Source organism: Cinclus cinclus, chromosome 21 (genome assembly GCF_963662255.1).
Source record: "Cinclus cinclus chromosome 21, bCinCin1.1, whole genome shotgun sequence".
Classification (NCBI taxonomy): Eukaryota; Metazoa; Chordata; class Aves; order Passeriformes; family Cinclidae; genus Cinclus; species Cinclus cinclus.
The window spans coordinates 3138804-3210892 of record NC_085066.1 but is presented as its reverse complement, the minus strand read 5'-3'; the positions used below and the strand labels follow the sequence as shown (position 1 = coordinate 3210892).

Below are 72089 nucleotides of genomic sequence, written 5' to 3'. Positions count from 1 at the left end.
TGTCCCGTATGTCAAAAAGCATTGCTGCAAATAAGCTGCTTTCTTTTCAAAATCAAAAAGCAACATATTTTTCTTTTAAATTATCTACCTGAATTTTCCAATACAACAGCCCCATCACAGAATTCTGTGATTTCATTTTGCTAAGTACATTAAGGCTAATTTGCAGTTTAACAGTGAAAAAACTTCCTGACATTTTTTTTTGGTGTCTTTACTGATGATGATAAATAAATACCCAATACTTTAAAAATCCATAAATTTATTACACATACTGAAAAGCAGCTTTCCACAAAGCTATTAGAAAAAAAACTTCACTTCATCAAATTGACCTTTGCTAGAAAATGAGCAGTTCATAGCCTTACAACACCCATTAATAATAGGGTGTTGACAAATAAAACAAGCTGGTAAATATGAATCTTGTTCATAACAAGATTGCACAAGAAAATATACTGTAATGACCCTGTCTGAACATCCTGTAATACCCATTGTTCCTCTCTATTACTGTCATTCAGCAATTTTTTTTTTTTTTTTTTAATAGCGGATGCGTGGCAGCAGAGGAATCAACGCAACGTGGGACTGCAAGTGCACAAATCCTGCCCCATCCTGGAGGTGAGGAGACAGCCCTGGCACTCCTGGGCTGCTCACTGGGTGTGGGGATCTGCACAGCAGCCCCACTTGAAGATTCTTTTATTTTCCCTTTGCTGCAACCAGAAACGAGGAGCTGAAGTCTGCACGTGTTGAAAATCTGGCAATAAACCTGAAGCTTCATGAATGCCACACACTCCTGGCTAGCAAGCAGCAGTGCTCACTGCATTCCCTTTCCTCCCAAGCCAATTTCAAACTCCTTTTGCAGTGTGATTAATTAGCAGTCGGTTGTCACACGACCCCTACAAAGCCTGAGGGATAAGGGCTTTTATTGCAATGCAGAGTTGGGCTGATTTCTGATAAATGTGAGTCTCTATCTGGATGTTCTGCAGAACTTGAATGAGACAAATAAATATATTCAGAGAGCAGAATCCTTTTACCTGTAAAGGGCAAACTGCAGGAGTAACAGGAATGAGTAATGGAAAAATCATAGGCTTAAATTCGGAGGGATTGTAGAGTCTTTTAGTGAATGCATGGTAGAAGAAATAGGAGCTATCCTTCTGTTCCACAGATGAAAAGGAAAGGTGGTAATAAAGATCTTCCATGGCTGACAACTGGGTATTTCACCTGCTCTCTGTATGAGGAAAGATGGGCTAACTTAGCACTGCCACCTTAACCAGACCATGGACTGAAACCCAGCTATCTAACAGGTTTTGCTACCTAATAAAGATACTGAATAGACAACCAACTTCATAACCATATTGTGAATTCGTGTCACAGACATAACTGTAAGTAGTGGTTTCTCACCAGTTAAAGGAAACTTTCTGTTTATTGAAGTCTGACTGAGCACAGGACACCTGACTGAGCTTTGTCTCTGCAATAAGAGTCATGCTAAAGGCAACATCATTCCATTTACTGATTTATTCAGTTCACTTTACTAAGGGAACAACATTTTAAGGTTCAGACTTTTCTTTTCCCTTTGTGCATCTATTTTTCCTTCCATCATTTTTCTTCTTTGCTACCAGGCTTCATTGTTTTATTGTCAATTAGTACTGAAGGAAGGAGGAGCTGGACAATGTCCTGCTTAAAATCTGTAAATACTTAAAAATATAAAAGCTCAGGATTCTGTGAAACATAAGGGATAAAGAAACTGTAAAAATAAAACAAAACACACCTCTGGCTTAACAATCTCTGCATTCCTGTATGGTATAACACTATTTTTGAACACTTTGCTTTGGCACACATGCCTTCATTCCCTGAGGAAGCTGAGTTATCACCAATAACTCTGCCATGCCAGTCTGTCTTCATTGGACAACATAAATTTCCACAGGAACTTCTCTTCCCTTGCCTATGCTGACTTAGAAAGGCTATTGGTCCCTAAAATCTGCTTTGAACCAGGGCTCTTTTGGTGCTGCCACACTGCAGCTGTACCCCGCCATGCTCTGCTGCCCCAGTGCCCCCACAAAGACAGCACAAATATTTTGCCAGCCTTCCAACAAACCCTGTTTTACTGCCATGTCCTTCACTGGTCTGTAATGTGACTCTAGGAAAAGCTTAGCATGTCAGCAGGCTATTTTATCCCTGCAGCCCTAAATAAAAAGTGTCCAGTTAAACTACTTTGTCTGAATTCTTCTTCCAGATTGCACGCACAATTTTCAGAAGAGGGATCTTATCTAGAGGAAGAGCTCTACTTGTGCAAGCTCTTCTGAAATAACTGAGGGAGAAAAAGGAAAGGAAAACCAGCAGCTATCCCAGTGGACCATGCTGAAAGGTTGAAAGCATCTGAGTGATTTTCCTAGGTACCCACAAAACGCTGACACAGCACATCCAGCTGGCTTGGGGGAACAAAAGGCTCTTACAGGGTCGTGCTGTGACTTCCATAATTAATCCAATAAAGACACTTTAAAGAGTTGAAGATGGACCAAGATCACCTCCTTTAGTCAGAAATTAAAAATTTCCAGAATGAGAAACTAAAAACAATTTCAAATTAATACGACTGTACTCCAGACAGAATTGTTTGAGCTTCCAATTATAACTGTTACTCCTGTTTTAGAAAAAACCCACACCACGATAGAAAATAGATGTGAAACAAAAATCTGTTTTCATTGGTGTGTAATCTGTGGCAATGTTAATTGCACTTAGGACATCATACACAGAAAATTATATCTGATATAATCTTTCACACCTCCCCTAGGGAAAAATGATGGAGGGTAGGATTGCCCGGTTCTGTAGGACAAGAGGACTGCAATAGCAGAGTTTAACTTGATGGGAATTCTTGCTCTTATTTGCATATTGGTTTCTAAAGTACTTCCTTTCTAGGACCATAATTTCCCTGCTTGTTTTCAGCAGAAAGGCTTTCATTTACTGATTCACATACACAATTAACAGATTAGAAATATTTTTTTTTTAAATCCCTCTTTACCCACTCCTTCTAAAACTGGAGAGAAAGAAAAAACAACCAACAAAAACCCCAAAACACAGGAAAAAAAAACAAACCCTCCCCCACAAGCCCCACACTATGCTGGCACGAACATAACCACAAGAAAAACTCTGAACTGAGTTGCAGACTAAGTGCCTCCTTAGCATGTGCTTTTTTCCCCAGCTGCTGCCTGCCACACACAAACCCAGCGCAGCCCTGGTGGCCTTCCACGCATTTTAATGCAATAAACAACACATGGAATAAAGAATGAAGAATGCGCAGTGGTAGCAGAGAGCACTCGAGTAGCATGCAGGAAAGAGCCTTTATTTGGCTTTGCTGAACTTGTTGAAGCTAACTTTTCCCCCAGCACACGCTGAATCAAAGCTGAAGAGGTTCCCTTCCCTTTGGTCCTCACGCTCTGCAAGGAAGATGGCTCTGAAGTTCAACACGGTCATTTATGGAAAGGGCTCCCACCCCCAGCTTCCCCTTCCAAGAAACTGGACGTGTGAAGACAGACATTTCTTTGAGAGGAAGGATAAGGCAGAGGTTAATTTCATCTGCATGAGCCGGTATAGGATAAGCTTTTTGGAAATATTGTCAAGCCACATTCTTAATGCCTGGCAAAGTGACTCACTCAGAGTCATCACAGGAAAGGAAGCTGAATAGAATCAAAAACGGAACAGGATGGGGGCTTAAACAGGAGAAAGAAGTGAGAGAAAGGAAACTGGATTGTTTAAAGTAGGCTGAGGTTACAAGTTCTAGAATGAGATTATTTTTTAAATAAACATATGAAATATCTATCTGTAAATGCAGATACACATATATACAAATACATGAATGCATGCATGCATTTATCAAAAAAAAGCTTCTTTCCATTTAAAGAGAGACCTGCATTTGTGGATTGCCTTCCAAAGCTGCCTGCTGAGGTATTTGTTTCTGTTGGAGGTGGCATTTACATGGTCTGGGAAATAAAAAACAATCCCCTCTAGAAACCCACAAGTTTTTAACAATCAAGTTCCTATTCCACACAATATGAAACTCTCAGAGTATGGAGCTCCACACTCACGTAAAAATCCACCACAGTACAACATTAGTACATCATTCCCTAATGAAACACTAAGCAATAAACTCGACACCTTTTTTTTCCCCCATACCAAAAAAATTAATCATTGACTTTTACTTGAAAGTCCGTGACACACAACAAAGTTTCTCTTCTCCAAACTTTTTTACTGTGAAAGTTTGGATGATTAGCCACCTCACATATCAATTCCAGACAAATCAAACAAACAGCACGCAGACTGTCTCAATATATAAGTCACCTGCAGAAGCACCTCCTTGACTTCATCACAACTGAAAACACTCTACATGTGCAAGAGAACGTCCACCAACAAAAAGAACAATTTTGGTACCCAAAGAAGATGATAAAACTTTTTTTTAATATCATCAAGGCAATATTGAACTGAATCACAGTTCTTTAAGTTTCAGTCGTGTCACTGGTGAGTACAAGTTCTGACTGTAAGTTCCACACCAATGACTCTCAAGGGAACACACAGAAAGACAAATACACCCATTAAATCATATGACTGAAAAAATAACAAATTTCAGACTTAAGGAGGCATGCCTGGTCAAAAAAGGATCCTGGAAAAATATATTATAATAAATACTTCTAAATTCTCCTTAAAAAGCTTCTGTTTGTGTAATATTTCTTATTTAATCCCCAGAGTGACACCTGCTGGATTTCACTAACTGAAACTAAGAGGCAGATATTGCCATTATATAGAATATTTCAGGATAATAATTTTAAAAGTGTGCCATTTTAGTAATAAAAGGCTGCAGAGCACAATACTTGCCCTCCATTTATGCTACTAAATGAACACATAGATGCAACCACAAGAGAAGGAAGTAGAATGTCTAAGGGTCTTACTCATTTCTGAAAAGTAAATTTTTATGTGTCTATCTAAGAAGGATTATAGGGAACCACATCTGCTGACAAATTGTCTTAATTTCTGAAAATATTAACAGGGGAAATAATACTTTAAAATTAGTTTGGGTATAGCAAAAATGTTCTCAGTGCATCCTTTGATTGACTTTAATGAAACTCTAAAACTCTACCAGAATTGTCAGTATTGGGATAACATAAAATTTATGAAAATTAATTGGCTAGATTTTACCACTGTAATGGGGAAGGAAAAAAGTAAGGAGAAAATCTAAATGGCAATTCAAAGATGATGCTTTATGCCCATACAAACATTCAAGGTTGTGCAGTGTTCAAGCTGAGAATATCAAAGAATAGGTGGAAAATATGATGCAGTTTTTAGGAACATAGGATATTCAGCCCAAACACAGCTGATGGCAAACAACAGTGTATGAGGTAGGTGTAGGTGCTTTGAACATAGTAATCAAAAGAAAAAAATGACATATTTCTTTGTCTGGCTCTTTGTTCATGGTATTACATGGGAAGTCAGACTGGTATGGGCTTCATTAAACAAAATCATCTCTAATTTTGGGGGGATATTTTTTCAAATGTAGCCTGCATGATGCAGATGTAAATCCAGAAATACAACATTGTTTTATTTTCTAAAATCTAATCAGAATGGTCAGCTACAACTTAAAAATGGCCAAAACTGCCACAAAAAGCTTGAGTGCCACCTGGAATATACTAAAAGGTAACAAGCTCAGACACACATGCAAATTTACCACAAGAGTCTGATTTCTTTCCTTGAAGGGAGATAATGGCTTCTCTCATGGAAAGCTTTTTTTTTTTTTTTTTTTTTGGTGCATTACAACGAGTTAAATGCATTTCAAATGCATGTTTCCAAAGAAAATCAACTCAAAATAAATCACTTTTGGACAGCATATGCTGCAGAAATGATTGAAAGTGTTTGCACAGAGCTAGGGCAGAAAAAGGATGACTTTGCTGGGAAAATGTAAACAGTATAAACAAACTTGGGAGACTGAAGCATGAGAGACAACTGTTAAAACAAAACTTTGAAAATGTGAAAGTTTAGCCTTTCAGTTCTGACCAGATTCTAAAATAGAACAAAAAGTGCTGCTCAACAGAAATGGTCTAATGGAATCCAGTTTCATAAGGACTTCTACTGTACCACACTAGCTGTGGAATTCTGTGGAATTAAGGTAACAGGTAAGAAATAAGCTATTTTCTGCTGCTCTTTGTGCAAGTTTTTTACACTGAAAACATCAAAACTGCCAACGTGACTACAAAAAGTAAAACTCATGGGTTGTGTCCACATACAGAAATCTTTCTCTGTTTTGTTTCAAACAACAGAAAGATGCAGCATGAAGATATATTAAAGTCAGAATATTAGCACATGTGATTCCCAGTTTTGCAAACAAAGGATAAGGTCCAGGGTTTATTTACTCTGAAAGTTTCTTTATAAATCTACATTCTCTCTTTAGTTGCTACATTGGCAACGATGGAAGTCAGCATGAAATGGACCTGCATATGTTGTATGTAGAAATAATATACAAAATATGTTATTATATGCCTAATACACATAAACACATATAAAAACACACTTATTTTACTGCCTAAAAGTTATTTGTTGGCCAACTCACATCTGTTTCGATAGCAGCAGTATTCATTCATTCCTCAACACAGCAGTACCAAGGATATAGTCAATTCCAGAAGTTCTGACAATTTTCTACACCAAACACTTAAAACACTTCCCAGGGATAGAGCAGTTCTACGAGCAAGTAGGGACTGTTTTCAATAAGTGCAAAGCTTGGCTAAGGACACTGCTGCACGTGAAACTCAGTGACAGAGCCACCCAGGGCACCGAGGTAAGGCAAATGCTGTGTGTGTGCCACAGGGGTGGCAGCTGGGCAGAAGCACTGAAGGGATTTTGGTACCAGGTCAAGAACATGGTGAACACATTGGCAACTGACGGGGACAATTTCTTAAGGAGAAATCCTGCTTTGTTTTCCTAACTGTAGACTTGGACTTCTGACTGGAGAAATTGCCCCAGTGGCTTTAAGAGATAGCTTATGTTCAACATTTACTATAGCAGGGACTAGATACACCTCTTTCCACTATCACTGTAGACGTGCTATTATTAAAAACGTATCAATAGTGATAGGTTCTTTCAAATGACCCAGTCTGAATTGCATGACTGCATGGACTTCTGTGGGTCCAGTCCGACCCAACTCCTGCACAAGCCAGGAATGCTACTGGAGGAAGATGATTCCCTCAAATGTACAGAATATAGCAGCTAGTTAGGAATTTCTACGGGAGTCAAAGGAAATCTGTTAGACCCCTCAGTTTTGTTCTTAATCGTATCCTGGCCTAAAATCTGAGCTGCAATACCCACACAGCCCATGGGACAATCCTGCATTCCCAGAGCAAGTCCCCTTTACTGACCCAGGTAAGGCATGGGTCACCCCGTGAGACACACACTGTATTTTTCAACTGCAGTGCTCAAAAATTACAGAAATTACAAAAAAAACCCAGCTGCCAACAGACAGCAGAATGTAAGTGCCTGGATGGATGATCTACATCTAATTTCTTCAACAGAAAAATACCCACATTTAGGAATGCCCTGCCTTTGACAGCCGGTGGAAAAATTCCCACTGGCTCTCCATGGGCCAGGGTTTCAACAGTTGTGTTGTATCAAGAAAAGCCTATTCAAAGGGACAAGTACTGCATCTCTTAATGCAAAGAAAGACTCCAACTGATCAGAAATTCATGATGCAGTAACATTTGAAGTCGAAAGGACACATAAAATGTGATTCTTGAACCCGCAACGCATCTTAGACATCCAGAAACTTAGTTCTCTCCAGTAAAAAATGCAGTCACGCTGTTCTATAGCAGTGCCCTGCCTGTCTTTGCTTAACCTGCAAATAACACAGATTCTGACATCCAGCCTGCAAACACCCACATGTCTGGCACATCCTCTGTGGGCAGACGCACTTCTACCTACACCAGTTGCTCGTGAAGAACAAAAAACAAGAATCTACATCATTTAGCTGATACACTTCTGAAGACAGTTGCTCCCAGTGCACTGATCATTAAAACAACATAAGCTACCTTTTATGCAAAGTGCCACCTCCATGGACTTAATGTCACCAAGTGCCTTTTGTGCAGAAGATTTCCAAAGCTGGATAAAGACTTTGGGATTGCTCCTATATGCAGTGAAATAGATGAGAGTTTAAGCAAACTAGAGAAGAAAATACTGCGCAAATACAGACAGTTAATTAAGAATTTCAGACAGTACCACAGCATATGTACTGTCAAAGAAAACACACCTGTTTTAGATGTGGTCTTACACTGATCTAGATCTAGAGTGTCTCCTTCCAGTGCACCAAGAGGACCTCAGATTCAGAGCACATCCTGAGCAGGTGTCAGCTATTAGACACATAATTAGTGCGAGGGAATGACAATATCCCCAGCAGGCACAGTGAGACGGGGAAAACTGCACTGGAGCAATTGCAAGAGCAGCAAAGTCCATCCCCAAGGTGCCTGGCACAAGTTTAGGAAGGCAAAGAGGAAAAAAAAAAAAAACTCTGCTATTTTTATAATTATTTCATTCTCTTCCCTTACAAACTGCGTGGATAACTAAAAGATTCACTGTAGATCAAATCCAAGTGTGATTTATAGCCTAACAAGATTTATTTTCCTGGTTCTATGGCTCCATTGCTTACACACACGAGCAGAATAGAATTACCAACCTCAGCGCTGCAACCGCATTTGTAAAACCCCAGAGTATCACATCTGGTTTGGAAAGCTTAAGGAGCGGCAAGACTTTTAACAGCCCATCAGCTGGTCCTTGAAGGCACGGAATCACACACTCGCCACCGTTCAGTAGTTTCTCCAGGAAAGGAAAAGCGGGCAATTAGCTGTCAATAAATCAGCTCGGTGTTTGCGGTTAAAAACCTCAGACAGTAACATGCCGGCACAAGGACAGGCTTCAAACCAACCCAACTTCTCCTCAAGCAAACAGAAAGCCCAAACAAAACAGTAGCTTTACCTTTTAAGTTGTTTAATTACAACACAAAACCTAATTATGAAACAACTCAAGTACGACCTCTTTCTGGTACAGCAAGTTCAGAGAAATACTCAGTAAGCAAACCTACACCACTTTATCCCCCAACCAGCCTCTGCTGAAAGAGCTGCAGTTGCACTGAGTAAGTCTTGAGGACCCTTTTCAATGAGATGAGCCTCTAATTCTCTCCAGATGCAAAGACAGAAATCTGGTTAGTTAATATTGGAGGTTTCAGGCAGAATCCTTAGAGCGACGATTCGGGCACTTTATCTCCTTTCCCATCCGTTTATCCCAGCAAGCACAGACGTTAACAACAGCGGTTATAAAACCACTCTCTCGCCAGAAGCAAACGCAGGTTCTCCTCGCAGCCGGTGTGGGCGCAGAGCCCGCATCCCACGGCGCGGTCGCTGCGGAGCGCCCGGACCGCGCAGCGCGGCTGCCGGGGCAGAACAACGAACCCGCCCGAGCCGCACTCACCCCGCCGAGCGCCTTCAGAGCGCCGTCGGATGAAGCCGCGGGGAGCCGTCTCGCCGTCCCTCCGCGGAGCCCCGGCCGTGTTAACCCCCGAGGCTGGCGGCTCTCCCGGCGGAGCAGCGCTGCTGCGGGAGCGCCGGGAGCGCGTCCGAAGGCAGCGCGGAGCGGCGGCGGCGGCAGCAGCGAAACATCAGAGCTTCCTGTTACATCAGCCGGCCCCGCCCGTTGAGTTACCGTGCTGAGGCGGGCGGCACGGCCCGGGGCAGCGGGGCTGCCGTGGCTGCCCGAGGGGTTCGGCCCCGGCCGGAGCTCTGGAGCCGCTCCGCTCCGCTGGAGAGCACGGGACCTGTCCTTTCCACTGAGATTCGTCCTCCTTCTCCTCCTCCGCCCAGACCCGTAGGAAAGAGATGAGCTCCGTTCGATTCGGAGACAAAACGCGAGGGCCGCGTTCCTCCGCAGCGTGACCGACCTGACCCACCTGTGCCAGGGGCTGCGGGACATCTCATGCCTTGAGGGCTGAAAAGCTCTACGCAGAAATAAATACCTTTATTGCTCAGGTGTAAGGCAGCTGCAAAGCTCAGATTCAGATTTTCAATCACAGTGCCACTTTGCTTTGTACCCAAGAAAAAAAAAATTGTATTTAAAGAAACAAGTGTCAAGGGTAGGGAGAAAAAACCCCAAAAGACAACCAAACCGACCAACAAGAACATTATTATTGCTGAACACTGGTGATTTGAAAGCACAAGTATTAATGGTTTGAAAACTGCCACGACACAGGACAAAACAAAATTATTAGAAGTCTTTCTACTTGCTTCAAAGAACATTGTACCAGAAACGAAATATGTTTCTTTGAAATCATTTGTCACTTGTTTTTATACAATCAATTCCCTGTACTGTGGACAGAATCTGTGCCCTTTAAATCAATAACCAATTCCTGTATGCACACGAGAACACTATGCTGGGCAAATGGGGAGTTGATGGAGCAACAAACTCAAATTATATGAACACCTGTAACACCAGTACTCCTTAGGGAACAGCATAAGGACCTCCTGAAAGTCGCACTGTCATAAGGATCAATCAAAATTATACCACCGAATTTTCTCATAAAGCAACATAAAATATAAATATTCTGCTTGTTTCTTGCTACCTGGTACTTATCCGCTTATTATTATTATTATTAATAATATTTTACCAGCAGAATCATTTGTGGAACACACTGGATGAAGGAATTCATCTGGGCATTGAAATAATTTTCCTCACGAAGGAAAACAGTGAAAACCACAAAGCTAAGGGGGGAAACCCCCATAAAACAAACAAAAAACTTCAAACAAAACGCAGCCCCAATCCAGGATTAGGAAAAAACGGAAGATGGAAAAGAGGTCCAGGAATACTTTAAATCCAAATGGCTCCTAAACAATACAATTTATGAAATCCCACTCCAGGGTTACCAAAAAAGCAGGCTTGGATACTCGTTTGGCACATGTGAGAGTTGGTGCTTCTAGGATCTCACATCAACAGGAGAATGTTTGAGTTTTATATTCAGTGAAGCACTTAGGACTGGCAATCTAAACCTCTAGGCAATGTAAACAGATATAAACTGGGGATTAGCTCTGATTCTGAACAGTGATGGAAATTAACTTCTCTAAAATAAATGGTTTCACCTCCGGTACAGGAATTTCACAAATACAGCGAGCCTGGTAGCATTGCTTCAGACCAATTAGGTCCAGGTTGTAGATTGCAACAAGGGTACATTACACACTGTAATTCAGAGAATAATCCATGTATTCCAGCCAGGACAGGCATCTGAAGTAGCGGGAGACATGTATTACACAGGCCATGTTTAATTTGGCTCGTCAAAGTCAGTGGAGTTTTGAGGGGGCTTTTTCTGTTGTATGTTTTTTTTTGTTGTTTGGGTTTTTTTTGTTTTTTTTTTTTTTTTTTCCATTTGGTCGGTTGCTCTGGGGTGCTTTGGGGGTTTAGTTTTTTTTTTTTTTGTTTGTTTGTTTGTTTTTTTTTTTAACCGCTGCCCTACAGAGCGCCGAGCACCCTCCGCTGGTGCAGCTCGCACGTGTGAGAGCGGTGATCCCCCGGCACCGCGGCATCTCCCCGCTCCACGGCTGCGAGGAGCGCACAGCACGCCCCTACGGGCTGCCCTGGTGGCCGACAGCGAAGGAAGCGGCGGTTCAAGGGCACCTGAAAGTGCGAATCTACCTGCAGTGGGACCGAAGAAGGCTTAAAAGCGAGAAAAGAGTAAATCCAGAGGATTCGCTCTTCTCCAGCGCGGCCGTCCCGCCCGCAGCTCGCCGCGCCGCCGGCGCCCTCTCGCGGCCGCCCGGGGAATAAACGCAGGCTCGGAAGCCGCGCCCGAGGCTTTACCCCCTTAATTAATTCGGGAATTAATTACCCCGTGTGAACACACCCCCCCTAAAACACACGCGTACAGCTCTGCTTTACCTGAACCTCGCTCTTTCTTTGGAAAAGAAACAGGTTAGGAAACGTAAAACTTTGGTCCCCTTCACTAAGTTTGAGAAGGTAGAAGCTGGAAAGATTAAGACTTGCTCAAAATGTAAATTAAAAGGTGTCAGTTTTGAGAGAGTAAATGGATTGGAGGTGCAGGGAGAAATAGTGGGTCAAGTGAACTGGAAATAAAACTGAAGCAGGGAGTAGAAAATAAAAAGGAGGTCACACCAGTAAAAAACGTAAAGAGAAAAAGAATTAACAAAAGGACGCTATTTCTCAAAGACATTTTGTTCCATCATTTTTGTGGATTAAGGGCACGTAAGTTACTGCAGGTCAGAAGATATATGGAAACTCATCAAACCTCTGTAAAAACCTCCAGCTTGTTGTCTGTTATCATACAGCATGGGAGAAATGTCACAGCATTCTGCATTTGCCCTCCAAAGCAACCTGCACAAATTCTGGCATGAAAGGACTGGATGAATGGACTGTGCTCGAGTGGAACTGTACACTCACTGTAGCACCTCAGCACAGCTTCATGTTCTGACTGCTTCACCATTCTGTGCCTGATCTGTATCTTCTCCTGTGTTGTGCCTCAGTTATTCCCCTGCTACGTCCATCCTTTAGCTGCCTTTGGGAAATGCGTAGATATTTTTTCTTATTCTTGGATGTGATTTTTCTGCAGCTCTGGGAGGTACGGGAGCAAAAAGAAGTGAATGAAGCAGAGGGGCACTACTTATCTCCTCATTCTGGTATTTAGAATGCATAATTTTTTAAATTTTCAGTAAAGCTTAGCCATGAGTCTAGATTGGCAACAAGGATAAAAGTCAATGATCCCCATACATACACTTTTATACCTTCCAAAAAACTTGCTACACTTCTTCACACCTTTACAGCTTTTACACTCCCTTTATGGGTTTTGGTGGGTTAATTCTGATTTCATATTCCTTTGACAGTACTCTAATTATATGCACTTCAGTGGAGTTAAGTCTAGGCCTGCATAACCTAAAATAAATCTGATTAAAGCATATCCACTGCCTATTTCATTTTTATAGCAATACACCTATCTTTTAATTGATGATTGAAACAATCATGCTTGACTAGCGATTATTCTTTCACTAAGTGTTACGCTTTCTTCAGTACAAAAGTAGAATTCAAAAAGAATAATGGGGTAAGAAATTAAATTTGAATCTTCTCTGCATTTTAACCATTCACTCACATTGTGTGTTGTCCTGCTGCAGCTCTGACAATTACATACAACCAAACTGCAATTGAAAAGCCTTTAGCGAAGTAAAAGGTAATGTTTATTAACATAATTGAGGAATACATAATAAAAATATATGCAGCTTAGTAATATATAATCAAAATAATCAGTACAGTAAAGCTATTTTAATGGTGTACACTGAAGGTTTTCTTTCACGGGTGAAGAGTAGTTTACTTCACATTTCCATAGAAATCAAAATTGCATTCTTTCAGGGATGATTTCCATGCCCAGAGCCTTTACTGGCTGTTTCTTTCTTTTTTTCTTGATTTTTATTAACCTTCTTTCATCTTTTTTCTTATTGAATCCTAAAGGTAAAATTAACAAAGTAATATTAGAAGACATTCAAAATAAGTGACAAAGCTTGTTTCAAAAATCTTAATAAAAAAGAAAATAAAAAAAAAATTCTCTTACCTAAAGTCTTCATATACCTGACCATGCCAAGTGGTCTTATTGCTGTCCTTTTACACTGCACCTCTTGTCCCTCCTTCTCTCTCTAGCTCTGTATCTCTCCTGATTTCCATTCTCACTTTTCTGAGACTTTCAACTATTATATTTGCTCAGGCCAATCCTTACTACCAAAAGTAGCAAGAGAATGTTTGGACCAGCACAATATTTACCTCTTAACGATAGCCGGGGGCAGTATCGCTTCCCATACCTTTCTTGCAGATCCTCAAACACGACTTTCTGGAGATGAAATTATTCTCATTCCCACCACAACCGCTGTAGCTAAATGGGTGACACCTTCCAGTCGAGTAGTTGTAGAAAAATCTCAACTCTTTGGCTCTGCAAAGCCCTCTGTCCATAGGGGTCATGCACAAAGAAGGGACACGAGGAGGTGGTTCTGGAAAAAGTGGTTCAAGAAAAACAAGGTGAGACAACGCTGCAGTGTTTATGTCAATGTTATTTGAATTTTTTTGCCAACAAATTTAATTCTGCTCTCCTGAAAATCCAAGATACTTGACATAAGCATCTTTTTTATGATTACAAAAAAAATATACCACAGTAAAATGTCAATGTGCCTTTGGATTGCCAGCGAAAGCTTACCTGAAAGCTGTACCTTTATGTGTGTTGTTAGTGATCAAATTGCCATTTCTGCCACAGGAGAGAGCACACAAATTCATTTGGAGGAGTTTCAAGTGAAGCATTTGTAGAAAGTGAGGTGAAATCAATTAAACGTGAACAGATTTAAAAATATGGTAAATATTTCTAATACTTAATGGAGCGAATCAGCGCCAGACATTCTGAAATCAAGGAGAAGGTAAAAGTACCCAGCACTTCCAATGTAAGACTCAACAGCTCAGTGCTGAGTTTAGTGAATGACTACAGAAAAATCCACCTAAGTAACGGGGTCTGTCAGCAACCACTGAGCAGTTATAGAACAACAGCTTGTAACTTGCAGAATAAAAAAGGTACTGAATGTGAAGAACAAGTGCACGAATTATTGGAGCTGCTGGTGTGTTTTATTCGTGCTGCTGGCAGGATTTTACCATTTCCAAGGAGAGGCTGGTGGTGTGCTCCATCAGGGTGGCTGCAAGTGAGAACTGAAACACTGGAGGATGAACCCCAGGTAGCCAAAGGACCTGGGCACCGGAACAAGGTCAAGAAGCAAATCCATGCCAGAATTCCCAAACCTGGAAGAATTCCATCATCTATCACACCTCAGAGTGACTAATATACAAAATGGGAGCTGATAAAGTTGCTGCGCAGGCTGCAAGAAACTGAATGGGAGCCATTGTATCATCACTTATGTGGGACCCAAAAAAGTACCATTTTTCCTCAGAACTGAGGTAGCTGGGTGCACAAATACAATAAATACAATAAATGAATGCATAAATGCAAACATGAAGCCAGTCTGATGGAACTCTTGCAGATGCAAAGCTACACAGAAGGAGTTCAGTGGAAAAACAAAATAAAGATTTGAGGAAACCACTTGCGTTACAGCAAAGCTGAAGACATCCTGTGTTTGCAAAAGTAGGAAGCAGATGAGTTGCTGAAAGCAAGCAGTTAGACATTAACCTGGGAAGTTCAGGAGGCTGACAAAATATCCAAAAAATATGTGCTTCATCTTAGGTGTCTTACACATGGTACAGCTGCTTAAAAAATGGTCCATCTGAAATGTCTAAGAGCTAAACTGGTTTGGTGAAAAGGTATGAAAAATTGCTAGGAAAGAAATGGAATGGTTGTGATAGCAACATCATAGTATTAAAAAAAAAAAGTTCCTGAAATTCAAAAACTGAGTTATGAGTTGCTGTTCTGAGATAGACTAAGTTAGTTTCAAGTTATAAAATGAGAAACTCTTAACTTCTTTTCATAATTGTGGCATTACTGCAATAATGGGTCCAGAGTAGAAGTCCACAATGTCATAAAATCTGTATTGAACCTACTGTTTCTTTATAATGAAGATGGTAGTTAAATTAACTGAGGCAATATTTTTGGTGCTGCTCTGAGAACTCTTGAGCCTGGAAATAATTTAATCTCTCTCTAGCTGGAGAGGATGTTAGCTTTCAAAGGATATGTTCAGCACAGCTTACCTATTTTAACCTGCTGATTTCTGAAGCTACAAAGAAGAGACCAGAATGGCTTGCCAATGAGGAAAACACAGCTTTGTTAATGATATCAGAGAATTCAAATATGCGTGTTGTAGTGTAAATTACTTATCAGTGAGCCCTCATGAAGGAGTTCTCACAACTGCAAGATTTAGGGGAACCATGGAGCCAGCAATGGGATAAACAAGGACTGTGTATGCACAGTGCACCAGGGAGAGAGCCAGCTGCTATTCAGAATCCCTCTTGCATTCTCCCCCAAAATTATGCTATTCCTTGTCTATACCATTGTTAGATAAATGTCCCAAATACCAAACACTGTTCCTTGCTTCTTTTCAGAATATCTGCATGTTCTTCACTCACAGAAGCAGCCAGCCCATGAAGAAAACCTCTTAATTTTGCCACCTAGAGCCATTTCCCCCCAACAAACTGTATTTTAAAATAAAGACTAAATAACTTATCATAATTTCCTCTCTGCTGAAGATCATACAAATTAAAAATATATTTGAATGTACTGATCACTAAAAGACTTGACTTCAGGTAAGCACAGAACATTCCCTTGTCATGCCCAGGGTGTCTATTGGCAGGACAATCTGAAAGCCTGTGAGGCAGTGTGTAAAAAATGTCACTAGAACATTACAGCAGGTGACTTGTCTCTGTTCAGCTCCAGTTCCTAGAGCTGGATGTGATGGAACAGAAAATTGAGCTAATATGCCTATTCTTTGGGATTTTCTCTCCTAAGTGTTTCCATCTTACAACCCCATTTTTTTTCTGAAAGTTGTTGAAAAGTTTTCTCTCTTGCTTTTTCTATGAAGAAAAAAAGAAATAAAAGAAGCAAAATTCCGCAGAACTACATAAAAACAAAAAATAAAAAGTACACATTGTATGGTTTAAGATTCAATTCCTAAAAAACCACAGCCTTTTCTTGAATCCCATCCCCCTGAGGTATAAACAGGTGACACAATCATGACTTCAGAATCTGTGAAAAATGCACATCCAGATAGAGACTCACATTTATCAGAAATCAGCCCAACTCTGCATTGCAATAAAAGCCCTTATCCCTCAGGCTTTGTAGGGGTCGTGTGACAACCGACTGCTAATTAATCACACTGCAAAAGGAGTTTGAAATTGGCTTGGGAGGAAAGGGAATGCAGTGAGCACTGCTGCTTGCTAGCCAGGAGTGTGTGGCATTCATGAAGCTTCAGGTTTATTGCCAGATTTTCAACACGTGCAGACTTCAGCTCCTCGTTTCTGGTTGCAGCAAAGGGAAAATAAAAGAATCTTCAAGTGACCAGGCTATTACAAAAATAACAATTCATCCGTGCTTGAAAGTACTCCACAGGTATAAATTGGTGCAGACCCATTAAAGCAAATAGAACTTTGCCAATTTATATCAGCAAAAGATGACCATGACTGTGTATTAACAGCAACTGCATCCTAGTGCTATTCCAAATTCGCTGAGCTGAAAATTGACTTTTGATCCTGCCTCCCACTTAAATCTCACAAATCAAATGTAGGTACAGCGCTCGCAGTTTTCCACCATAGATCACATAAAATTAAAGCTTTGGTTCTTAGCCTCACTGTTCCCTAGTTTCCACAAAATAGAAGTTATTATAGATGTTTCAATAGAGTGAGGCCTGAACAATCTTCAATCTCTGCAGAAAGTTCATTGCAAGGAGTGCTTGAAACTTCATGTCTGTGTCTGTGCTTTGCTTTATTTGGCCATAGAACAATTTAATTTTCTGAAGATCAAGAGCTATGTTATAAGTCTAATAATCAGATATTGTTACAGAGTTACATGTACCAACAACAATCTTTTTTTTCTTAAAATCAAGATGAAATAGCACGTCAATTGCGAGGTGAGCTATTCTATAATAGATGAGTCCTCATAATTTTTTTTTCATGCTTTGATGTAAATTAACTAAATTATATTTAATTTTTTCATAGTCTTTAAATATTATACCAAAATTTAAATTATTTAAAAAATGATTGTCAAAAGCTTTACAGAGTTGCTTTACTCTGTTTTATTTTTATTCATTTAAATAAGACTGCATTGATGCTTTGCATGTGGTAAACAAACAATACAACTGTACAGAAGCCTATGTCAAACCAGCAGTGCCTGTGGATAACAGTGCAGGCAAAAAACAGACTACAACACACATTCATGCTTTATTAGACACTCCATACTAAGCAAAGAGCACAGGAATGCCACCTACAAACCTGTTATCTTACAGAACATATAAAATGCAAAAACCTTAGCGAGTCTCTGCTTCCTCACTCAGTCCTCAAAAGTACAAGCAAGTGCAAATGCAGAAAAACCAACAGAAATACTTGGTGAGAATGCTCAGGCTCTTTCCAACTGTTTGTGGCTTCCTCTTGCACAACTGTGGATCATAAAAATAACATGCCTCAAATTCAATCACTGTACAGTGGGAGCCAGTACGAGCCATCTCCAGTGGACAGTGTCCAGCTGCTGGTACTGTTAAAGCCCATCCCTCCTCAGGAAAGGTCCAGAGTCCCAACTTTTACATAGTGCAAAGAATACCTTGGAGCAACATTTAAAATTCATGCATACTCACTGTCGTGGTACTCAACCCAAAACTGAGTTTGATATGGTCACAGTGAAAATAGAAACATTATTGTATTAAATATACTATACCCTGCCATATTCTAAAATCCAAATGTTGTCCTTTCCTAATGGGTAAAAGGAATCTAAATCAATTGCTTATTAGATCCTCACAAAAATATTAATTTTGACTGAAAGGATTACCCATCACTGCTTTTGGTCTTTGAATTAAGCAGGCCTTTAGGAAGTGCACACTTTTAAAGAGAGTGGTCAGTCTTCCACCTCCTGATATATATGAAAGATCTGTAAGTTGTGATATATTCCTTTGCATTGACTTTCTCTGCTTATCAAATGCTTTGGCAGAGATGAAAGCCCATTCTTTGGTCTCAGGTACATCAGAAAATGTGTTGAAATGGAAATGCAATCCATATGAAAGGCTGAGAGCTAAGAACTGGCAAAGCTAATTCTTACCAAAAAAAAGGGGGAAATGGTTGGGCTCCTCCTTTGGGGAACTACTGTTCAGGGTGTTGGACTTCTCATTTGGAGCAGCTGGCAACAAATTCACTAAAAGAAAAAACAGAGAGAGTTGATGTGAAGCAGTCAAGGATGGGATATGCAGACACATCCAAGCTCTGGGAATCAGCTGTGACTGGTGCCCTGCTCAAATCCAATACTGGTGCCAGTTGCCAAGCCACGTCTCTAAGGCCTGAAGGTGCAGGAAACTCAGCTTGCTGAAACATCTTCGCAATGGGTTCCTTTTTCTTCCTTAATTTTACTGATGTAAGATTTAGATTAGAATACACAGCTTGGTAAGGTTATTTTTATACTACCAGCAGACATTCTAACCTTTGCAATTGTGAGCCTTTTTCAAAATATGTATTGCTGGCAAGAAAGCAGCTCTGAAGCTACTTTTAATGTTAATGACTTCCCCGTGCTCAGATATTTTCAGTGATGTACCTGTCTTCAAATAAATAGGAAAAAAAATCAGTGGACAAACCAAGGAGCATCAAAGGGTTGAATATAAACAGCAAAAGCAAATTCTCACCAAAAATCCCAGGAGACTGGCTGGGTTCTTCTGCTGGGGAGCTGCTGTTCACAGTGCTGGGATGTTCTTTTGCTGGGGAGCTGCAGTTCACAGTGCTGGGATGTTCTTCTGCTGGGGAGCTGCAGTTCACAGTGCTGGGATGTTCTTCTGCTGGGGAGCTGCTGTTCACAGTGCTGGGATGTTCTTCTGTTGTAACAGTTGGCAACAAATTTGCTAAATTAAAAAAAAAAGTGAAAACTGTTAAGAAAAAAACAAACAAAACTCGGTATCAATATATTCAATATTTCAAAAATAAAAACTTTGATCTGTTCAGACCATGGTAACAGCCCCTAACCCTCTCTTCTTGTGTGTTCATGCAAATTTACATGAAGGTGTTATTTTAGACTAAAGTAATGAAAAAGAATATTCTGCAGCTTTTAGTCCAGAAGGTAAAAGTGGAATCACAGCCCAGGAAAAAATGCTTCAGCAAAAGTAGGGGAAATGCACATGACTCTATATTTATAGTTAAAAAAAAAAAAAATCTTTAAAAAGAAGCATAGGGGGTCTTTTCTACTTGAAGTGTGAATAAGTTCGAGTTCCCCTTACCAAAATGACAGCTTCTGAAACAGTGCTGGAAAAAGGCCAGCTAGAGACAAGCAAGATAAAAAGGTCTGGAGGCTCTCGATGGGAAAATATATTTGCCTTCTGAATAAAATGAAGCATTTGGTGAAGGGAGAGGAGTTCTGTATCCTGATGTAGAACAATTTGTTGGAAGAAGCAGGACAAGGATGCAAATGACTGGTCTGTGGTCAGTCTGAATGGCTTTTGTAGCCTAAGGTGCACAGCCAAATCACTCCCAAGGACACACAGGTGTTCCATGAAGCTTTGGTGGGATACTCGGTGAGTTAAAAATTCCTACATGGGCATCTCTTGTCATTACAAGACTCGGTTTGAAATGAGTATCTGCAGACCTGTGAGTTAAAAGCATACACTAGTGTTTTATGGTACTATAAAGCCAAAAAAATGGCAGATTTTGGGTTAGTTGTCATGAGTAAACACATAGGAGTTCTGTAACATTCCTTAATTTGTACCCACCAAGTGTTTACCTCATACTTTACATTTTACTGTATATACTATATATTTTGATGTATATTTTTATTTAAAAATATACATCATTATTGTACATTCTATATATAAATTACTACTGCCTCAGGGCACCCTAAATTGCCTTTTTTTTCCCCATGCAAAATACCTTCAAAACACACCATTCTTTATACAAGAGTAAAACAAAGAGTGATTAAAGCCATCAGCTTACAGTTATCTTGGCAGGTAGCCTGGCACTCCTCCAAACTCCTGAAGTTGTTCTGGTTTCCTAGACACCCACCGTACTTGAAAGCTTCACACAATTTTGTCTCTTTGTTGTAGAAGTACCTGGTGAAATATCCTCTGCAGACCCCTGGCTCTTGGGCGTGCAAGCAGAAGTCAGGCTTTCCTAGAAACAATACTGAATGATCAACAGCGAAGAAAAAACTTAAATGCATCCCAAGACAGCAACAGAAGTGGAGGAAGTTTGCAAAATAAACCTGTGACTTTGGGCTAAAGGCCAATTATAAAATAACTGCTGCTTTATTGTGCTGCTTTTGTTTTATGTTTAACGCTGCAATATTACAATGGAACATTATAGGGGTATTTATTGCTCTGCTCAAGTAGCCACTCAATTACATTTTGAAAAATGTCAAACAATGTGTGCTTTAACGTTCCAAAACACTGACACTCTAAGTTGAAAATTACTTTTTATTCCGATTTATAAAAAAGACCTGAACCTCAGCTGGATCACTTGTACCTAAGTACACATCCTCATTATTTTTCAGTCAATGTTAATGTGAATTATACACAAAGCAATGCTCAAATAGAAGAAAAAAAAGGAAGGAGTTTCAAAATAAAACAGAAAAAAAATCTACTAGTGCCGTTTGTCTAAAGCAGTTTATCCTTATAAAAGGACACTGAAAACAGGAGACAGAGCAGCTATTTCCAATATTTCAGTCCCAGTTCTGAGTCTGCAATCAGTAACTACAACATCAACCAAGGAAAAGTTAACAAATGAATATATTGCATAATTTGACTGAATATCACAGCATGATGTCACATCCTCTGGCAGGAAAGAAAAACACATAGCCATATGATAATCCCCAAAAGTCAACTTGTCACCATATCCAGATTTTTCTTCAAATAGTATGCTTAAAATAATGATAACAATAATGAAATATATGTAGAGGAGTTCTCAGATTCTTGCTTATACATATTTTGAAATATGATTCTTGTCTGAGCTGACTTGCCGAGAAAAGTCTATTTAACCATCATATAAGAAAATCTTATCAGGTGTAACATATAAAGGCCTTGCTTAGTTGTGAAAATTCACAAAATAATGAGACTAAAATGGTGTGCAGTGGGATGTCATTAAAAAAAAAAAAAGGATATAGAACAGTTACTTTGAATTTCCTAACATTTTAGAAATAGTTTATCAACTTGCAAAGAAGATAATCCTATTACACCTATTTTAGGTAGGTATATATTCAAATTCATTGCTAGAACAAGATTATTATTAAAGGCAGTTGATGCATGTGTTGAATTTATATAAAGTATTATAATAGCTCATAACTAATGTTTTTCTAAGAATTAATTTGCAATATACTACACTTCAATTTTTATAATTCTTAATGAACAGCAAAAAATAATTTTCAGAGATCACATGAAAAATCAAATCACTAAAGTATTCCTGAATAAAGAAACCAAATCAACTGTTTTTAGCATTCCTGAATAGTTCAATTTTGATTCTCCATTACAAATTTCATTCTCTGCCAGCAAGTGTAATCCACAGCTCAAGAGTTTATTTTCTCTTACTATGCAAAGGCAGCACCTATTGATGTGCACATGTTTAGAAAGATAAGCTCATGCAGAGCAATAATATTGAGAAATATGTGCAAGGCATACGTGCTTTCAGCTGACAGGGAGCAGCAAGGCTCCACCAGGAGTATCTGTTCCAGCTGCCAGCTGCTCACAGACAACAGGAGCTACAGAAAAAATTCTCACATCAAACATCACACAATACCATTAAATAACACGAAGAGAATATTACACAGATATTAACTGAAAGAGGAAGGCAGATAAAAGTGTGCAAAGTAAGCTACAGGATTATGACTGACTCTTAAAAACTGATGTCCTTAATTTAGAATATTCTTATATTAAAATGGTTCTTTCAGGTTCTTGAAAATGAAGTCCAAATTAGTTAAGCTCGCAGCTAACTTTTATGGCCACTTTTGAAGAGAGAGTTCATGAAGGCAATATAACCCTAACCATACAAACCAGTACTGTACTTCTAAATGCCACATCTTTCCCCAAGGACTCAATATTCAAGACTACATTGGTGGAAATAACAGCACATGTGCAATAATGCTGATGATAGCCATGAGCTGAATTTTACAGGACGTGTTCTGGTTTGTTATTAAAAGCAGGGAACTAGGGTCAGCCCTTAAAGGAAGCAGTGCCAAAATCTTCAGCATCTGTGGAAAATCAACCTTAGTAGCTTCCACAGTATAAACACATTTTCTTTTTTTAATGTATTGAGAATAGAAAAGAAAACAGAAAACAGGAAAAGAAAACCAGAATCTCATAGGAAAATATTTCAAATACCGTTATGTAAAGATAGGTGATTTGATTATAGTTTATTGCAAAATGTATGTACAAATATTTGCATTTCTGCAAGCTGCTAAATGCATTCCCATTCAGGAAGTCCTGAGTGGAAGGAGGGAGGAGAGTGAGCAGAAAAAGAGGAGCTGACTTGTAAAAAAGCCTCCTCAGGTGTGTGTTTGTGGAGCTCTGGCTGCCCAGGTGGGCCCCATCCAGGTGAGTCTCCAGTGTGCCAAGGGGAAGGGTAGAGTAAGTCTTCACAAGTTCTACTCCGAGCGTCAAACTGAAATATCCTCGTTAGGCAGAGCAGTTTTCTCAGCAGTGTTTCAGTAAGGGACTCCCAATACTTTAGCACTGGCTATTTTGCAAGTCTGGGCTATCAGGAATTTCTGAAGTTCTGTTAAAAGTCTGTCCCTTCAGGAATGGGAAACCTGCTCCCTTGTTTGATTTGCAGTTAGGGCATCTGCCCTAACCTCTGGTAGCTCCTCCACAGACAGTGCTTACAAAGTTCTGCTTCAGAGCAATTTTTTCCGTTTTTTCTAAAAGCAAACAGGCATTAGTACAAAGCATTTAGCTTGTTCTCAAAATGCACAATCAGAGTTTCCTGTTGTGGCTAATTATACCATGCTCGAATCTCTGCCAAGTCCCTCTTTCTACTGAAGAAAGAGAAAAGAATCACGATGTATTTATTTTATGGAGATTGCAGCTACCACCTTCAGTGACCACAACTGTCCTCAAATCCTTTGATGAAGATAGGAGAAGATTCAGACTAAGAACTCACTTTAATCTGACATTGCTGTTTTTGTTACAAGATAAATTATGTATTGTTCTTAGCTAACAAAAGAAGATAATAAATCCCTTATTGTGGCAGAAGAATCTTGGATCATGGTGTAAACATAATTACCTTTCTTAATTTTTGCTAACGCCATCTTCTGAGGCAATTCTGCAAGATAAATAAAAATAAAAATATTTAGCAAAAGCACACATGTTAAGTCTCACCTGTGATACCAGTGTGTTTAGCAGTGACAGTGAGCACTGAGAAGCAAGAATACAGCATCTCTTCCTTCTCCTCTTTGTTTGGGAAGCAGCACAAAAGCTCACCGTGGAGAACTGAGGTATCATTTCCTTTGTATAGGAAGACCTGCTGTATTGGAAACTTGACAATGTAGAACGTAATGAAATCAAATTATGCCAATATTGAATTGAACAGGGAAATTGGTCCTCTTGCTACTGGACCCAGGGTCCTGTATCATGCAATCTTACTCCTCAAAAGAGGCATAATTAGCAGACTAACCACCCCACTGCTGTAGCTGCTAACACTGCCCAGCTTTGGAGCTGACTGAAGGAATCACTAAGACTTCCCTCGTCCTATCCAACTCCTTCTGCTCTGCCATGCAGGGCCCGAGTGAAGCTTTCCTTGTGCAGTTTCCTTTGGCCAAGTACCTCCAGGTGTCCCAGGGGTGTAGATGAAAGCTTTGTCTGCGTGGTTCTCTCCGTGCACAACCTGCACTGAAGAAGTTGTTATTGCCATTTTTAGTGTAGGAACCTGGGTTTATTGGATCAGCTCGAGAAACTGGGTATCTTAATTCAACCCCAAATTCCTTTTTAGAGACTGAAAACAAACCTTCTTCTCCTTGTAGGAGACTGTCTAATCGTAAAACTGCACAGGAGTCCAAGGGCAGAGCAGATCATCCAATGTCTGAGAAAGGCTGACTATTTTGACAGCTGAGAGAAAGGTGGCCAGCAGTTTCTGGACTCTGCCTTAGTCCCCTTATTTGCATTGCTTCATAGTTCTTGTTTTGTGCTTTGCTGCCCTTTTTTATCATAACTCTACCCTAGTTTTCTCTGGAAACCTAATGATATTTTCAAAGCTGATCTATTGGGTAGAAATTCTGTCATGACACATTTTTCCTTCCACCTCTGGGATAATGCAGCTGTTACCCTTTAAAAGAATATTAAAGACATGGCATGCACTCCAGAGTGACATAGCATTTCTTTGAACAGATTTCCAGTTTTTCCTATTAGCAGGAGGCTTGGCCCTCAGCATTTAAACCCATGACCTAAATGATGGACACGCACGTCGGGCTGTTTCACTAACCTCCCTCAGCTGTCCCCTTCAGGGCAAAATCAGCAATCATATTTTGGCATGTGATCCCTACTCTTCTGGCAGAGAAAAGGAAAGTTTTATTGTGAGTTTATATGGGCCTAGAATCTTTTAATCTCACTACCATGTCAACAGTGTTTTTGCTTCTGGTTTCAGTTGAAAAGCCAAATCCACATGTGAGTTGATTTCTTTTTTTGTAATCAAAGCATTTCTTTGTAGATCCACTCTAAATAATAGACATTAGAATCGCCATCGTGAGCAGAACCATTTATCAGCACGTATTTTCCCATAGCAGCAAGGTTAAGTAGCCTAAAATTTATATTCACTGCCTCAAAAATGAAGGTCTTTGTGCTAGTGATGACATTTGTGATTATACTCGTATCCAGTAAACAATGGAGCCTCTGCAGGAAAGCTCCTCTTAGAAAGTACTTTTCCATTCCATCAAGTTGAGTCTTGGGCTCAAGAAACAAAAAAATACAGCTGATTTCTAGGAAGCTTGATTCAGAACTAGTCATCTTGAGTCTGAACCTTGTCTTGGAGAGCCTTAGAGTGGCCAGCCTGCAGCTGGGCTCTCTGAACTGTGTGGGACTGACATCAATCAGTTCTGTCTGGTGGCTTTTTGATTCCAAACTACTAACAGGTTATCCTGATCTGGTAATTCACTCATGCTAGCTCATTTATTCTTGTATTTGTGCTGAATATTGAAAATTAAACGCTTTGACTAATCACATTATTTCTTCTGAATTTCTACATATATTAGATAGCTGCCCTTGAGCTTATTTTTATCAATATTGGCCTTCACATTCTTCAAAGTGGTAATTTACTATTTCAGATTTTTCTATATTTAAAGAACTTTTGTGTCACTCATACTGTCTCTTCAGACTCATTTCTACAGTCACTAAATAGTGACCTCCTACAGTAATAAATACTGGAAATGAGAGTAAGATGAATACAACTGTATACTACAAGACTGCACAGACCGAGTTAGATTTAACAAGAATTCACAGAATTATACAGGGTATTGCTGAATTATGTTAGCAAAAGGGATTAATTAGAGTTCACTTTGCTTTATGCCTGTTGGTCTGCAGCACACAGTACATAACACCAAACCATTTGATCTGCTGTTATCCATTCAGAGAATACAGGGATCATGAACCTTTGTTTCTCCTCTTCCTCCAAGCAGATCCAGCTCTTGGAGAGTCTTCGGTCACTGTTATTCATACACTGAAAAGTGGTCACGGGCTGAGTACCAAGATGTAGACACTAAGTCAGTTTTCATTTTCGGTACTTTCAGTTTTATACTATAAAGTTATGGCAAATAAATGCCAGTACAGGATTTGGTCTAGAAGATCAAATACACTACAAAACCTACTTACCTTTCCAAATCCTGACTGTCTGCTTGCACCACGTAAAATAATTCAGACGACTACAACCTACTTGGGAATATAATTAGAGGAATCACATTTCTGTATTAAGAGGAACTGAAGAGGGCTTCTACTTCCCAAATTCGAGTGGTTTGTGAAGGAGAAATAACAGATGCAAATGAAGAATTGGTAAGAGGGTAAGAAAACAGGTACTGGCCTGTTGCCACACACTTCTCCTGGCATTCCTCCAGCGTTAGGAAGTTGTTCTCATTGCCATGGCATCCACCATATTCAAATATTTCACACTTGCGGCTTTTAATATTGAAGAAATAGCGGATGTGGATGGCTTTGCACGGGCCATCATCTGCTTTCATGGCACAGAATGAGTGCACAAGCTTCAGTGGTGGCCAAGCAGCACCTGTAGCACAGAGGAGAAGTAGAATAACTGAGTCAGTTTGCTGCATGGTGTAACTCCCAGATGAGATTTCTTGTGTGTTCTGCTAGAGAGGCACTGCACATCTGTCTGCAAAGCTCTGAACGCACTAAACAGATGTAAAAAGAAAAACATCATCTGCATTGGAACACAAATTCCATTTGATCAAATGTGTGGTTTCAATTTTCCACTGAAACAGCTCATAGTATAAACCTCAACTCCTCATCACAAACCTCCAAACAGTTATGGAGTGCGGCTTAGTCACACGAACTGGGGTGTGATGCTGAATAACAAAAACACCGACAAAGTCTTGGTAGCTCCAAAAGACACGATGACCACCAGGGCACAGAGGTTTCCTTGAGCTCTCCTCCATGCACGGCTCCCAGTGAACTCGGCTCCTAAAGGATCTGCCCGGGAACAGTGTGGGATGGCCAGAGCCCTGCAGAGGGCATCCCTGTCCTGCCAGAGGGCATCCCTGTCCTGTTACAGAACATCCCTGTCCTGTCAGAGGACATCCCTGTCCTGTTACAGAACATCCCTGTCCTGTTACAGAACATCCCTGTCCTGTCAGAGGACATCCCTGTCCTGTTACAGAACATCCCTGTCCTGTTACAGAACATCCCTGTCCTGCCAGAGGACATCCCTGTCCTTTCAGAGAGCATTAAATTCAAAGAACTGAGATAAATCCTCGTAAGTACGGAGGTCCATGAAAGTTTACTAGCTTTATTCCATTTATAACTATTAAACCTACAGAGAAGAAACAAGTTTCACCACTAAAATCTTTTAAAGAATAGCATTTAAGTGAAAAACTTGAAAAACTAACAGCCTCTATTACACAATTACTGCCAACAGAACAATTGCAGCACACAATCAGATCTTCCAAAAGTGTACCATTTGGTATTAAAATACATATAAAAAGGACTGATTTCAAAATTCTATTTAAATATTCAGTCCCCAGAATAGTTGGTGACTTAAGCCTTATTGGTGAAAATATATTTTCAGATTCTGAAGTTGGCTATATAGATTTAAAACTATTATTGAAGACTGTACAATAGAAAATATTGAAGAAATAAAATTAATAATTTTAAGAGATGCTAGATTTGGTAAACTTGCTATGAAGTTCAGCTTGCCAAACAAGATTTCAGAATTTTTCTTCTTTCCAGTCTCATTAGCTGGGTCTTCCCGAGTCCACAAAGATTTAATATTTACAAGTCACAATAAAAGGCAAGTTGGACTTCAAAGGTCCTAAAGCTCTCCAAAAGGCTTGGGAATCCTTTGGAAGTGACTTTAAATAGCCCAACTTAAAAAGTTGAGAGGATCCTGCATTGAAAAATGAAACTTTGGATTTCCCCCGCTCAGTACCAGGGAAAAAATGCTTTGAAAACATCAAAGTTTTCAGTAAGTTATGAACTCACTCCTGAAATGCTGAAATCAAACACTCAGAGCTCCACAGAAACCAGTCCAACTCAAACGTGGTCAGGGTGAGGGCTGGCAGCTGCTTTAGAAACACGTCATTTTCTTGGCACCCGAAAAATGAGATCCCCTCTGTGACCTCTGCCAGTGACCCAGTCCAGTCTACAGGAGGTTGTGAAAACTTCCCAGGTTTCTTAACTGCTGAGATTTCAGACACAGAGTTATGTCAGCTCGTTTTCTTGCTGCATTGCACCACCCCAGTGTTGTGGGCTATCCAAACAAAAATAGTATGCAAGCATAGTTGCAAAACTACACAAAGAGGATGAACAAATGGCTTAGCAGAGTTCATCCTGGGAACTTTCTGCTCTCCACTCCCAGCCCACTTCCCATCAGACGCACAGAACAGAATCATTGTTTTGGTTACCTCCTAAGGCCTTTCCCCTGCAGTCACAGGGATGCTGTTAACCACTGTCAGATGTCCTGACATCTGCAGCAAACATAATGACTAACTGTGTCACACTTCTTGGCAACCACTCAGGTTCCCAGGAATGCTAGAAAGTTGCCATAGTTTTAGTAAAATCTGTACCCTGTCAAAGCCCTAGGGGCCAAACCCTCCAACTCCAAACAGTAACCAAGTGACTCTGAAGAAATTGGTCTCAAAGGGATTCATCGGAACTGAATCACTCTTCTGTCTGGAAACAGTGACAGAGTTCTTCCCCATTATTTTACACCTGGGAGCACTTAGCTCCCACAGATGATATAAAATTAGCTTTCCTTCTCAGATTAGAGCAGCAGATGAGAAGGCAAGCAGGAGTGTTTGCCCAGTAGATCTGCATAGAGACATATCTGCCTGTACTCATTTCATTTGTGGAATATACCTTGACAAAACTAATTCTTAGTGTAAGGCCTCATGCTCTGCTCTTGAACACTGGGACAAAGTGTTATTACATTTTAGGTGCTGTGTGAAAAGCACAGGATGTGACATTTAGCGAAGATGTGTGCCCGGAAGGTCAGTGAAAATGCATCAACAGAAACAGAGGAAGATAACACTTGAAGGAATGTTAATGGAGTTTCTCATCCAAGTGAAGTAAAATTCCAAGTAATCTGAAGCAGTCAGTTCTAGGATTTCACTATTCTTCTTGTAAGACAGCCCTTTTTTGGTAATATACTGCCTGAATATCCTTTATTATATATTTAATAATTTTAACTTCTTTCATACATAGACAAAATAATTTAAAACCATATATACACACATGGTAAATCAGTTTTGATTTTCCAATCCACCATTCGTGTCTTGCAGTTCAAGGCTGCTGCAGGAGAGAAAGTTGATTCCTGCACTTTCAGCCTTGATTTTGGGCTCTCCAAGCTCAGCTGCTACCATGGCTGCTTGAAGCCTTGGTGATGCAAGCACCCTGCACTCACTGCACCACTTCAGTAGCCTAAACATCTTCCGGCTACTTTCTTCTTATTGGAAGACTTTTGTTTCCTTTTAATTATCTCTGTAATAAATAAACTCCTTTCTTCCCATCTTTTTATTGGCCTTGCTTTCTAATCCTCTCATTACTCTTATTTGGAAGTTTCCTACTGGTGTGTATTCCTGGTAAAATGTGCTGCAGAGTTGAATATAATTCCCTACCTGAGGCATTACTAGTGGCAAATAGAGTGGAATAATTATCCTTTGGCTTTCTCCTTAATCCAACACAAAATCATTGTCTTTGTTTTTAAAACAACACTGAATTACTTTTGTAATGCTCTGTAAACTTCCATTTACTTTCCAGCAAATAGAACCTTGTTATACAGGTTCTTCAACATTAATTTTCCATCTCCTATTTATGATTGCATCAATTCTCCTTAAGTATAGCACATTGCATTTTTAGTTTAAAAATTTTTATTTTAAACCCCCACTTTATATCTGGCTCTGTCAGATATTTGTTACTCATCCAGTTTAGACATCTGGTCCAAAAAAAAACATTAGGAGTTCCTGTATAACTGTAGGACTGTACTAGCCTAGACCAAGGCAACTTTGTTAGAAATGAATTAGTGATTACACCTGATGTTCACTGTCACACAAATTATTACTTCCCATAGTAAAATGTTGGGAAAGATGAAACAGGAAAACCTTATAAATGTGATTGCCTGGCAAAAGATTTTGAGAATATGGAAACTGTAAGTGAGATTGAAATGAAAGCCATCTTTGAGCTACCAAATCTCAGTTACTGAACAACTGGAAAACAACAGTATGGGCAGCTGAGAGTAATCCCCTCTTGACTGAACAATTCCCTCTGCTTGCAGACAGCTCCAAGGGTCAGAGCTTGGTAGAAGGTTCTAGCTTGGCAAAAGGGTGCAAAGAGGAGTTTTTAGGCTTTAATATGTAACACGTTATGGTAATGTAACAATTCTTATAGGCTGCATGTAAATGCTATAGCATTTGTATCTTGTATTAGATTAGTTAGTGAAAATTAGAATATTCAGCACAGAAGATTTATTGTATTGTAACAGGAACTTTGCTCTTAACTCTTACCTCTTACTTTTTACTCTCTTACTCTCTTGCCCTTCCCTTTACTATTGCTCTTACCTCTTACTTTCTTGCTCTCCTGCTCTCTGGTGCCTGCTCTGAGCTGTGGCTGGCAGCTCCAAGCAGGGCCCTTTCACCCAGGCCCTTTGCAATAAACCACAAGTTCCAAGACGTGGCTTCAGAGATCTCTTGTCTCCGTCCATCCCGACCGTCCAGCCCCTCGACGCTCCTATAGTGAAACTGAAAATAAACCTAGCAAAATCTCCTCTGCCCTTTTTCTTCCCTCTCCCCCACTTTTTAATGTAATGGCTCCCTTACATCAGCTACATGAGCACTAAACACCCACTGCTCTGTTCTACAGTCACTGCACTCCACAGTCTGTGCTAAGAGCAAAGTGATGCCCATGCAATGGCTCACAATGACAACGAGCTCATTGCAGGTATATTTTGTCACTACTTTCTTCCTCCAGTCCTTCAGCCTTCCTGCTTTTTGCAGCTGTCAAACAAGCTAGGGGACAAGACTGCTCCTATCCAGCTCAGGTTCACTGTCACTCTCCTGGCAGCTCAAGAGGACTGTTTAACACAAGAACACCACTCCTCATTTCACAGAGAGCTCCAGTCAGCTGCAGCCAGCCCTGAGCACACGGGCTCCGGCTGATCCAGGCAAGGCACTGTTATCACTTCACTAGAAGGCAGGGTAATATTAAAAAAGCTGAAATGGTGAATAATGTCTCTAATCCTCTTACATTAGTACAAGTGATAACACTACCTTTCCCCTGGATGTAGGCATAACAAAAAGACAATCTGCATATCTGGATAATCTGCAGGGCTGCTCCATAAAAAGACCTCCTTTTAATTAAAAAATGAACTGATTTCTGTACTACACCAGCAGCATAATAAATATGAAATGTAAGCCTTATGGAGGAGTTGCTTTTCAGAGCACAACAATATAAACTGGGAGAGTGAAGATCATGAATATTTCTGAATTTTTAGGTAAAAATGCTTTGCTTTAGTTTGCTTAGGTTATACATTCTTAACATTATATGAATTTCCATGGTCATCCTTAATTGTAAAGATAAGCTGTCATCTTTCCAGCCTTCCTTGGCAATGTGTCACTTTGATAAGTGGTATCAATACTAAGCACCTTGTCTCTAATGAATAGCTGTTTCTTTTCTCTCCATCTCTGTCAATTTGACAGCTTCCCACCCACACACTGTTCAGTCCTCTTCCTACCCTGTGTTTCCTACACTTTCTTTAGGCAGGCACATCTATTCTTGGCAAGCTTTCACATGTGAATAAAAAGCATATTCCATTTGTGAGTCATTTTCTTCAGGCTTTGGAACATCAGCTAAAGTTCTGCCTACCACATAAGAGATTAATGAACAATACATAACCTGGTTATTTTTATACCTTTCATTTTTGTTATTATACTTATCTATTGATGAAAAAAATGACAGATTTTGCTGGAAGAGAACAAATTAAAAATCCTTTTTTACTCCATTGGACTTGACCCTGCAATCTTGATTATTACTGTAATTAAAATAGACAAAAAACTTACCTCTTAAATTCACAAAGCACTTGTACTCAATGTGATCCAAAAGTATGAAATTAAAAATAGTGGATGCACACTACCAATTTCATCCTTTAATACCTGAAATTTATGGAATGCTGTGGTAAAATATGTCATTACTTTATAATCATCTAACTTCAACAATAAATGTTATCAATGATATTGCAGCCCACAGAATTTCAACATTTAAAGTCTCTGGGTCCAGAAGTTAAATCTTGAGAAACCACAAATGCAATTTTAATTAACAACAATCTAAATATTTTGTGAAAACAGAGTACAGCAAAAACTTTTTTATTGTAAACACTGCAACTGAGACTTCAGTAGTCACAGAAACAGGATCCTAGTTTAATATCTAAGCCTCACATTTGATGGCTTTTTACTTCAGAATTAAAGACCAGAAGTTCAGAATTGTTTCTCATACTAAATCAGTTAGTGGTCACATTATCCTAAGTAACAGTTTGCAAAATAACCAATGAAAAAATAATTCCCAGTAAAATGACCATTTAATTTCCTTGAGATTATTTACTTATTTTCTTTTATAAACAAAGTAAGTAGAGGGAAAAATTAAGCCATCAGATTTCTTGTTATGGTGACAAAGTGTGCAAGCTGATTTGGCCTTCACGACCTGTAAGTTTGGTTAAGAATTTTTACAGCACTAAGAGTTGTGGGGCAAAGATAAATGTGACTTTGCCCTCAAACAAAAAGGGCATTTTTGTACTTCAGAGTTCAAAAGAAAAGATTTTATCCTGCATGAATCAGTCTTTTACTACACAGTCATTCTAAGGATATGCTTAACCTGGAACAGGGCATACCTTAAACTGTAGTGACTAATTGTGACATGGTGCTATCTTAGTATAGCCAGCACTGTGCACAATTACTATTTCTGTCTCAAAGAACCTGCTGCAAAAGTCTGATAGAGAGAAATAATCTGGATGGAAATAAGAGAAAGCATAACAGAAAGATTCCCCTTAGCTGCACTTTCACTTGCACTTGAAAATCAGACTTGTCAAACAAAAGCACCCACTTCATAGTCCTCTGCAGCTTAGGGAATTTATCAGAGTTTCAAGTCATTTCCTCAAAGGAAAAAGGAATTTTTAGTGTGGCTCCAACAGTGTATTTTTTCCCTCATCTTTCTCAGAATTGTTTGGGAAGAAATTGAAATACCCTTCACAATGATAGCCAGTCTAGAATTCTGATCCATCTTAATTTCAGTGAAGTAAACACTGCTCTTACCATAGTGAAAAATCGAGAACAACCCCAGTTCTAAGAGTCACACTGTTTTTCTAACAAAAATTTTCAACTGGTGAGTTTTTAGTCACAGAACTGTAGAATATCCTGAATTGTAAGAGATTAACAAGGATTGAGTCCAAGTCCTTATCCAGGGACATCAAATCACTTGGGGCAATACAAAGACCTTTGTTAAGGCCCAGGAAAACCACCAGGACAGTAATTGTACCATCTTTAAATCCAACTTTACAAATTAACTGTGACTCAAGAGATCTGTGCATGGAACAGAGCAACAGCAATCTACAATGGTATTCATCATATTTCTGCTTTTTCTGTGTGAGGAAATAAAGCCTGAGTTAATCAGTTCTGTGTTTCCTTGACTGAACATTGAACTTTTCCATGCTCCTAAAGCAGAGCTTTAAAGGAATTATCTTGATATCTAACTCAGTGTTTGATTAGGATTAGATGTTCCAAAAAGCTTGGGAAACAGAAGACTCAGTACAAGGCAATTTTGCTAAATCTTAATAGCTAATTCTAAGCATCTCTCTTGTAGTTAGAGACCATTTTTAGCTTAGTCCCAACTTCAGAAGTTTCCCACCAAGTTCTCAATACAGAATTACATCTGCAGTGCATAGTGGGCTTTGTTGTTTGAGTGATTGGATTTGTTGGTTGAGTTTTAGATGTTTTCTAGCATCTCTTACCCACAACGTGCTCTTCTTTGCTGTCATCCAGCTCGGCATTTGCGCGCCCCGTGATACAGAAGAACAGCAACATAAAGGGTGAAGGCAAGGAAAGTCCCTTCTTTCTTCCCTTCATCCTCCCTGTGTAACACAAAAATGACAATTGACAGCCTCAGTCAGGTTCCTTGAGAATTCTGCAAAAGTCATTAGTGGGGCAGGGCATGGCCCTGTGGGCAGACACAGCCCGAGCGCTGTGGAGATAACGTGAGCTCTCTCAGTGTAATCCTGTTGTTAGCACAATGGAAAACAAGCCAAGGATTGCAGTTGTGCTCAGCAGATTGCAGGTCTCCTATCCCATCTCCAGTACAGGTTAGAGGCACTGCTATTGCTTTCATTTGTTTCAAAATCACCTCCCAGAACGCGTCACCACACGAAACGCTCGGTACTTCCAATGCCCTGGCATCAACTACACAGTGTAGTGCTGCTTGCCCAGTCAAATCATTCCAAGTTTTATTCCACCTGCAGAACCTAGATTCGTTGCCACAACATTTTTAATGAATATTAAATCAATATTCAACTATAATCCCCATGTTCCCAGACCCCTGAGTAAGTTGCATTTCAGAAGAATCTGTGAATTTTTTGCGATGTGGGCTTCAGCGCTTTAAGCAGGATTTTGTGTCTTGTAGATCTCTTTAATACTGAGAATCTCACTTAAGTACAGAGCTATTATTATTCCATGGCAGCTGGCATGTTAAGGTTGCCAAAGATGAGGCTACGCATGCACACATGAAATTAACTCTGGAAAACCTCTGCTTTAACTTTTTTGAAAATACATATTTTACAACTAACTAAAAGTTCCTTAAGGATCTCTGGATTTCAATTAGAGAATAGGCTCAACATCTTCTTTTTTACCAACAGATCAATTTCCTGTTCATATCCTTAGTTCCCTACCCTCTTCTCTTAAAGGACAATATGAAATCTTTCTTTTGCTATGCTAATTAATATTAAGTAAATAAAGCCTAAAAATCTAAGGGCTAGGAAGTTCTTAGCCTTCAGACACTCTTTGGTCTTTAGTGGCAGAATGTGTTCACCAAATCAGAGCCACAGTTCTCATTTCTCTCTAGAAATCTTAACAATTTTTCCCTCTTGCATCCTCAGTGTTTTCCCAGCTTGCAGCACACCATAGAAAGGAAATGAATACTTAAAAACAACTCTTGGTGAAATCATGAGCAGCACTAACTTTTTAGGTAATTTTAAAATTTGACAATACCCTGTAGAAGGCTTCAGTACATAAGACACAGACTTCTTCCATTTGCCTTTGGAACAAAAAGTTTGGGCTTTAAAGGAATTTCTATTTTAGCCAGACAATATGGCCATGATAGGTTCTATATCATGATGTGTTCCTGACAAAATAAACAAAAAATTGTATGTCTTTGATTCCTTCTAAACTCAATTATTAAGCTTAACTTCTATGGAAACAAATAGGAGGCTTTATCCACATACAGTTTGGCAAAATGTTCTGCAAGTTAACACAGATCTCATTTTGTGCTTTTAATCATGATGTTAAAATCTTCCTCAAAGACTACTCTTTTAATTTTGCGAGCAAATTCAGAAATTATTGTTTTCCTGCAGAGATGGAATAACCTCTCTCGGATTAGAAACCAATGCACAAGCTTTGAAATATTCTGTAAATGGAAAAAATGAGCAAGAGCTGGAGTTGCTCATTTTCAGGTATTATTCAAAGAAATAGAAGTAGCATCGTTTATCATAATTCTAACTGGAACTCCAGTTTTGCATTCCTTTATATGCAAAGTTTTGTAGTACCTGATCTTGGAGGAATTATGCATTTTCATCCAAAGTGTAAAAACGACAAAAAAAAAAAAAAGTTACAACAAATCTTTCAATTCACTGTGACAGAAAGTCCAGTCATGCTTTAAAATAGAAAGTAACTCTGTACAAGGAACCTGAGGTTGTCTAAGACTGACCTTTGTGATTTGAGAGTTTGACATCAATTAAAATTAAAATAAAACCACAACTAATAGAAATGGTATGGGGAGAAATATTAAGTAAAAAAAGTCAAAGAACTGCACCAATATTTAGCATTACAATATAAACAAAGTTGATGATAGTTTGACATTATCTAGGCTCACTTAAAGCAGAAATCAGATTTGATACTTAGATAAAATAACTTTCCAACTACCTGGCTCCAATGAGGCCACTGAAATAAAAAAAATTACAAAATACAGCTATAGTTCTTGAAATTACATGGGAAAGAGCAAATTTCTAGCACATTGTTTTCCTTAGAAGTAATCATTAGCACAATTGTGGCTCTTCATAAAGGAACTTGCTAATTATCCACAACCTCAGTAACCCATGGACTAGTGCCATGTTTGTCCTCAACAAACATGACCCTTCATTTTCCATGCTTGAGTTTTTCCAAATATGCCATCAAAACTCTCGCTAGCTCAGCAAAATTCTATTTGAATTTGGTTTTCTATCACTTAAACTGAGGCTTTGGTTCCTTCTTCCAGGAATCTGCAGAGTATAGATTTGGACTGCAAAATTTCGTAATCAGTTTTCAGTCAGTTATCCCATATTCTGAAAAGCTTTCCCCCAAGCAGAAGAGAGGCAATCAGGCAGAAATGCAAATCCTTAATAAGTTTGTATTTCTTTTTCATTTGGAAATAGAATTTTGTGTATAATGAGCTACCATACAGAATTGTCACTGCGTGATTATGAAGACAAATTACTGCATTTTTACAAAGAACAAAACCCGTACCAGAATATTTCTATTCTTCCACTCAACTCCTATATTTCCCTCAAAAGGAAGGGTCAAAAGTGTGTCAAAAGCTGAGCATCTCCATGCTTGGGCCAGTTCCCAACAGGAACAGTGCAGGCTGTGCTGCATTATCTGCCTTGCTGCAAAGACTCCTGACCAAACAATCTCCTTTATCTTCCTGCTCACCTTCCCAGGAGGTCACACAGTCCCACAACATTGGGTCAGCTCTGGGTGGAGGTGGGATGAGTGGGGTGAAGGTTTTGGTAAGAAAATGCTTAAATTCTTCTGTAGTTTAATTATTTCTTATTATTCCTAAAAGAAGAATGAAATCCCAGATCAAAGCGTACTTGGCATTGGATTTTCAATTAAAACCCAAACCCTCTAGAAATAAAGTCCAGGTCTTCTGACTGGATGTTCAGCTGCCCAGTAACACAACTTGAAAGCTGTAAGCCTCTTATGATATTGGCATAATTTTTTTAAAGTATTTTTATTATTTTGTTGTTGCTGTATTTGTATGGAGTGCAAAATTCAAAATACTTCATCTGTGATGTTTGACTCAGTAAAATGTCAAATACACACACAGGTGAAAAACTCTGTCCTGACAAAAATAGGAAAAGTTTCCATTTTAAATAAATCATGTTTAATTGTCTGATTATTTCAGGCACATTCTGAAAACTTCTGAGAGTAAATTCCTCCAGGAGGATTCTAGCTTAGTACAGCCAGTCCAGCATTAATACTCTAGTATCTAACACTCTAATATCATTAATACTCTACATCATCGTGTCATTAATGCATATTTCATACAGATAATTCCTTAGGAACAGGCATTCTACCACTCCCAAACTCTCCACCTTACAATGAGTCATTTTATAACAGACAACAAGAATTTTACTTGACTAAGAGAATGCTTTCAGTAGCCTAATAAAAACCACTCCAGAGCACAAAACCCACTAGCAAAACAAAACAAAACAAAACAAAACAGCAATATTAGTTACATCTAAGCACTATAAAGCATCTGACCTGATTTTTTTTTCCTAGCAGTTTGGGCTGGAAAATCCAGTCCAAGTGTTCAAGTCTCAGCTGTGCTTTTTGATAAACAGAAGTGTCTTGAAATGTCAGTTATCTTAGCACAGCCTGCTTTTCTAGTGGGGAGAGTAATTTCAGTACTATATTATATATATATATATGAGCTAGTGGTGTGTAATTTCCCATTTACACATGCTGTGGAAGCATGACTATTCAATTGTGAAGCTGTCAGACACTGAAAATACCACAGGCAGGCCCAGGAGGAAAATAGTGCCACAGAGATGTCTCCTGTGACTGGTTTTGATCGTTCCCATTCACCTTTTGTAACCTCATCATCACATCAATCACATTTTCACACACACACACACAGGTTCAAATACAAATTTCCTTGCTCTGTCAGACAAGGTTAGCTCACCTGGTCTATCCTCCCAGCTGGAGACACCAGAGACACTTTCCCTGCAGTGGATGTTTGACCATCACACAGGTTAGAAATGCTGGAACTGCCTTCAGTGGGAATCACCCAGGATTCAGACTGCCTCAGATTATCACCCTACAGCCACTTTAAACCAACATAAAATAACAATGTCATAGAAAAGAAGGGTTGCATTCCCTTCATCTCCCACCACTCTATAAATCATGCTCCTTGTTCTGATGGCAGTGCCATCTCCAGTGGACACAGAGCAAATGCCAACACACTTTGAGAGACTTTTATTGAAGTTCATAAAGACAGTACCAACCTAGTATTTACTTTGCATAAAATCTGTATTTCTAACTTACTTGCTGCAACTACTCTTTTCAATGTAGTCACATTAAAACTAGTTGTCCTGGCATGCTTTCTTTTCAGAAGGAAGGCTAAATTTTCTGAAAGAAAGTTGGACTTAAGTCCAACTTATACCCTGCTGGTCAAAAGCCTAGTTTTAATTTCTCACTAACTGTAAATCTAATTACCTGGTTAACTTCAAAGCTACACTCAGTTATGAGAGACACTCATCAGGGCAGATGGCAGCAGTACTAAAGATGGGAACTAAACAGCTGTATTAACAGCACAGGAAGTTATTCAGAAACTGAACAAAGAGTTGTGAGAGAAAATTAAAAGGATTAAAATAAGCCCATTTTGCTGTGAAGTAACTAAGAGTGGAAAGGAATTATACAATTCTCCATATGGTTTTGCTTCATTCTGTCCCCAGGGGCACTCTGTCCCCATCGTAAAGTTAAATGGTTTCATAAGAGAAACATACAGAAGTGGGCAATTTGTCCCTGTTTTTAAGGGCAGTTTTCCCTGGTTTCACTGTGAAGAGCAACTTCAAACAGGAAGACTCCACCAGCCTCTCCTGACTCTCTAAAGAGAAAACATGACTGTTCAGAACACAGCCCAAATAAACACTAGTAACTACTGGAATCTGACAGATTTTAAACACTTTGCTCCAAAATTGAGATGTGACAGTCATGCAAACCTCAATACTACTAAGTTCTCCTTTTAAATTTAAAATTTTCTTTTCTTCTTCCTATACACATGCTCTGACTTCTTCTGGCAGACATTCTCAGGATGAACTGAATGCACACCAATGAAATCATGAGAGAAAAAAAACACTTAAAGCAGATACCACCTTATTTTACAATGCAAGCCACTGCCAGAATTACCTTTTTGAAGTAAATATAGATCCTAAAGCAACCTTCCAAAATGTAAGAGACTGTGTAATAGTCTTTTTTTTCCAGAGGAGATTTTTTTCCCCAGAAACAATCTTAAGCCCACTGATATATCAGTGGGGAAAGTCTGTATTCTGTGCCCTAGAAGTAATCCAAAATGCCCAGAAGCAGAAGAGCATAAAGGATACCAGTGCCCCTGTGCTGGAGAACACCTGGGTACCAGGGTCTGCTTCTTTATATGCACTTGGAAGGGTTATTTGAGAAACAAACAGTCTTTGCAGGTAGAACTGGAGCTGAGTAATTCTCCTTCTCTAACTGTGGACCTGGACGTGTTCTGAGAGTCTGCTACGATGCTCCTTCTTTTACAGCCTTGCTTTGTTTCCAAGATCACTTTTCCACCAATTTCTTACCATTTCCTCTTCCCAGAAAATCTGCCTCCTATTTGGATGCTGTCCCTCACTTCCCTTCTGATCTAAAATAGACACCAAAGAGTAAAATTTTTACCATTGGGTTTTCAAAATTACTCTCTGATGAGTTTAGGGAAAGATAAACTCAATGCCATTAAATTTTTTTCTGTCCTGAGTCAGAAACATAAAGCTCTAACTCTGCATTTAGAATATTACTAGATGAATAACAATTAAATTTTCATGAGCAATATTAGTAAATGCGAGCACTGCACTAAAAACCTAAATGCACCTTAAACATCATGTAGCTACACTAGAGACTTGAAATGCTTTAAAACTCAAAATCACAAACTATGCAATGTACAATGTGGGGACAAACATACAGATTATTGAAAGGCAATTTAAAGGGCACTTGGTGACTATCTGGCATAAAAATAATAAGATTTTCAACTAAATGGATTAATCAAGCAATTGGCTACATGGCTGCTTTTTAATGAACCATTTCACATGGGGCATTATTTGACAGGAGAAAAGGCCAGAGCAGGATGTGTTTTAATCACCTTTACCTCCTCAGCATTGTTCTGTGTACACTACACAAAGTAAACTCGACTAGAATTCTCAAATCCAGCTTAAACAACAATCCAGAGAAATGTACTGTGGATACAGATACTAGCTGCCCTCACAGACAGTAATAAATGTCTGCTAGTGAAATTAAAGAGTGGGCAGAAGGTTCCAAAGGGCGAAGGCTGTCAGCTTTGCCCAAGTAGGTGCCTGGCAATTCCTGCAGCACGCCCTTGCTGTCCCTATCTGCACTGACAGCTGCGCTTCCTGTCCCTGCCTCTGCCCCTAAGGCACTCAGGAAGGAAGGTTTATATCTTTACATGCTTCCCATGAAACTTTCATGGTTAATTCCTGGAGCACTGAGTCAGACTGACCATCCACACACTATTTCACACCCCCCCCCCCCCCCCCCAATCCAAATTGCTATTTTTCTTCCTACTCCTAATTTTCTGTTGTTGTGGATCTTCTCCTCATTTAAATTGCCATTTTTAAAACATATTGGACAATTCTAGCAATATTTTAAAATGCAGGCTAGTATCACTGCTTTATTTTTTTTTTACACAGTTTCTAAAGCTGAAGTTTACATCAATTATTCTAGGCAAAATATTACAAAATATTCTGCTTTTTGGGGGTGTAGTGTGTGTTTGTTACACTGATACAAATGGACGCATCATTCACTACCCTCGTTAAGGGTTTCTTGCAAATTTCAAATATACTGTGAGTGAAATTTGCTTATTTGATTCTCCTAAAATCTTCCTGTACTTCTCAAAATATGAATTGCTTCAGATGTTATTTGCCTCAACTTGAATTGAATTTGAAACAGCCTGGCAGACCAGTCTGCTGGAATCAAGCCTCTCTTGGATCTACTGCAGTTGAGAAATTGCTTCAAAAAGCAAAAGCTTTTCTTCAAACTCGAGCTATTGAACAGAATTAACTTATTCAGCTTTAGGACAGCTTCCTTTCCAAAAACTGTCTTGGAGCTTAAAATACCTCGGACTGAGATTATGGCAGTTAAATATTAGTTGTATTAATCATACAAATATATTCATTGTTGTGCTGTTTCAAATTTGCAGAGGAAAAGAAGTCTCCCTTTTTGCAGCACTCTTTGCTGGACTTTGAATCTAAACATCTGAGTGTTGCCTCTAAAGAAAAGCCACCAGCTGATACTGCTTTGGGCAGCTAAAGGAAAAAGAATTACTCAGTTAGTACCGAAAGACTGCTGCAAAGTACTCACCAAACTCCTAGCAACAGCTCTCGAAGAAAGAGGGAATTCCTGAATCAGAGCTGGATGCGATCCTCCCCTACTAATTCCCGTGGAAGGGGTGTGGTGTGAAGCCCCAAGGCAGGGCTGCAGTTCTGTCAGTGCACGCTGGTCAGGGCAGTTCAGTCAGGGCAGTTCTGTGAGTGAAGTTCAGTTACTGCAGTTCAGTCACTGCAGTTCAGTCAGTGCAGGTCTGTCAGTTCAGGTCTGTCAGTGCAGTTCTGTCAGTGCAGGCTGGTCAGGGCAGTTCTGTGAGTGCAGTTCTGTGAGTGCAGTTCTGTCACTGCAGTTCTGTCACTGCAGTTCAGTCACTGCAGTTCAGTCACTGCAGTTCGGTCAGTGTAGGTCTGTCAGTTCAGGTCTGTCAGTGCAGTTCTGTCACTGCAGTTCAGTCACTGCAGTTCAGTCACTGCAGTTCAGTCAGTGCAGGTCTGTCAGTTCAGGTCTGTCAGTGCAGTTCTGTCAGTGCAGTTCTGTCACTGCAGTTTGGTCAGTGCAGTTCTGTCAGTGCAGTTCTGTCACTGCAGTTTGGTCAGTGCAGTTCTGTCAGCGCAGTTCTGTTACTGCAGTTCTGTTACTGCAGTTCTGTCAGTGCAGTTCTGTTACTGCAATTCAGTCAGTTCAGGTCTGTCACTACAGTTCTGTCCTTGCAGTTCTGTTACTGCAATTCAGTCAGTTCAGGTCTGTCACTACAGTTCTGTCCTTGCAGTTCTGTCACTATAGTTCGGTCAGTGCAGTTCTGTCACTGCAGTTCTGTCACTGCAGTTGAGTCAGTGCAGTTCTGTGAGTGCAGTTCTGTGAGTGCAGTTCTGTCACTGCAGTTTGGTCAGTGCAGTTCTGTCAGTGCAGTTCTGTCACTGCAGTTGAGTCAGTGCAGTTCTGTGAGTGCAGTTCTGTCACTGCAGTTTGGTCAGTGCAGTTCTGTCACTGCAGTTCTGTCACTGCAGTTCTGTCACTGCAGTTTGGTCAGTACAGTTCTGCCACTGCAGTTCTGTCAGGGCAGTTTGGTCAGTGCAGTTCTGTCACTGCAGTTTGGTCAGTGCAGTTCTGTTACTGCAGTTCTGTCACTGCAGTTCTGTCACTGCAGTTTGGTCAGTACAGTTCTGTCACTGCAGTTCTGTCACTGCAGTTCAGTCAGTGCAGTGCTGTCAGTGCAGTTCTGTCAGTGAAGTTCTGTCACTGCAATTCAGTCAGTTCAGGTCTGTCACTGCAGTTGAGTCAGTGCAGTTCTGTGAGTGCAGTTCTGTCACTGCAGTTTGGTCAGTGCAGTTCTGTCACTGCAGTTTGGTCAGTGCAGTTTGGTCAGTACAGTTCTGTCACTGCAGTTCTGTCACTGCAGTTCTGTCAGGGCAGTTTGGTCAGTGCAGTTCTGTCAGTGAAGTTCTGTCACTGCAATTCAGTCAGTTCAGGTCTGTCACTGCAGTTGAGTCAGTGCAGTTCTGTGAGTGCAGTTCTGTCACTGCAGTTCTGTCACTGCAGTTCGGTCACTGCAGTTCTGTCAGTGCAGTTCTGTCACTGCAGTTCTGTCACTGCAGTTTGGTCAGTACAGTTCTGTCACTGCAGTTCTGTCACTATATTTGTGTCACTGCAGTTTGGTCAGTACAGTTCTGTCACTGCAGTTTGGTCAGTGCAGTTCTGTCACTGCAGTTCTGTCACTATATTTGTGTCACTGCAGCTCGGTCAGTTCTGCAGCGCTCACGGGCTCACTCCGTGTGCCAGTCGGAGATCCATGGCAGGAATGCTTCCTGTTCGAGTTCCCATCTGCCTGGAGCCGCTGATTTCCAAACACGAGCTGAAGTGAAACGCGCCTTTAAAAGTGACAGACTGCAGGGTCATTTATTCATTGTACCTGATGCGGCTCCTGAGGATTCCCTTTTCCTTGCAGATTTAAGAGATGCAGTGTGATGGACTGCTGTGTTTTGTTTTTTGAACGAAGCCACGCTGCTCACCCGGCTGTCTGGAGCTTTTCACAAGGGCTATTCTGCCTGCAGCTACAACGTCCCGTCGATTTAAACATCACAGCAGTACAGGCTAAAACTCCAGCTGAGGGTCATTAAGAGTAATGTGGCTGGCGATAGGGAGACCTTGTAACTCGCACATGTAGAGATTCGTGTCCGGAATCTCAGTCTTGGACACTCAGGATGGGAATTTCCCACGTAAGGAATTAAACAGTAGGAGAGACAGAAATGACGGCTAAAGTGCAATAATTTACACAGTGAGCAGCTGTAACTCACTGGAATTATTCATAGGCAAAGACAAGCAGGCAGTTAAATCACTTCCATGGAAGGTTATATTCAGCTGCTCTTCACCATCCTGAACCAGACTGGCAGCTTGTCCTGGTCAGTTAATGGATGAACAGAAACAGAAGGGCTCCTAGCAGCTCCTTAGATCTTCTGGCTGTTGTTCCTGACTGTAAAAACGTCTGTAACACTTTACCAAACAAAGTCAGTCAGCTGAGCCTACTTACTATTACCTGGGTCAATAATCAAATGGAGTAAGTGTCCTGAAACGGGCTAGAAGCACTCCCAAAGAAAGGGACAGCTCAAATGCTGGCGGCGAGGTTCGACCGTGCAGTTGCTAATTACCAGCTCAGGCAAAGCAAGAGGCAAGCCAGCTGCAGAGGTCAGTGACAAGGAAATGGTCAGTCTGTGTCACACCACAGCAAATGAAAAACATTGCTTAAGAATTAGTATCGATCAGTCCTATCCATAAATCTATTTGATGGTCGCCAGGAAGACAGTCCAAAGCAGATGCACTAAAATCACACCATGACTTAAAGAAATGTCTGTACATTTACAATAGGAAGAAAACACCAGATTTCAAAATATGTACATACTTCTCCACTTTGATAATTCACCTTTATGGATGAACAAGAATCTGTGCAGTTAGTGTCAAACCTACTCCACTCTACAAGAAATTCACAAAGAAGTTGCTTGGGTTTTAGTTGTACTGGATGCCAAATGGTCTGAAATTGCAAGTCCATGCAAGTTCATTTCAAATTTGGGGACTAGGCCTGGCCATAATTTCAAGTGGATTTTTTTTTTTTGTTGCTGGTTTTATGCTGGTTTTATTTTTTTAAAATGAACATACACAAAACAGAATTTTCATAGTTTGTGTCAATATGTTAGCATCAGTCTTTTTCTCACAAGATCTTATTCAAGTAACTCAAAGGAATTCTAAAAGACATAGTCCATGCAGACATCAAAAAATAAAAGGGAAAAGCTCCAGTTTAAAGCACGTTTGACATCTTATTGTCTAATAGGGGGAGAACAGCATATAAAGAAAAGTACTTTAAAGAGAATGAAGTACTTTTATAGAAGAGAATGAAACCCTTATTTTGATTATAAGTTATGCTAAGAAATCTTTGGAATATAACAAAACAGGATGAGAATAAAAAGACCACCATGTGCCCAAGGAATGCATACTCAAAAGAAAAATTCCAAGAAAACTCTTTCCTTTTCAGATAAGAAGTTTTGCTTTCTATTCTGTTGATGCCTCTCCAGCTCCCACATGCAGTTCTCCTAATTCAGTTGCTGGGAATTAATTTAGTTGCCCTCCTAATTTAGTTTGCATTATAACGACAACATAAAAGGCTTCAGTTGAAACTAGAATCAGACGTAGAAGATGAAAATAAAACTTTAGTGTGATCAGAGAATTCCATTCAGCTATAACAGGCCTAGACAATCACACTAATCTCCGGCCTGCCCTAAAGCCTGCTGCTAACTCCTGCCTGTCCACGGTGGAAAATGTGAGGAGGTATCAGTTAGTAAATGCATACAGTAGCACAGCTAGAGTAAAGTAAAACAGAGATGCCATGAAAAAACTTGTTTGTATGTACTTGCTATGCCCAGTACTTGGTTCTGAAGAGTCCAAAGCTGAGATTATTAGAATTTTGTCTTCTGACAGTGCAGAGAATTATTCCAAACAAACTGGGAGATCAGGGGGGAAAAAAATAGTCTGCATAAGAGGCCAGCATCATTACAAGCCTGACGAACAGATACTGCTTGAAAAGGCACACTGCCAGCTACCCTCTGGCCACAGAAAAATCCCTTTACTCCATATTGGGAGCTCAGCTGGGAGCTCTCACCATGAAGCTGCTTCAGGTGACAACCTCACCTTTTCCAAGAGCCAAAGCAGGAGACAGTGTGCAATCGCAGGAAACCCCCTAGCCTGGAGCTCTGTCTACCAGCCTGCAGGCAAGGATAACAATACTAAGATAAAAGTCTTTGCGTGTGCAAATGCTTCCAACACACGGGTTAAAAACACCTGACTCTTCCGTGAGACACAGCAGTGGCTTCAGGTACTCCACCCTTCTCTCTGCCATGCCACTGTGCTACACAGCCTGCATTGCTACCAGAGTGTGCCAAGCTGCTTTTGCACTGACAAAAAGTCACTGACTGACTTGTGCACATTGTTAGTGCCAGCAGAACATCAGGAAAATGAAGGTAAGAGCTAATAACTATCCTGAAAGCTGCAGAGGACTGGGGCAGGGTCACTGTCCTCTGCAGTGTCTGTTATCAGCTGGGGTTGGTGCTCATGCTGACTGAAATGGATGGAAGGAAAGACAGCAAACTACAAATACAGATTTTCCTAACCTGTAATTATTTATTTGTATATAGCGCATGGGTTTGTAGGAGAATAAGTTATACTACACCACAGCTCTAAGTGTGTTCTGTTCAGAAATAAAAACGATGCACAATATCCAATCTTGTAATTGTTTTACTGTACCGGAACAGAGATAAAGAAACACAAAATCGCATTTTAACTTTTATTTGTGCATATATAATAAAATTAATACTTTAAGCTCCATCGTTTCAAAGCAAGATCCACAGTGTCACACAGTAGCAATATTCACAGGGCAAAGACAAAGGCTTGCATAAGCTGCTCCTCACACAGTGAGGGTGCGACACCGCTGGAGCTTCAGCTGCGCTCGCTCTGTGATGCCTTGTTGCCCTCTAGCGATGCCTCTTGCTTTTCCTAGTGCTTAGGTCTTAAACATTTCCTCAGAGCTGAGAGCTGTGTGAGCCCAGGGAGCTTCGGGGGCCAGCTGAGATGTGGCAGTCACTGTCACTGTCACTTAGAGAAGGGAGCAGCACAGCAAACGCTGACGGGGAACGGGTGCTCCCTGAGCAGGGACCCGTCAGAGACCCCACGCCTGCACTACCAGCAGCACTTCTGTGCCCAAGGCTGAGACTACCTGAACATTACTTATTGTATGTCTTTTCTAAGGTCTTCTGCGTGTCCACGATGGACAAAACCCTGACGAGGTTCTAAAAGAAGACCGTAGCTTTATTTCCTTTTAGCATGAGTTTTACAAGCGGCTCTATTACTGATTTGTACTTGTTCCATTATTTTTATTGTGGTCTCTGTAGTATTTAATATTTCAATCCCAACTAAAAACACGTGAATGGAAGTGAAAGATCTTCCTTAGTGAAAGAAAAATCAGAATCCAGCAGCTGTCGCTTGAAAAGCTCTCGCTGATGCACTCCTCTGTCCTCTTATTGCTTATTTAGTAACTTTCTGATTGTATTTAAAAACCAAGGCTATCTCAAGAGGTTTCTGAAGACTGAAACTGAAATGAACATAGAACGTGGCTATTTTTTTCCTGAAAGCAGAACATTGAGATAGTACAAGGAGACAACTCCAAAAATTCAGGGTTTTTTTCTGTCCTCGCTCTAAAGTAGTAATAACTATGTAACACATTAAGGCAATATATTACTAATGGAAATTTAAGAACATCTTTAAAAGGGAGATTCTTCAACACTTAACACCCAAATTTATTTTTGCTGGGATTTTGTGCTTTGAAACCTTTGACAGGAGTATCAAGGGTAAGGTGGGTAAGTGGACTATCCTAACATGCTTTTTCCTTCGGGGTAAGAAGAGGAAAGGAATTGGGTGGTGGATGAGAGGAAAGTGATTATCAGATCAATTTCTTACTAGTTGAAAATCTTCCCAAGCTGATACCCAGCATGTTTGAATAGCAGCAAGGAACACATTCAGCATCTGCCTTTCTGATTTCCAAGCCCAGTTGTCTTATGGTGAGCAATCAGTTCTCTGGAAATTAAACTGCTTTGCCCAGAAGTACAAAGGTTCTGCAGTCAGGAGATGCTGTTGCTCTTCCTGAAAGAGGCTGAGCTTTTAAAAGCCCAGAGATAAGCTAACTCTGTAGGGCAATTACAGGAATCAAAGTACAGGACATGTCATGTGACATTTGGAATAATGTGGAGATTTCAAGACTCATACCAAATCAAAACAAAATTGGACAAGTAAGGAAGTAGGGGGTCAGGTCAGAATCAAATGCCACTCATTTTTAGAGCCAGCAGCATTATGAAATATGAATGTCATTAAAAAAAAAAACCAAAACCTCAGAGTACCTTCAACCAAAACAGAAAAAGGGAGGTTTTATGGAAAAGGACATTAAGAATTTTGTCACCGTCCCTGCAAAAGGCAGGTTTCTTATTTCTTTTAGGTCTTTTATTTAATTAATTTGAAAAATGAAAGAAGGTTCCATCCTATGAAATCATCCATTAGATCTGAGGTAGATCATATCTGTAGCAAAATAGATTAGAAGCATTACCTACTGAATTGTGTTTCGCTAAATAATAAAAATTAAAATAAAAACAGGGGGGTGTAGGCTCATCGAGCAAATTGCCTCACTGGCCAAAGCTCTTGTTTTAGAACAATACATTCTTTACTTGGCTTTGCAAATGCCTACTCTGAAACACATACGGGTTAATTAAATATATAATTTTTCTTGATTACCTCTTTATCATGATGTTCATTCTCCCATGGCATTTCTAATTATCCTCTTAATGAGTCCAGCGTTGCACTAAAGATGTCAGTTAACAAATGTCCCTTTCCATCCACGTCCTTTAGTTCTCGTTCCAAAAGCAGACTGAGCCCAGCTCTAGCTGCCTTAGTCACTGGATGTCACTGTTGCAGCACTGAGAGCTTTGGTGTTTTATGTGGAAACAGCCAGCAACCACACTTGTATTTTATTCCTTCATCATCATCATTATTATTATTATTGGTTTGCATTCCTGTTCAGGCTGCAGTCAATGTAAGTTTTATCGTAAGTTAAATATTGATAAGTATTCAGGCCTGAGGATAATTTCTGCTTTGATGGGAAAATATTTCATTAAACTTTTAAAACTCTTCCATTTTTAATTTAAAAGTGTGTCCTTTTTTATTTCCACTGCTCTGATAAGAGATTTATTTCTGAATATCTTTTTATGTATGCACAGTATACATATTTCTGCCATTAGATATGTATGTACACACCATGCCAGAATATTTTAATTTGTGAATATGTATGAACATACGAAATTGATATATTTCTTTAATCATCCCATTAGTCATTGAAAATTGACTAATTTAAGCATGCATGTAAGCAGCTTACACTGTCAGACTTCTTCCATGGGTTTTTTCAACCCCCCCAAAATGTGTTCTAGCAGCACCAAAATCATCTATTAGAAGTATACTCTGGCAGTATTATTTAGCTGTTTCTAACTCTTGGTTAAATGAAACAAACTGAAATTAAATGGTGCATGCTTTTTGATAGAAAACCACAAAACAAGCAGAATTTCCCATTCATTGGACTTTTTACTGATTTCTCAGAAAGCTGTCAGAGCACGTGTGTATTTTCTTTATGGGATGAATAGGATAAATAGAAGTGAAAGTCATTTTATTTTCAGAGAATGTGACTGGGAGGCAATAGCTACAGTTGCTCCTCCAGTCTGCACCCAGGCCACCTTCTGTGTCATTTTGGTTATTTCAGAATGCCAGCCTCTCCCAGGCTGAGCCCTCCTCTGTGGTGTGGCCGGTGAATAAATGAGGCACAGGAGATGCACAAGCCGTGCCATAAGGACCAGCAGCAGGAGTCCCACAGCACGCTTTCAGCAAAGTGTTTTAAGGGTACGAGTGGGTGAAGGAGGTGGCAGCTGAGGACAGCGCCGTGTGCTGCCAGTCCTGGGGAGCCCGAGAGGCCTTTCCTGGCACACGGAGCTGGCCCCAGCCCCAGCTGCCACAGGGTCAGACCTGCTGCCTTCTGCTCCCCCAGCCCCCTGGGTACCCTCACACCACGAGTGCCTCCCAGCATCCCTGCCCCTCTTGTCCTTTCTGCTCCATCGCCTCCTGGCTCCTCACGTCTGCACCAGACACAGGAAGGCAGCCCGGGCACACAAACAGCAAACCTGTTTTCCAGTCTGCTAAAATCCAAAATAAAGCATTACCAACAACTACGGTGATAAAGACCTGCACTTCCTGGGGCTGGCTGCTTCCTCCCCAAACTCACTGACTTGCAGTCTTCCAGGCAGACATTTGGAGAGGAAAAGGCTTCTCTAGGAATCACAGAAACAGCAAAAGTCATTTGGGAAGCACCGCCTAAACTTTGGCTCTTCTCAGTTGCTATCCAGTATCTAAGACAGCATCTCTAAGCAAAACAAACATTGCAAGTGTGTTCAGAAGAAGTCATTAGACAGCAAAGCCAGCCAGTGGTTCCTGTGACAGTCACTGCAGTGCACGTGCTTACCAGGGAATTGTTATTTACGCAGTGCTTACAACTCTCAGAACAATTCTCTCTGCCCTGTACCAAGTTCCTGCCCTCCAAGAAACTGGAAACAATTTGCGTTTCACAGATGACAGAGCACTAATCCATCTTCACCAAAGCTTAAATTGCCTAGCAGTGAGAAAAAAGGTTTTATTCTTTTAGTATTTAATATTACTTTCCTGGCAAAAGAAAATAAGTTACAAATAATGAGATTAGACACATGGAAGAAGTCTAAACACCAGATCGCACTTCAAAAGAAGGGAGAGATACTGGATTAGAATGGAATGAAAAAAATATCTTTATTACAGTCCAGCACCAGCTTATTTCAAAACTAATCAATCAAGAGAAGACTGTGCCAAACGTGGAATACTCTGTACACTGTAATACTGTAACTCATGACATGATAACAGCTGTGTGTCACAGGTCCTGTTGTACAGTTCCAGGTGGGAAAGCCCTTTCCAACTCATTAGGCAACAGCCACATTAGATAACTAATATCCATCAATTTATTCACTGGTAAAACCGTTTGCTCCTTTCTTCAGAAGTAAAATTACTGCAAGGAAGATGCTGCATTCAAAACATCTCATCTGTGCAACTGTTTCATGGCAAACACACAAAACAACAACAAACCAAAAACAGATCCTTGGCAAGATTGCCTCTCCCAGGAGACAGAAAACAGAACATAATGCCTTCCACAAGAGTTTTCCCTTTTGGCTTGATCATTTCAAAACAAAGAGCAAACATCCTGAATGCTGACCAGCCAAAGTCTCTCGAGTGTGTGCCTAAACAGGTGAGTGATAACTCTGGCATAAGGCAGTGCTTTTAAAAGGAGAGGAACACAACGGGCTGATGCACAGAAATTTCCTGATGCTGCATTCTTGTCGCATGCACCAAGTTCAGACACGTTGGTCTGCTCAGTAACTGGATGAACGAAGCAATTTAAACTGTATCCACAGCAGCTCTTTCATAGAAATGACTTAGTGGTGGCTCAGGTGCAAGATTTACTGGGAATGCTGTCAGAAAGGAATCTGAGAAGTCTGTGGAGGACTGAGAACAATGCAATGAACTTACTTCACTCATTAGAAAGAAACACCCATTTAAAGGTGTTTCCTGGGTGCTAAGTGCATCCTCAGTAAAGCAGAGTTTAACAGGACTGTTCAGAATACTTACAACAGTTGCATTTGAGACATATGGAAAACTGTGTGGCTCTTGTGGGAAAATCCAAACCATTACAGTAAAATCCTAGTTTGCTGAGTGGTAAATTTTTAATTGGCAAGAATCTCTCACTGCAATATTCTCATCACCTTTCCTGAATTAGTCTATTTTAATAAGAAAAAGGCAGTGAAGGAGTATTTTTCATAAAGCTTATGCATTGTTGGTAAAAGATTAAGAATTACTCTATATTTTTCTTTGATCCTCTGCAATCTGTTTCTAGCACTATACAAATCTCCTCTAGATTCTGACAGAAGCCTGTCAGCTTATTTGATTTCTTTCCAGCCTGTGAGATATCAGGGGTGATCTTTTTTGCTTACTTACACCCCAAGGTAACAACATTTTCCCAGTGCTAAGACACTGTAATACTCACACCCCGCTCTAATGCACAGCTATCTCTTCTAATAGACACATAAATTTCTTTGACAGAATAACCCTCACAAAAATAAGTTACAATTCCTGGCACTTATGTTTCAAAGAAGCTTTTGATACAAGCTACTTGCAGTAAATCAAACACAGAAACAGTTTCTTCTCAATAGCTAAATACAAGCTGAACACAGATTTATTTTTTTTTTCTAGGATAAGAGTGCTGTGTTGGACCACATTCAATTAAAGCTGTTTAAATATTCCCCCCAACAGATTTCATTTCTCCAATTCCATTTTTAAAATTTGTTGTTTGTTGGAGAAATAGCTGCTGTATAGATACAAGATACCTGTTCATGGGGGCTTTTCATCCTATCAAGATACTCACATATAATTTGACCAAATTAATTTTTCCTTTAAATGCTCTGTAATAATAATAACAAAAAACACAACAAAAACAATAAATAGAAGCAGCACCTCACTTTGATACTAGATGCAAAAGAAAGCATATAAATAACAGATTGATTTAAATATTCCCAATTTTAAATATTTTGAAGGACAGCTACAATAGATAGGTCCATCCTTCCCCTCCCACCCTGCAGTTCAGGAATATTGGCACGGATTCCAGCCAGGAATGAAAACTAAAATGTGCAGAAAGAGTGATTACCAGCTTCCTTAAGAAGGCTCTGTTTGTTCAGTTGTTCCTTCCAGTTTTATTTTACAATGAGCTGTAATAGCATGCAGAGTATTTCCTACTTGTACAAGACAGAGGATGCCAAGCTTTGAGGGTAAATTATTTCAGAACTGTGACAAATTGAAAACTTCTCTCTTATTTTTGTTTCCTTACTATTGAACAGACAAAAATAGAAGTGTGGAAGCTTTGTAATCAAGAGAGGCTCGAACAGATTATGCACCCAGACTAGGATTGGAATTGTTCATACACCAAAATGCAAGAAGAAAATGAATTTTTTCAGGGCTTGTTCCACAGAATATGAAGTGATGTATATACTGGCAAAAGTATTTTTAAATTTCAGGATGTTTCTTCATTTCTACTACTGTAGTGCAGGGAATAGAAGATGGGGCCAAGAATAACAAGCAAGTAAAGTTGAGTGTTTTTCAGAGTAACCAGTTGCTCATTAGAAAAAAAAAATTAAATTATTCACAAGAACATGAACTATTATGATTAACCATTTTCAACATAGTCATCTTGGACTTTCCTATACAATTTTCTTACACAGTGATAATTGGTTAAATTAGTGCTATCAATCAGGATACAAATTTGGGCTTTTTTGGTATGGTTTAGTTTGCCTTTTTCCATATTATGTCAACATTTTTTAAATAAATGAAGAACACAGGAATTATCATTGTTTTCTTTCCATCTAAAGCAGAAAGATCTTTTGCATTTCTGAACTTTGCTTTTTGGATACAAACTGTAGGCAGGTGGACAGGCCAGATGGAAAGCAGAAGGAAAAGAAATAAGAGTAAGAAATTTTAATTGCTCAAAACAAGAGACACTTATTTAAAGATGAATCCCTGTGGAGGTTTCATAAGTATTTCTGGGGTAAAATAAAAACCACGCTAAAATAGATCTTCCCTCAGTAAAGAGCATTTTTCTGAAAGTAAAGTGCTCTTTTATTAACATAGGTGATTCACATCATTGAAAGAAGGTCCTCTGATTTTTAAAGAAAATACTTGTTTTTCTGACCAAAATATCACTGACAACTATCAGTGCTTTGCTCACAAGAGACAGCAGAAAAATTTTAACCCAAATATCTGTGTGAATAATGAGCTACCAGTTCTTTCTTCTTATGAAACTAAGGAGTGCTGATTAATCAATTGAGTGATTGACCTGGGGTTGCTTTAAGGCGTATCAGGGCTCAGGTGCTTAAAACACCAAACATGAAAAGAGTTTCTTGGTGGTTTGTTACTGCTCTTTCATGAGAAGGATTAAACTTAATATTCCATTTGATTACTTGCTCCTGATTTTTCAGGATCATTTGTGACTTAGGTGCAGTTTTTGCTGCTATTAAAGAAGGAAGATGGCATTTCTTCCTTCATTGTTGCCAACTACTCCTTCTGCCTGTGAAATCCAAGAAAGTGCCTTCAGCTCTGTGATAACTGAGCCTGGAGCTCTCCCCCCAGCTCACAGATGGACCTTTATGCTTTATGCCAATGCCTGCAATGTGTCTGCAAAGAACTCATTTAGCTTTTATTCCAAAACAGCCTTGAAATCAGATAGCCTGCTCAGTGCACATTGATACATTCATTATTTACATTCTTTCCATTACAAGCCACACATCTGAGGTTAAACTGTACAATATGTTACTGGATGAAAGTAGGATTTGTGATTTGTTTAACCACCGTATGATATATGACAGGGGTTTTTTTTATGTTCACATGACTGGATTTTCTAAAATATAAGGATTAAAACAAACCCCCACAAAAACACCCCTCAACAAATAAAAACCCCAAAACACCAAGTGTTTTTCTCACTTATAGGTGATACAGCAAATATTCTCTGTTTGTGATACAAAGCAGTGGCTGTGGGGAAAAAAGTCATTCCTCCACTGAGTATATTTTTGTATAGTAAAGAACCACACTAATCCTCTGGCATTACAGTGGCTACTTGTGAGAACATCTCTTCTCCTCCAAAATAAGCAGACTTTATTTAAAGTGGAAAGCTGAATAATTACCACCTCCCAGCTGGAGATACTCCAGTATCCTCTGGCACATCTGCGAGTGTTTGGCTCTGGCAGATTTTGGAAGCCCCCTGCTCAGAAAAGCAGTTTAACCACTAGAGGGGGAGGAAGCATTCCCAGGGGCTCAGCTGTGTGCTGCACGGCCACCATGTGATGCATTGCAGTTCTGCAGCACGTGCTCATTCGTTTCCATTCTTTCATTTCCATGTTCTATGCCTTCTTGGAATTACACATTAATTAACTTAGAGGTGTTTCTATAAGCTGGACCATACAGAAACCTGGACCATACAGAAATCTGTGAGGTTCAGCTTCTCTGTAGACAAGGGGTTCCTGTTAATCTCAAAGCCTAAAGTGTGCAGAGGATCTAGCCAGGATTTAGAACACCATTTTATAACACAATCTGATAAGAAACTACCTTTTCCTTATTGCTGTTGGTATAAGTTTTGAGGCCTTGAAAACAAAAGCCAGAACCTGAAAACTGGGTATGTTATGCCTCTAGTAAAGAGCTCACAGATTTGCTCTGCTTGGAGTTTCCAGAAAGATTGAAGCAACTGGGGAGTCATTTCAATTCAAAGACATTTTACATTCTATACTTCTCCCCCATTCCTTTGTCTACCAGTACCAGCAGCTTGAGGAATGTGTATTTTCATTTCTTTCAGTATCTCTGTTTGTGAAGAATGGCAATTATTTCAGACAAAGCTGGGGCAGATCAACCAAAATAATGCCGGAAATGAACTCAGGCACAGGTTTGACAGCAACAAATAGCTCAGGTCCGAGTTTTCACTTAAAAATAAAAAATTGAAATACGGTTGAGTTAATGAATGGCTCATTAGTGATCGTGAGATCTGTATCTCCCATTTTGCCACTTATTTATTGAATTATTGTAGCTAAATTGCTTTCAATTTTACTGCTGCTGTTTACCCATCTTTTTCTCCTCTTTCTCATTCTCATTTATTTAAGACTACAAAGGCTCTTAATGTGGTGTAGCCTGAGTTCTCAAAGCCATAAAGCTTCCAGTTGCAATGTAGTACTGTAATAATTTTTTAGACAAAAAGAAGAAAATAATTTCAATTTTGCCTCTCATTTATCTCAGTCATCTGTTTGGCTCCTGACTGATTTATTCTTGGGCCAAAATACTGGGTTTGTATCTGTGACATGAACTGAATTTGGTTACGAATAAAAGACCTGAATTTAAAGAAACACTTTAAAAACCAAATCAGTTCACTGACATAGCATAAAATACCACATTCCAGTCTCAACAACTGTTTTGCCTTTCTAGATACATTCTATACTTGTATTAGAATATTGTAATCCTCATTTTCTATCTCAAACTTCAACTCAAATCTTCTCAAGAAGTGCTAAATTTTGTTAGTTTTGCCATGAGTTTCATCTGAGATGTAGATATTGTCTAAAAACAGTGACCATGCTATCAGAAAAACTGTCACCATAGTAGTTCCAAATAAGTTGTAAGTGATAATCAGGCAGACATTCTTATTTTTTCATGGATTCTGACCAGAAAATTCCCCTGGGTGCTGAGAGGTAATAGAAGGTTGTGCCACTCATAAGGTAATACGAGATCCATATGATTTTTATCATGCTTTTTCCCCCAGGTCTTCAAAAAGAATCTGTACAGTTAGTTCTCTTCACCCTGCACCCCATTCTATGAGGTTAATGTTTATTGTTCTAAAACATAGGTTAACAATCATGGACAGTCCTGCTGGGCACCATGGCATGAGGAAAGGTGGGGAACATTGTCACTATTAATCTGTAATTACAATGTAAGTACCAGAACGAGGCATTCTGCTGACATTTCTTCCTCAGTCTGAAAATCACTGATTTAGGGCTACTTAACATAATGATGCTAATGGACATTCTTGGCACAATCCATGTCTAGGTTAGAAGGGGTTTTTTCTCATTTTTTAGTTTCAATGTTTCCATGATAACCCTCACTTAGGATTGGAAGGAGAAAATCTGTCATAACCAGAGCCATTGGAACTGAACCTCATGCTCATGAGCAAAAATAGAATATTAAATTCAAATTACCTTGGAATATGCAGGGTAAAGCATTCTGTTCTTCATTACACTGATCCTTTAAAAACACTTTTTTGTAAACTTATGCAACACCTGGGTACAATAAAGCTTGGCCTTATAAAATATTAATCACAGAACTTAGCTTTTGCACAGTGATACTGATGAACGCAAACTAAGGTCAAATGTGACCGTACATCAGCTGTGTAAAATTTTGTAACTGATTTACCTGAACAAAAATTTAAGAATCTGAAGAGCAGCTGGTTCAGTTTCAGCAGAAGAACACCAAAAATGGTAACTTAATGTCTCGAGATACTATTTCCTGTACTTGGCACGCATACATTTTGGAAGGTCAGAATGATTTCTGCCTGTGTATCAGAACATGATTCACTCCTAAACTTCCTGATTACTACTGCTAATCCATGTTATTGCATAAAAAAAAACAACTCCCTGTCATTTTTACTTTTTTAGATTTCACTTGCACCATAATGGAGATCAAAAGTTAATTGCTCTAGCAATTGCAACCTTGATCAATAGGAAAAAGAAATTAAATCTGTCATTTACTTTTTTTTTTCTTGATTATACACCAAATTAAGTCATCTTGCTGTTCTGGAAAGTGTCAGTGTTTTATTGCAAAGAAGAAACTGATCAAGTAGTTTTGCTTGTAACTTATGGACAGCAATTATACTGAAGTATTTAATGTATCACAGCAATTATTTTCAGTTCTTCAAAGTTACCTATCATTTTTTCTGTGAAATACTGCATAACAGCATGAAAGAGGGGAGAATTTGAAATTAGAATCAAATCAAACTCTTTATTATTATCTTTAATCATAAAATAATAGTATAATCTTTTATTATTTAAAAAAAAAAAAAGATGAAAGAAAAAGTTGGGGCTTTTTACAAAGATGTCTGGACATTACTGACAAAGGTCCAAGAAGACAATTTTGAGGCAGTAGTGGGAAAGAGAAGAAATGAAACATTTAAGATGAACATTAGAAATGTTTTACTAATACTGAGATCTGCTAAATTCTAAAGAGTCTCCCTGAAGAAAAGGCTGCAGCCTGTTCAATAGAAATGGAAAGAATGCCAACACTTGATAGCACATCATAACAAACAAGTCAGCATTGAATGCAAAGATGAAAATGCACCAGTGTTGTGTTTTTAAAGATCTGAGAAAAATGGAGAAACAGGGAGCCACTTGTGGCACAAATCAGAGTTTCAAGGATGGATGTGGCACATTGGTCTGCATATCCAGAAACATTCACAGCTAAAATACAAAATACTCCTGTGCTGGAACACAAGGAAGTCTCAGTATAATTGATCTCAGCATAGCTTCCATATTTTTTTATGAAGAATCATTTCAGATGAATGATTTCAACAGTCATCACATTGGATATTTTTTAAAACAATCTGCACTGCAAAATTTTATCTTTCAGTAAGTATACACAGTCATTAACTTCACCCACCTATTACACTATACTTTTTTATGTTCGATTAACTGTAACAGAAATATTAATTAAAAAGAAAAGTTTAATAAAAATCTTGAATTACCAAACTACATAAGTGACATTGGAAAATCAACTTTCTAAATGTAGTTTGGCAATCTGCTACTTAAAACAAAAGACAGAGGGCCAGCTTCAAACAACCCTTTCAAGAAAGTGTTATTTCATGTAGAGTCATAAGAAGTGCATGAAAAATACACATGAATACAATATTATTGTGCTTAAGGGAAGACAGCCCTCTAACATGAACAATTATTTCTCTGGTAGTGATTTTCCTTGACCTCAAGGGATGGTTTTCTTTTAATTGCACCTAATGAGCTGGCTAGACTATCAGTTCTCTCATTTCCACACAAATTAGCTCTTGCATAACTGGAATGCTGAGGGGATGAGAGAGAGCAGAAAGCAGCTCCAATTTCCACATCACCAGAGCTATCAGAAAAATGCCAGCACTTCCATTTAGGAAAGCTTTTTTGAAAAGTGGAATTCTACTGTCAAATAGTACAAAGCCACTGTATTGGAAAGCATCTTATGAGCACATTCCCAGATTTGCATGCCAAGAAGAAAAAAGGAAAAGGAAAGGTGAATGCACTTAGAATCATTTTAGATGCATTTCTGTGTTGCTAGGTGATCTCTTACTGCCATTCAAAGCAAGGTATTTTAATCATAGTCCCAGCAATAACACAGTTAATAACACAGAACCATTTCCTCATGTGATGAAGACTGCTCTTACTCCAGTGGAACTGCTTTAAAGACCAGCTGAAGATCTGATCCTGTTTGAAAATCCCTCTGAAGTCAGTGAGCCAGCACTGTGACTATTAGTTGAGATACAGAGTTAAAAACTTGCCTAGAAAAACACAGAAAATGTAAGTAGCCATGGTTTTAATCAAAGTAACTTAAGATTTTACATCAGCATCAATGGCAGTCAAATCTCAGAGCTAGCACTTTGCATAAAGATCGAGCAAAATCCCAATAACTGAAGAACAAGCCAAAAGTTCACACTGATCTCTGTTTTTCTGGAGAGTAAAATTAAACCGTAATGAAAACCATGAAAATTCTGTAAAGTACATGAATTCACACACCAAAAACTTCCTGAAAGACAGTTTTCCCAGCAACAGGTATCTCCAGATCATTTCTTGCAAAGGATTTCAACTATGCACAGCAGATTTTCTTTTTTTTTTTTTTTTTGGCTGCTCCAACAGTGGCTTTGATGTGACAGTGCCTGTGAAAGACATTGATCCTGTGGGATGACAACTGCCTTGTTTGAGTCAAGGGCTTGGATGTGCTATGTGGGAGACTCTTGGAAAGAGTCTGATGTCGTACAATAGGCAAATCTCTGCTCCCATGCATCTGAACTTCTGTTCTTGTGCCCAAACTCCTCAGGAAGACCTGCAGATGATGAAAGCCATTTGTGGCAGCCTGAAGTTTCACATCACTTGTTACAGCTTTGCTTTTGGTGAGGTGTCCCCTGACTCTACTGCTCAAGAGGCTGTTTTTACCTAAGTGCCACTCAATTGACTTAACTTCATATCCACTAAATTGTATCCACTAAAACAGGTACTGTAATGTTAATAAGGACACTGCAAAAATGGAGTTTACAAGTAATTACAATTGTCTCTCTCACCATCCTATCTTCTAGTAATGAAGAGAAAGGATATCAGAAATTCTGTTTGTTATATTAAAATATTTCTTCCCTCCCAATCAGCATAAGTAAAAGTATGCATTGACTCAGGGGACTAATTATTGTTAGGTCACCAAAACCATTCTCTTTTAATTGGTGTCATATGAAGACAAAACTCAGCATCAGTTGCCCGCTGTTCATCCAAAGCAAGTGTAACAACAATTAAAACATGCAATTTGCCCAGGAATGAGATTTATCTATCAAAATTACATGTAGCTATGGACTTGGGAACAATTTTTTTATTGCTTTGGTATTGCATCTGCTACTACTAAGAGGCTTGCAGGTTTACATTCAATTTTAAAATCATGCACTTAGAATGCAAAATAACCTCTATTTCTAGGATTTGCTTGATCCCTTTTGAATTTGGTTTTACGGTGGCTTTCCATAAATAAGGACATAGAATCTCTTATACTTGAATTAAACACACAGTTCCTTCCTCAATTTGATAATATAATCTTGTTTTTGTTAGAGCTTATGAAACAGAAAGCACTCTTCCCAACTTTTGACTAAAACTACTCCTCTATGCAGCAGCTATCAGCCACCTCTTCTGTGTAAAACATTATTGTAAGGGGTTCTCACAGATTCTCCTATCCCTGCTAACTGCTTATGGAAAACTGCAGATTTTTAATGAGTGTGATTCGAGCTTTGGAGAAAATGAGTACATTTATTCAGGTATATTTAGTAGCTAATGAATCAAATGGAAAAACATATTCAAGTGATTGTATGTATGAAACATTACGCTGAGAAATAACATTAAAAGTCTCACTGTGTTTGAAGCTGATTTATCAGACTAAATACTCTTCAGTGACGTAAGCAGAGATAAAATGGGATCAAACTACATCTCTTCAACTTACCAGCTTTCAGAAAAAGTGGTGACATGAAGCTCTCTGTCATGGAGATGATGAAACTTTCTGATGCACATACATAAAGTGTATACATAGTGGAGAAAGTGAAGGTGAATTCATTGCAGGACCCAAGTTGGATTACACTGGAGAACAATGGTGTCCCTATTGCCTTGGGTGGTGACCCGTGACACTGACATCACTGTCTGCCTTGGGCATGATAATGCCATATAAAAATTTGTCTTGCAGTATTCTTCATTTATGATGAAAAGTAGGAAAGTGAAAACTAAGATCTGTCTGAATTCAATAATGTATGCAAAGCAATGTTTTGAATAGAATTCACCTGTGATGCGATATTCAATAGATGACATTTTTTATACAGGAGGATTTCCTGCTTTGGACAAACTTTAACTCAATCATTCTCAGCCAGAGACAGTGTCCTTGTAAGCTGGCATTCTTTGATGCATGTTTTCCTCCTAGGAATAAATCTGGGCCTTCAGAGTTTAATTGCATGGCCTGTGACAGACATTTTTTGTGGTGCTCATTTATGTCTGGCAGTTGCAGTGCTGCTGCACAGCACATCTGTGTGGGGTCAGGCAGTGCCTTTCTGAGCAGGAATCCTGAGTGTCTGGGCACTGCTAAGGCAGATGTCTTTTGCGGGCATTTTTGCCTCTCTACTTTGAACACTTTCCAAGCACCCTCACTTCAGGCACACTTATAGAAAAACTCTTAAGCGAGGTGCAAGATCTGTAGTTCAAGCAATTTGTGAGTTACTGCCCCCAGCTGTCCCCGTCAGGAACTCAGAAAAATTGAATACAGAAACTCTCAAGATGCTGTCAATGACTCTCTGGGAAAGGGTTTAACTTCACTGCTTTTATGGAACTCGGGAGCTGACAGAAGACCCAAGAGGGACGATGGACCTCGGTCTCTCCTTATTTTAATTAAAATATAAAAGTCACAGAATATCTTCCCTTCCTTCAAAGAACTTATCAAATTAATGAAAATATGATCCTCCCATGCATTCTAAAGTGTATTTCTTTACAGCTCTTTCATTCATCCACATCTGAGCAAAATGTGCTTATTAAAAATCAAGCTGTCTAAAATACCTCATATAGCTCAAAATTGCAGAACAGTCTCCATCTGAAGAGGTACATTTCTCAGAGCTGAATGCTCCATTGGTGCTTTTGCAAAAGACACGAAAGAAATTAAATGTCAGTTACTGAGAGACTGGGATTGATCAATATCATATAAAATTATACTTTCAAAACAAAAATAGGAAGAAAGTGGACCTTTGATATTGGGGTTTAGGCTTCAAAAGGGCTTAAAATTAATAATGGAAGTTTCTTTAAAAGTTGGTGTTATCTGCCACAGAGAACAGGCATACTAGACCAGGAAGCCTGCTAGCTCAACACCAGCTCTCAAACCAGGTGGACCTCCCCAGGTAAAGGTCTGTGCTGTTTGAGACCACCAGACTCCATTTGTTTAGCTCTCCCATTAGCTGGTTTCATAATGTGTCTTGGGGTTTTTTTGCATCTGAAAGGAAAGTAAGAGTTGTTTCCTATTCACCTGCTCAGCTTTCTATTGCTAAATAAAAAAAACCATAGGCTATCCAGACTTAATTAAAATTAATTTAAATTTTAATTTAGACCTCTGGGTGCTGTTCCACAGTATTTCTGCTTATCCATCCCCCTACAGGCACAGCCTTGATCATGAAATACATAGAGGAACACTGAGAAATTCAATGATGAGGAAAACTTGCAGTACTTCATTGGAAAGGTTACCTCCTGTCATAGCTCATTTCTGTAAGCCAGGCCTTGCTGTGTGTGCTAATGAGAAACGAGTCCCATTTCCTTCAGCAGCTCCCCAGAGCAGCAGCGTGTCGAGGAAAGGTAAAGATCCTTCAGAGCTTTCAGGTAATCTCAGCAAGTTTTGGTAAGGTAGAAGATGAATTTTGTCACTTCTACCAGAACAAAAAGAAAGGTTTCTCATGCTTTTCAGTATTTTTGTTAGAGATTTAATCCATGCAAGTAATGGAGAGAGAGAAGCAAAATCTGAATTATACAGTGAGAAAGAGGGTTGTGAGGGAGCTAAAAGTGATCACTTTAAAGTTGCTGGCCTGTTTTTATACACAGAGCCAATGTAAAAAGGCAGCTGCAGGAAACATTAGAAATAATGGATGGCTCAGGCCTATCTACAGCTTTGACTTTTCAAAGGATGACTGATTTATATATATATTTTTAATCACTTAGATTTTTGTCTAATTCTAGGCATGTAAACTCCACTAAAGCTGTTGCTGGAACATGGATGCACACTTGTTGAATGGGAAGGCTTTCCATGAGAGAGAGAACTGACTTGGTTTCAAGTGCTATTGTAAGAATTTATCTTGATCATAAATCTTATTTCACTGATAGGAGGGCTGGTAGGAATCTGGTGGAATACCCACCCTAGGGGGTCTTGAACTTGGAGAAAACAATAAGAGCTCTGTGAGATGCAAAAATATTTTCAAAATATTTTGAAGTTCATATACTTGAGAGCACAATTTTTTACTTCTTTCTCAAGCAGGTGAATAGCTAATTTTTATTGCCACTGTTTTGTTGCACACTGATGTCCAAAAGGACATCTGGTGTGCTCAGGAGCCAATGCAATCAGAAAGTGCTCTCCAAAGAGAGATGATCACTCTCTCTTCCTGTGATGTGGAAAGGGAAATTGGAACAATTGTTTTCTGCTACTTTTAAAAAAATCACATATTTCCCAGCATAGGGTTAGAAGTATGATTTAAGACATCAGTATCTTGTAAGGATTCAGTCAGAGAATTAAAATACTTATTACTTAACACCCAGTTTATACATCGAGACAGTGTAGTAAAAGATTATCCAAAGAGGATTGAAAAGAGATTAATTTACTACAACACAAGTTGGATTGCTAACAATAAATATTATTGACGGGGGCTGGCTCATAAAGAAGCAGAGCTGCAGTCAGCATGGACCTTGTGAAATAACTCAGTTTCTCCCAAGAGGGAGTTCTGTCCTACTTCAGCCAAGTGGACTTTGAAAACTTTATGATAAAGGTCTTCCATGTACTGACTTTTATTTTCTCCACGTGCTCTTTTTTTCAGATCACACATATGCTTTTAAAAACAAAAACTGAAACGAATTTTAAAACACAGTTGAGTAATTACTAAGGTACTGAATTCATTTTTAAATCTACATCTATTTCTTGAGGGCACTGGACTACAAAGGTTATAATGAGGCAAAAATTGGTATGAAAGGGATAAGAAATCTAGATGTTCTTGGTCTCCACAGACTGCTTCAAACCCTAAAAGTTAGTGCTGACCTCTTAAAACAAATTACAAATTTCTAAAAATTGTTAAATTTCAGTAATATTTTCTTTTGCATCAACATCATGTTCTGTGGAGAAGCAAGAGAGCCATCCCTATCAACTTGTGATTTATTTGTGCCAAGCAAAGCAGTTCTCCTGTAATAACTCTTCACACACACCCAGACCCAGTTACTATAACAGAAAAATGAGAGATAGAAACAGAGTGCCATCAGCAGAGATCACAGGCCTGTCTGCAGGGGCTAACAGTGACATTGAGAGCAAAGTCTCTTCACTTGACACAGTTTCATGGCAGTTGGACAAGCAAATGCAGTTTCATGATTTGTTCAGTTTTCATGGTATCTTATTCAGGAAGAATAGCAATCCTACATGTGTGGACATTTATAGATTTAATAATTTTTCCTACCTCTCACTGCTTGCAGACAAATGATATTGATATTTGAGTTGTTTAGTTGTACTTTCCACTAAAACTAGGTTGGCACAAGGACTGTGGCAACCTTCCATGTGAGTCTCAGAATTGTGGAATTGCACTGACAAAGCAGCACAAGACTGATACTTGGGTGGCAAGTGGAATCAGGAAAACACAAAATATCCATTTTCTGAAAATTCTCCTAAATGGATAATGCCACCTACAGCTTGACTGCTCATAAGTTGTCTGTATTTTGCTTGGAAGTTTCCCTGATACCCTCTTGCTGTTCAGACACTGGAAATAGTAATTCTGCATAAATGACTGAGTGAACACACGACTTGAGAGATTACACAGAGATCCTGTGAGCACCTTGTGCAGCTGCTCAGCAGTCCCTCTGTACAGACATGGAACGAAACAAAAGGAAAACTCCTGTTCTCCACGTCAATTCAATGTCCATCTGGGTTTTTTTCAGAGAGAAAGAGAAAACAAAACCTGTTTTAATTGATTGGTCATCTGCCCCGTGGATGGTTTTTTCCTCCTTTCCACACACATTCTGCAGTCATGGTTTGTGAATGCTGCTAATCATCAGCACAGCTACCAGCTGCCACTTTGGTTTCACCAGCAGCCTGATATACTGGGTTTGGGTAATCCTGTTCGTGTATTGATCTTTCTCTTGAAGCTATTACTCTTCTATCAAAGAATCATGAACCTGATGCTTCAAATTTAAATAGCTGCGGAGTCATTAATTAAAAAGTAACGCATAGTAGTAATTTAAAATATGTGCATCAATATTTATGTACCTCTCTGAACTTGAAAGTGAGTATACAGCACTCATCAACAGAGATTTAATTTAATTCGTCAGTTTTTTTGAGTTAAACTTCACTAGATTAAAAATCAACAGTAAACAAGGAAAGGAGCAGCTGCAGCTACAGCTGCTGCTTTGTAGCCACTTCAGTTTGCCTCTCCCCAACATGTACATGTAACTTATAAATTACATCAAAAGATGCATTAAAAAAAATTGAGAAGTTGTGCAAGTGTGGAGGAGGAAGAAGAGAAAGAGAGAGATAGCGCTTAGCAGGACATTAATTTCTTACCAATAAATTGTCATTTGAAAACCAGCGGGTGACAAAGCAATAAAAACTGTGGAGAGCTGCAGTGAATACAAATGCCAGGAATATACTGGAAGAGTCCAGCAGTTCTGCTCTGCAGCAAGTCTGCTTGACAAACATTGCTCTACAGCAGGCATAAACTCTTCAGCAGAATTAAATATTTAGCTGTGCCATATCTCATTCCTGGGCCTCTGTGAGCCCACCTTTTAGCAAAGTGACAGTTCTGAGGCAATACCACGGGGCCATTGATTGCCACTGTGGTGGTGGCCCCAGCACGAGCAGAGCTTTGCACTGTTCAGCAGGGTGTTTGCAGAAGTGTCGTGGTTTGCAGAGCTGGGCTCTCTTTGAACAGTGCTGAGCACTGTTCATACTGTTCACCTCCGAGCACAATTAGAAATAAAATACCAGATATTTAGAAAAATGGTGTACAAAGAGTGATGTGGTTTAAGGTCAGCTGAAAATGTTTCACTGCAATGGCTCCTGCTCAAGCCTCTCAGACAAAGGAGCAGCAGCTCAAAGCAAATAGAATAATTTAAATTAGTTAAATGAACACCTCTGGAATGAGAGCCACGTCAGAGCCTGAGTGAAGCATTGATGAGCTGGAGACACAGCACTCTCCACGAGTTTTGTACCATGGAAGCCCAGGTACAGCATGCCTAGATACCATCAAGTCAGGCCACTTGGGTACCATGAAATCTCTAAGCAGAGGATTGTGTTCTATCAGACAGCTAAAACCCCTTTTGATTTGTTCTAGCTAGTAAAATCTTAATTTCCAAAAGAAGCAAAATCCACAAGTCTGTTTAAAATAGAAAAAACTGTAATGAAAACTGAAGGAAAATCAGTGTTTATAAGATAAAGTGTAAAAAATGAAGAGATGTAGTCAAGAAAATACATTCCCTCGGTTTCTTTCTGAAGGAAAGTAAAGCTTCCTAGAAATAATGTGAGATTTCATCATAAATAAGGGGGGGAAATTAGAAATTATTTATTACAATAAATACAGGAGACAGCTGTGTTCAGTTTGAAAAGCCTGACTTGCTCTTGGATCTGTACTACAAGTGTGTTAATTGTTCCCTTTGGAGAGGAACCACCTTTTTTGACAAAAAAAAGAAAAATAGCTTTTGCATGTTTTGTACTACAGTTGTTCTACAAATCTCAAGCAAACTATTTTTATTTTTGATACTAAACTGACAGGGGGATCCAAAGAAATACATATAACTAATGTATCATTTAATAACTGCAGATGGTTCTACACAAGCACAGCCCTGGGAACTACAATTCCCTCTGTGCTAAAGAAAAATACATGAGTATGGCCTGGAAAAATTAAAATAATTTTAATAACTAAAGATTTACAGTGGTAAAATGTAGAACAAAGTTATGTTCTACAGTCACAAGCTATAAGAACAAGTCACAATTGTAACTATATTAAGCCCCTATTTCTTTTTTAGCTTTTTAGTTTAAAAGACATGGAGGGAGAAGGTATACATGAAATAATGCATTATTTAGGTCAGGAATTCCTTTCTACAGCTTTGTATGCTGATGATATTAGACAGTAGAGTCAATCTCTGCTGAAAAATGCAGGTAAAGTATTTGACATGAGATTCATACTTTTAAATTTTCTGTCCAACCTACAATCCATGCAGTGTTGTTCCATAAGATTCCAGTAATTCTCTTTTCATCCTTTACCTCAGTGTTTAAGTTTTCTTTCTTGGAGCATTTCTTATAGTATTAGAGGTTTCTCTGAACCAGACCAATAACTTCCTACCTGAGTATTTTTGTGAACTACCTGTTATCTAACACTATATCCAGTTTGATAGACTTTTTATTTCTTTTCAAAGAGCAGTTTGATTGTAGTTTCAGTATTCTGGGATGGAAATTGTCTATCTCCCCTTCATCCTTATTATGACAATTAATTTCCGTTTTTCCCAGATATGTTTATTTTCATTTCAGCAGTTACCCTGTCTCCATCCCCCTTCTCCCTTATCACCCTTGCTGGGAACTGAGTTAATGTATTCCTTTAGTTCAGGCACAATATCTTGATCAGCTCTGATCTTATTTTCTTTATTGTCCAAACATGGGCTCACCATTTTATCTTATGACTAAAATATCATTTCATCAGTTTTAATTTCCCTCCTAAAATATAGTTGTGTTTTTCTCTTGACAATTATTGCTTAAGTCTGAATCTCACTTTCTATGGGATACGTCTTTCTCCGAGGGCTGCTTTTAATTTTCCTTATATCCTTTCTGAGACAATAATTCTTCCATTTCTCATTACACTTTGCCCCTCCGGGAAAGTTCCCTTCAGGAAGAGTTCCCTTCCCTTCATTGCCTCCCCACTCCCTTCTGGAATACAATACAAAATGTATGGTTTGCAGCTCCCACCACAAATATTTGCAATGAGTCACTCATAGCAGTTGCAAAATCCCTCAAAGTTTCTTGACTTAAAGGACAACTGAATAATTCGAAAAGAAAAAAAGTAGAAATATGTAAAGTCTACTCCCTGAAATAATAACCAAACAAAAATAAAAGAATGATACCTCAATATCATCCATCACACAAAAAAATTACCTTAACTCAGACAACACGTATTTTTTAAAGAATACAGAGGAATAAAACATCCAGCAGTGAGTTAACAATTCTGGGCTACCTTTGGAAGGTTCAGTAATGAAAACTCTTGTCAAATAATGTTTTCCATTTTTACAAACATGATTTCTCTTAAATTTTTCACTTTGTAGCAAAACACTAGTCAGATTAAAGTTGCTATAATGCTACTATAAATTCTGAAAAGAAAATAACTTTCAAGGACAGGAATTCATCAACAGGTAGGGATAGATGTTTGAATACCTTTATTTTCCCAACTGTGCCAGCTCAGATAAAATCTTCAGCCTAAACAGCTCTTCTTTCTCCCTGCATCAGGGTAAAGACAGTGAATTGTACCATCTAAGAAAAGGAGTTTTCCAAGTATTTAATTAGAATTGTTGTATTTTATATTAAAAAGAAGATCCTCTTTCAGAGAACAATCCCTGTGTAGGAGCTGTATATTTAGGGTGTCCATTAAGAAACACAAGCAGCTTCAATTGCACATAAAATGAGGAAAAAACCCAATTATTTTGCTATGACCTAAAGTGGAAGAGTCTCCTGACCAGGTTAGGAGTATTCTCAGTCATATTCTCTGTTTTTCTTCTTTATTTGGAATACTACTAAGCTAGAATACTATGGAAAAAAGAAATCCAGTTTAGGCATTTTGCCCTTGGAGTTAGATTATCATTACATTCAAGGTGGTTATTTTTCCACTTACAAATGCAAAGAAAATGAAATTGAAGAAATGCAATGGTGCAGCCCATAAATAAACACCAATTTCCTCTTTAATTCTTGAAGCTATCTCCAGGAGTACAAAACGATTTTCAGGTTTTAATTCCTACAAAGTATGTCCAAAGAATAACTTCCTCTCAACCACAGTGACCTAACACATTTTCAGTCCATACCAACTGTTACAGCTCCACTGACAATACAACTGTTTATATGGAGCACCCAAGAGTCTTAAAATGGAAAAACACTGAATTTCATTGCTTCTCTCCTACAGCCTGACCTTCAGGCAGTTTGCAGAGGCACCAACATCATATAATCCACAATACCATATGCTGCTTTATGTCTTAGTTCATGACTAAGTTGCACCTTTAAAAGCTGAAAAAGTTTGTGATATAAATATGCCACTGTTCCTGCTTCTGAAATTCAAGCATTTCCCTTTTAGACTCTTCTGTTCTTTACATGCCATTACAATGCCTACTTCAACTTTTTAACAAGGTGATTGTTTTCTGAGGACCTTAACAGAAGACATTTCCTGCTCGTATAGGGATGACTAGTTCATTAATATTCCTGTGCCCTTCACAGAAAGTTGTTTTTATGTTCTAATCATCTTTCCAGAGGCCAAAAACATAAACCAGGTCATTATGAGTTAATTCAAATCAATATCCAATGACTTTCTAATTTTCATTTCACACTTGATAGCCTTAGTGCCAGCTTTTGGCAACAGTTCCACTGAAATACTCTTATCAGATATTTTGGGAAGTTTTTTCATCTTTCTGAAACCATGCCTAATCAAGAGGGCAGCGGCATAAAAACACACACACACACACACACACACACACACACACACACCATCTCATAGGAAAATGCCTGGAAGTGGGAACTGTCTTCTGCTGAAACATCTCCACTCTAAAACTTCTCTAGGATTTATGCTGACTACATGCAGCACAGAAAAATGGCAATAAAGATTTAGGTTTAAATTCTATTTGGAGCATACTTTCAGTTCTGTTTATTTACAGGATGTGCTAATGGTTTATATAGCACAGACCATAATTAGTAAGCACACACCTAAGGACTTTGAGACTCCAAATTTTGGTACCTATGGAAAAGAATTGTTCTTGTGGGTCCGGAATTAGTGTTTGCAGAAAGGATTAGTGCACTTTGTCACTGTAGGATTTTATTTTCCTTCTGTTAAATTGGGCTGTAAAATTTTCCTTCCCAAAAGGATTTCAGTGATTTATGAATGTCATACTCTTCAAACAAGCATGCATGACTCTGTTCTATATGGAAAGAATAAAATTCTATTTTGGTGGTGTTTTGCCTCTACTGTCCTTATATTTAAAGGATATCTAACTACATTGCTTGAGTACTTTGCAGTCTGTGGAAAGATTCTTACTGCTGCGCTGCTAAAAAATTAATTTGATTCTTCATTAATTATAGGAAAGCACATATCTTATTTTAAACTATCATGACAATACAATAAAATGCTGTTTGGGGTGAATAGCAGCATAATACTGAATTTTTAAAATACCTCTTCTGAGAGTACTGTAGGAGGGAATGTAAACTGTGATGGAACAGCCATATGGTGAGCTCTTGGTGCCAGCATTAACTGAATCCCCCAAAGCAGCATTCTGCTCTTAAACAATGGGGGGGGGGGAAGAGAAAACCTGCCTGTATGGAGAAAGAAAAACCAACTGCAATTCATGTCAGAACTGATCTCAGTAGAAGTTATCTTTAGTGATATCAAACCTTTTTTTCTGAGGAAACTATCCTTGAAAGTACTTTCTGTTCTGGGTGTTAGGTCTGGACAGATACTGTCAGACAGTGAAGGATTTAAATCCTACAGTGTCCAGTGTCTTTGCCTTGCTTCTGGCCCTTGCTGCTCCATTGCTTTCTCTCACCTAGCTAAGATAAGAGCACCTCAGCCACTCCCCAGAGCAGTCCCAAGGCTCTCACCCTGCATTTCCCTCTTTATCGTGCGCATGTTCTGCAAGGTCAGAAGTAAAGACACATTCAGTCTCTCCCTTGCAATGCCACAAGTTCAAGATCCATAGAAGAAGGAGCATCAATTATATTTATGCATATTATGGGAAGCACTGATGTCCTGGAATGCATCATGTGCTCCGCAGAGACTCCCATATCCCACTACAGCAGCACATTTTGTAATATGTGTCCTCTGCAAACATCTGGCTGCAGAACAAGAGTTAGTCATCCCCCATTGAGCCTAACTGAGCAGAACAAGGTCCCTCTGAGCTTTTCTGGGCACGCAAGAAATTCGATTGATTCTGTGAAGGCCTGACCTTGCTGTCCCATTGAATTATATAGAAGAATTTTGTTGACTTCAGAGGAGTTCGATCCAGTTCTTCATAAAATCATAGATTTCTTTTTTTTTTTTTTTTCAAAATGCATCTACTTTAGGTAATATCCTTAAATGTGACTGCCACTGGGAACACTGAACCAAAAAATACTTGTAGTATTAAGCCTCAAGGTGGGCAAGTGCATTTAATTTTCCCCATGACAGAGTAGAATTCAGCAGAACACCTTCAGCATTTTCAAGAGATGAAGTAACACAGTACTGCTACCCTAAGAGAGAGCTCCCTGCAAAATCACTGTTTGCTTCAGATACATCAAGGAAAGAATTAATTGCTCTAATTTTCTCCAAATCAAAATACTATGAAGTACAGAATTTCTAAGTCTGTTTTAAAAGGAAATTATTCTACTGCTATCTTATCCCTATCTGATTTGTATTAAGAAAGCTTTGTAATGAAAAACTTCAAATATACATTAGAGGATGATTTATACAAATGTGTTATAAAAAAGTTTGTTTTATAGGGGTAATGAAGACAGTGCCATCTGCTCCAAAAAGCAGGACACTGAAAAAAAGCTATTGGGCACACATTCAACACACACTAGACACTAATAAACAGCTCATGGATTCATATATTTTAGTCAACCAGAAGAATATTGGACAATCCTTACTAGAGAATTCATTAATACAATTTTTTCAGCTTTGCATTCATAATAAAAATGTGGAGAAATATACCAAAAAAGAGAAATATTT

General features: G+C 39.1%; 1 protein-coding gene across 8 annotated transcripts; it reads right to left on the bottom strand.

Moving 5' to 3' along the window:
* Window positions 1-13218: 13218 nt before the first annotated feature.
* On the bottom strand, window positions 13219-42050 carry TFPI (tissue factor pathway inhibitor). Of its 8 annotated transcripts, none has more exons than XM_062506737.1 (10): window positions 41972-42050; window positions 34342-34461; window positions 26701-26901; window positions 26496-26552; window positions 23920-23958; window positions 20644-20820; window positions 19350-19562; window positions 18776-18868; window positions 13851-14036; window positions 13219-13500 (listed from the first exon to the last, which is right to left on the bottom strand). In XM_062506737.1, exons 2-10 carry the CDS (start codon window positions 34454-34456, stop codon window positions 13388-13390), a joined length of 1194 nt encoding a protein of 397 aa, XP_062362721.1. In that variant the 5' UTR covers window positions 34457-34461; window positions 41972-42050; the 3' UTR covers window positions 13219-13387. The 8 variants fall into 8 exon arrangements, with proteins under 8 accessions (XP_062362721.1, XP_062362722.1, XP_062362723.1 ...); XM_062506738.1 differs by lacking the exon at window positions 41972-42050 and adding an exon at window positions 38541-38662; XM_062506739.1 differs by lacking the exon at window positions 41972-42050 and adding an exon at window positions 38120-38202.
* Window positions 42051-72089: the final 30039 nt, after the last annotated feature.

What these genes read in the sequence shown, in the direction of transcription:
- TFPI (XM_062506735.1), bottom strand. Translation starts at nt 37,316, where the DNA reads ATGTTGTGGGACTGTGTGACCTCCTGGGAAG. An exon ending in GGAGAAGTGTGTGGCAACAG is followed by an intron (nt 26,553 to 26,700) that starts GCCAGTACCTGT and finishes ATTCCCAAGTAG; the next exon opens with GTTGTAGTCGTCTGAATTAT. An exon ending in GGCTACCTGCCAAGATAACT is followed by an intron (nt 19,563 to 20,643) that starts GTAAGCTGATGG and finishes TTTTTAATTTAG; the next exon opens with CAAATTTGTTGCCAACTGTT.